Source organism: Dreissena polymorpha, chromosome 12 (assembly GCF_020536995.1).
Source record: "Dreissena polymorpha isolate Duluth1 chromosome 12, UMN_Dpol_1.0, whole genome shotgun sequence".
In the NCBI taxonomy this organism is placed as follows: domain Eukaryota; kingdom Metazoa; phylum Mollusca; class Bivalvia; order Myida; family Dreissenidae; genus Dreissena; species Dreissena polymorpha.
The window spans coordinates 9,969,932-10,042,020 of NC_068366.1; the positions used below are offsets into that span (position 1 = coordinate 9,969,932).

A 72,089-nucleotide genomic window follows, 5' to 3' on the forward strand; every position below is an offset into this window, starting at 1 on the left:
ATGCATTTAATCCCTGCAGCCGATCCGCGCTCTTTAGCGACTGTTAACTTAAATATTTGCTTTTTTCTATACATGGGCTAGTTGAGGACGCTACTGTTTGCTTGTTTGCTTATAAACTTAATTAATTTTCGTGTTACAGTTATCCGTAAACAGTTCATTAAATACTTGTTTAATAATGTTCTCTTTGCGAAGTCTCTATTGATTTGATCTGTAAATAAACGAAATAGGAATGAATACACATGTTTCTGAATGCGTAACCGCCATACTAAGAGCAATTTATAATGCACGTGTAGATTAAAGCTCAGAATTATTAAAAACCACATCCTCGTTGTTGTAATAAAACGTTAAACGCTTAATTAAAGTCAGAACGTTAAACTAACATGGTTTAAAATATTAAACATTTCCGATTAAAGCATACAATATACAAAACATGATACATTTATATTTTTAATGCCAATGTGGACAGTTTACAGTGCATCTATATTTATCCACAAGAATTTATATTGTTGTCGTAATGTATATAAAGAAATAAATCAAGTATATGAGTAATGTTTGAAATAAAATGAGCCTTGTTCTGAGAAAATTTGACATAATGCATGTGCGTAAAGTTTTCTCCCAGATTAGCCTGTGTAATCCGCACAGGCTAATCAGGGACGACACTTTCCGCTTTAATGACATTTTTCGTTTAAATGAAGTCTCTTCTTAGCAAAAAAACAATTTAGGCCTATTCTTGCATTCATTTCTTGTCAGTGTCTCGCAAAATTGGTTCTTCCATGACGCGTGTTCCTGTGCAATTGTGTAAACGACCGCAAAGAATTGAGCTCAGGGTTTTGACTCCTATATACTATATTGTCTGTGTGACAACCACAGTTGTTATTATGGCAATGATGCCGCTCTAACTCTTCGACGCAGGTGTACCGTCGTTAAGCCGATATTGTTCAATGACATATAATACTTTATTTTACTGACATGGAACGCTTGCTAAATTTGCGCTCACGTGCCGAGGCGTGGAATCAGTGTATGCGTATGTGTATGGACACAGCTTCAAGACTGTGTGTATATCTCGATGCACAAAGGAAAGGAAGATTAATACGTTTGCTTATTAAGACTGCTAAAACGACACAGGCCATACAGGAAAACGATCCAGTGAAAATAGCGTATTTTGAATATTAACATATAAATACAACATATGCACGTGTTTGTTTGTTTTGAATATTGGGGTGTTTGTGTTTCTTTGTCTTTCACACCTTTTTGGAAGCACCAATGGCACTACCTTTACCACCGAGAGATGAAGTGTTGATGCTGTTTTTGTGTACATGCTTCTTAATACTCTGGATAATTTCGATTTTAACTTATCTGGAAAATGTGATGACCATCGAGTTCACCTCTTCATGCGCAGTTTAAATTTTACTTGGATGTAACAGAAAAATGATTATATGTTGCTATATGCCCGATTCAGATTTACTTTGTACATACTGTTAAGTATTATATATTTAAATGGGTTTTAGATAAATACAACCATATACGTTTAACTTCTTCGAAATATCGACATTCTTAGTAAGAGCCCCACATTTGGAATGTCGCTCTAATATTAATCAGCAAATTAAAATAATAATAGACGAGAGAAATAAAGAACCGTTTCATTAATCGTTGTGTAAAAGAGAAAGCAATAATAATATACCTTAATCAAAATTTAGCATTCTACAGTTATTTATCAGCACATGTGTAGACTATTTAAAATAGAAAAAAAACAGGCAACATGAGTTTATAAGGTAAAATAATTCATTGCTTTCCTGGATTTTGATTCTTTATTTTAATATCACGTCAGATGAGTAAATACATATTTTTTTTTATTAAAAGTCATTTCCATGAAAGTGTTTGCATACATTAACTATCGTGCGTTACTCAATGTTAAAACGAGTATAAACACTATCAATGTCAACAATGTATTAACGCAATCGTAAACCAACATTTGATTATGACCGATGATAAATTAATTGACGATCTTTATTTAGTAACCATACTCATCGATTGTTAACGTAGGATACTTTTTTAACGAAGAAGTTAATGAGGTTACCGACACGTTTTCTCGTATGTGTCGGTAACCAAAATTATGTCTATGTGTTGTGTGAATGAATCTGCACAAACTAATCGGGATTTTCAAACCGAGAACATGGTTTGTGTAAATGAAAAGAGTTTTCTGCTGTACAGCAGACAATTAATTGAAATTGCATGAAACTTTGCTTTTTTTGGTTATATTTCAGAAATTTTTGTTTTATTTTTATCTGTTTTGAAAAAAGTAATATGATTTTATTTGCTTTGAAATTCAACCATTATACAAAACATGCAGTACGCAAACATAAAATAATAATTTATTTAAAAGACGTTTCGACAAATGCCACAAGAGCAGTATTATTTTTTCTTCTTCACACCTTCATGATTACAATATGGTTCGAGCTCTGGGAAAACCTGGCTTACTACATTTGCTAAAATGGTCGTCCAAGATAAGCCTATGCAGTCAGCACACGATAATCAGGGATGATACCTTTCGTTTTTATGGAGTATTTCGATTAAAGGTAGTCTCTTCTAAACTAAAATCAAGTCAAGGTGGAACAGCTAATCTGGGACGACACGTTACGCACACGCATTATGCCCGGTTTTCCCAGACAGTAGATTCAAAAATCATCGCAGCAACTGTTTAAGTAATATAAATACTTAAAATCAACGAATTTACAGTTAACACAATTTAGTCAAGTTTTGAATATATCTGCTAAAACGTAATGCTATAACCCACAAACGTTTTACTGTAACAGAACGTTTTTTTACACGTCCAATATCTTTATAAAGATTTTTCTTGTTATATTTGATCGAGAAAGTAACCCGCCTCCCAGTTTCGCAGAATGGGTCAAGTTCCCCACAGGTACTACTTCCCCGTACCCCCAATTTTTTTTTCGTACCCCAAATTCGTCGAACTCAATATTTTTCTTACCCAATTTTTGTTCGTTCCCAAATATTTTGTACCCACATTTTTTTGTACCCGATTTTTTTTTCCTAATTCAAGGGCTTTTAAGATTAACTTACCGCGATCAGCAATTCCTCGTAGTTCTGAGTGTGTGTGGGGGTGGCGGGGGAGGCTTACACTTCTGACTTTAAACTAGAACTTCGCGAGTTGGATGTGTCGCCTGATGGTAGCATACCTGTGTTTATTGTTTACTATTATATCGGGGATGGGACATTAATTCTGAATGTTGTTGCAATCAAACTGTTACTCTTTATTGTCATATTGAGTATCATATTGAATAAGCAAAACTTTTTTTAATGAATGACCAAAATTATTTTGTATGAATATTGTTAATCTAATAGCAAACAGAAACAAACACACAGACAGACCAAACACAATATGTCCTTCTTTGTGCTATTATCTTCAATTCTAAACTGCTATCCAAACAGGTTTGTGGTGGCTGTAGTACGTTTCTAGTTCACCAACATCTTTATAACTGTTAAAGTTAACAAATATCAAAAAGAGTCGTGTAATATTGTTTGTTGTTACACCTTTAACAATTTGTTTGAAGTTATATTTCTCTATCATTGTACAAAGTTGTCTGTATGTTGTACTGTTTGTATTGAAGTCCCCTATTACAACTGACATTTCAAAACTACAGAATGATTTCAAATTTTGTTGTACAGCATGTTAAAATAGTTTCCATCTTTGATTAGGAGGTCTATAGAGTCCTAAGATATTCATTTTCACGGGTTGCAAAACACTTATAAGAGTAACTTCTCTCACCGAAGCATTTACGCCTTCAACATATTCTTTATACTGGGGTTTGGTTGCCACACGTGTACCATATGGGGTTCTCTGAACAGCATAGTCATTTCAATGCAGTGTTAGTGCAGGAATTTGAAAGTTGTCCTGTATTCAGAGTTTGGACTCTGTAAATATGAGTATATCAGCGGTTGAAAAGTTTCGTTCAGAAATAATATCATCAAAATGAAGTTTAACAGACTGAGCATTGTGGAAGCATAGTACAAAGTAATATGTCAGTAGTGTATACAAAGGTGTGTAACCGAGTTGAACTTGGCAGTTTGGTCGTAGTCGTTCCATTTCTAGCTTAACAGTTACAAACACTGTTATTTTTGAAGGATCAAATGGTTGGATAATATGCAAATTGCTACTGGTAGTTGCACGACTTAAAGCAACATAGTGAACCTGTGGGCGTCTCTCTTTTAGCAACTGCACCACTACCTCCTGTCATGTGTCTCCTTGATATTTATGGATTGTCTTCGCACAAGTGAGATTAAGTGGAAATTGGTCACGTTGAATTGAAAATTAAAATAGTCTACACATGTCTTTCCTACTGGGAATTTTCTCTTTACTGGTGTCATTGGTGTCCAATCTTTGAGAATGTCTTTTTGGTTCTTCTTACAATGATATGTATCCATATATTTGAAAATACACTAGGAAGGAATTAAATGCTATAACAAAAGAGATAATATCAGCATTATTTATTGAACAAGCTGTCATGTATCAAACAAAAATAAGAAGCTTCGAAATGGGTAAATAAGAAATTGTTACCTTTAAATAAGTGTAAGTCAAAAAATAAGGTCAAGGTCAACATGAGATTGGGTGATGTGGTTGTGTTGATAATAATCAGAGACAACATCTATGTAAGTATCAAAGCTTAGTAGTAAGCGGTATTGATGATAGACGAAAATATCAAAACGGGTAAACCAAGAAATTGGTCCATTTAAATCAGTCTTAGGCGAAAATAAGGTCAAGGTCAAAATGAGGTTTGGTAATGTGGGTGTGTGGAAGGTGATGACAGACAACATCCTGTAAGTATCGAAGCTCTGTACCAAGCGGTATTGATGTCAGACGAAACCGTCAAAATGGGTTGACCAAGAAATTGGCTCATTTCAATAAGTCTGAGTTCAAAACAAGGTCAAGGTCAAAATGAGGTTGGGTGATGCCGGTGTGTGTGGAAGGTGATAAGAGACAACATCCGTGCATGTATCAAAGCTCTTTAGCAAGCGGTATTTATGTCAGACGAAACTGTCAAAATGGGTTTACCAAGATTGTCTTACGGACGGACAGACGGGCAGGACAAACGCTATATGCCTCCCTCATTGTTGATGCCGGGGGCATAAAACATACATACAAAAATTAATGTTTAAAGTAATGCTTAAGACATAGTAGTTGTGAACCTTTTTGGGGTCGCGGTCGCAGATTTCGAAATCTAAACGCGGTCCCTATGTTCAAGGTCAAGGTCACAGTGGTCGAAAATTGTATGCGCATGCAAAGGTCTTGTCCAGATACACATGCGTACCAAATATGAAAGCAATATCTGGAGGGACACAGACGTTTTGAGCTTTTTTGAATCGCGGTCAGAGATTTTAAAACCTGAACGCGGACCCCAAGTTAAAATATTTTATGCGCATGATAAGGTGTCGTCCAGATACACATGGGTACCAAAAATGAAAGCAATATCTGAAGGGACACAGTAGGTATGAGCTTTTTTCGAAACGCGGTCGCATATTTCGAAACCTTAACGCTGACCTCAAGTTCAAGGTCAAGGTCACAGGGGTAAAAAATGTGTGCACATGGACAGGTGTTGTTCAGATACACATGCATACCTAATATGAAACCAATATCTGAAGGGACACAGAAGTTATGCGCCTTTTTACAAAAGTGTGACGCCGCGGACGCCGCCGACACCGCCGAAGCAAGAAACACCTATATGTCCCCTGACCATAGTCAGGCGACATAAAAATGCGGGATTTATGTATATGTCTTATCTACGTGAAAAGTCGGACGTTGATGTTTTATGTTTTTGTACCACTTTTCTGGAAACCCAAAACAATGCGATTGTCTCGAACTTACCAACTTTTTAAATTAAGCCCTGACGTGTTCGTACACAATTTCAGGGGTTTGAAAATAGCGTTTTGCAAGACAGATAATCGCCTTTTGTGGGTTTATTTTAATATCAGTGGACCGCAACTGCCTAAGAGTCTTTGTCCCACCGCATTTTTCTTCCTGTAACCTCGCGATTGCGAAAAACATTTAATAATATACCGCAATGATTCGCTATTACGTGAGTTCATTTGCATGGACAGTGAAGGGTTAAATAAACTAACAAGAACGTCAAAATATATTTCTAAACGAGATCAGAGACCAAATTATCTCATAATATCATTTACGTGCATTCGGCTCATAAAAAAACGTAAAATATTTATGAATTGTAACAAGCGTGCAATAATTACACTTTGAGAAATTACACTCAAATGTTTTTCAGTTTTTTTTTACAGTAGTGTGCGTCATTCAATTCTGTTAACGTGGCAAAATAGGGTGCCGTTTAAAGCCGACACATACAAAGCGTCTGACATATAACAACTTTGACTTTGTAATTTAGAAATTTTAGGTCCCGAATGGTTAATGATTTATTTTCACGACGCTTTCATAGATGAAAACGTAAACGGGAGAATCGCGCGTGTTTCGGGCCAAGATATGTTACTAGTGTTTAAATTTCCCGCCTATATACTCTCTATTTGTTTCTATAGCCGCTTTTGTGAACCGTCCACAAACTCAGACAAACGCAAGGTAAAAACAGATAAGATATGACGATTTGTACTATAGTTTTAATTCTATACCCGCTTTTTTGAAGCGTGTCAAACTAATCCAAACGCAAAGAACAGTCAAGTTTACACATACCGATTACATATATTGGCCTTTGAAATTAGTAGTGATTGTTTAAGAGGTGTTACACTTTGCTTACTAGGATACAAGTGTCATAACGATTTGCTTACTATCATAAATCTGGAGACGTTGTCATAATCAAATTAACATTTCGATGTTTGGAATGTGGCTTTAATATTGAAAAGCAAATTAAAATAACATTACACGAAATAAACAAACAACGTAATATTGAACGATGTGTTAAAGGTTAAGTAATGATCAATAATCTTAATTCAAATTTATCGTTTTTTTTCGTTTAAAGGAAGGCAACTCTCTTCTAAACGATAATCCAGTCTAGGCGGATAGTGTCGTACCTGATTAGCCTGTGCGGACTACACAGGCTAATCTCGGATGAAACTTTACGCACATGCATTAAACCCGTTTTTTCCAGAGTGAGGCTCATATAATGCAGAATCATCGCGACAACTGTTATGATTAACTTGGAGCGATTGAAAATTGTTTTCTTATTAATTGTTGAATGTTTTTTTTTTATATATAATAGTATTATTTATGTGCTGTAATATCAAACTGATCCATTTTTGTAATTTATAATCTTCTGTGTTATATATATAATTTCCACCAAACAAAGCTACTTAAGTGTATAATATTAACGTCCCTTCATGTGTTAACATTGATTCTACTGATGAAGGTAGTTTAACCACTAGTGCGCATGCCCGAAAAACTAGTAGGTGCGAGGGGAAAAAAAGACTTACTTGGTCGTTAAAAACTGGTCTACGTCTTGATTAGTAAGGGTTTAAACCGGCTCTAGCGGCTGTTGGATTCGAAAATCTTACACGTTTGATCAGCTGTCCAAACGCGTGGAACTTATCTGGTACTTATACGCACTTCTTTCTAGTGGTTTACTCGAGAAATAATCTGTCGCATGCATAGCTGTTTTTGTGTTCGTGTAGTAGGAAAAAACACAATAAATTGCCAAGTACTTTCCACAAGGTTTGTACAGGCGTCAGTGTCTTGCTTTGGGAATTCTTTAAAATGGTTCACATTCAAGTGGGAACACCACTCTTGCTCTAAAAAACTAGTCCCTTTCCAGCGGTCGCAATGGATTTTTTGTCCTTTTCTAATACATTTCTTTATTTTAGGAACAAGTTTCTTTGCCGATCTTCCAACTACTATCTCGAAAAGCACCTCTGTATGTCCCTTTCATTTTATCCAAATACCCACACTCCCTCTGACCTCTTCCCTGTGTAGTATTTTCGCCTCCAGAAATTTGACTCGTATATCTCGACAACACACCCTTGACCCCACATCTGCTATCCCCTTCCTATTGATCATGAACTGAAATACATACTTAACGGACAAAAATCGTCCAGTCCACTAGGCTGTGCTGAAAAATAATAAGTTCACGAACAAACTTAGCACTGGCTAATAGTATTTGGGCTTTATGGCTTAAACAATTGTTGAGTCACTAAAGCAGCTACCATCTCTAATAGACGTTTTATTGTTGCAAGCCATTTTGAAACATCTCCAAACGCATTGATCTTTGCTATAACTCTTGTTTTGAACAACACTTATTTTCCTTGAGTAAGAATTCCCCCATAATGCCCAATAAATTCAAATTTCTCGACCGAAAAATCGAACCATCGGAACTCCTGCAAATACTACTATTTAAAATCGTCGTTCACGAACGAGAGTACTATTCATTTTTTTACATTTGTAGGGTCGTTCTGCATATTATTAACATTTAACCAATGAAATGCGACTATTTCGCCACGCAAGATAGCGTTATAATTCACTTATATATCGTTCTCAAAATGGAATTTCATTGATAACACGGTGGTGAGAGAAAGAGGTTAAAACATGTTTTTAAGGTTAATAACTTCGTTGTAAAACAAAGATTTCAACCCTACTTTGAAATGCAGAACGACCCCTAACATGTAAACAAGTAATAGTTATGTCTTTCCTTTAAGACAATTTAAGTAGTAGATGTATTTGCAGAAGAAGACGAATTGTCTTTCACATTATTGAATCAAGCTTCAATTAATGCAACGTAAGACACTAATAGTACTCATATGCAATCGATCTGCCTTATAGCAGCTTTAACGATAACGCTATGAAGTCAATTTGTGAAGGCTTCGTTTTATACGGGTTTATTGATTTAATCAATAATATAGCTTTAAAATAAGGGCAAGTGTATCGGATGTCTTTTCGGTTTATATTAAGTACACACGTAATAACCTCTTCGTGTTAAGCGAAACCATGTGAATAAGCCGATAAAACCGAATTGTAAATACTCAGTCGAGTGGTTTCTTTCCTTATCAATTGCCCGATAAGAGTATCGGAGTCCTATTACTTTTAAAGGTATTAAATAACTTAAACATAACTGTTATTTTATTCATCATTGTTATACTACAAGAGGTTAAGGAGATTTAATCCCGATAATGCCCTTGTTAATGACCTCATGCGAGTACAAGTCACCCATTTAGTAACTGATCTATTGTAAATGATATGATATATCTTAAACACGAAGTATCACTTAACAAACTTAGTACTTTTTGTTATAGTTTTACAATCGGACTATCTACTTTATTAAAAAAGTAACATAAATAATATAACTTTATTTCCTTCAAATACATTAAGAGCTGAACAAAACATCAGACACAATTTACAATTATTAACAAAAAGCATAAACATTCTATGTATACAAAGTACAATATCTTACACGTCGTAAGTGTAAGACACAGTTAACATTGACAATATAAACAGAGTGAACTTATATACACGGGAGTTTGAACTATTATTTATGGGCATGGAACACATTAAGTACAGGTATTCAAGTTAGGAAATTCTACAATATATAATTTGTTAAGTATTCTGGATCATAGTGCCCGATTCAAGATTGTTATACATTAAAAGTTTCGCTTCACCCCACGCTATAACGTTTCAAGAATTGCAAAATTTGACGCGCTTGCGTTGAGAAACGTTTGACACACTAATACATCTGCTCGTTGTTCAAAAGGTAAACTGCACCTTTGTAAGCAGTAGTCTACCCCGCATTGCTCTCGTATATCTTTCGAAAGAACTTACAACAATAACGTTGGATTGATATCACACATAAAAATACTAGTGAATTAAGTGACGACAGTTGTTGACTGTTTTATTAACCAACGTGATGTTAACATTGCTGACACAGGAACAAATATGATCACATCTATTTTCCGTCGAATGTATGGCGCTGTGTATTTGTTCATAAACAACTATACAATTAACGCATGGTAGCGCTGGATTACGGAGAAGAAATGATAAAAAGGGGTTTGCAGCTTTTGTTGCAATTGTGCATCGTTTGGACCGCTAAGTCAGGAAATTTCTTACATGAACGTATTAGACATAATTAATAATTATTAATTATGCAGTTTTTAAAACCAATTGCTTTAGCATTAAAAATTTCAGACACTTTCAGAAACTTATTAATAAGCCCACACTAACCAGTAAATAATTGTTGAACTACATTGATTGCAGCGTTTCTTTGATGCTTTTTTTCTCCAAATATCATATTAACGCAAAAGATCTTTTCACAATTGTAATGCAAAAATAATATAACTATATTTAATTTCATTTGAAAGTGACTCAAACATTATTTTCATTATTTAACATAACCGCGCTTAATTTATATGTTGGTCGTGCATTATTTCGATAAATTATCAGTACTGAGTCGTTTTACTTCTTAAATGATTTTGTCAAATGTCACTGGTTCACCACGACACGCGAGTTCACGTCCAGTCTACATGCTGGACAGGTGTCTGTCTCTTGTCCGCACAATTCACATGTTAGAAAATGTCCGCATGGAATGAACACCACACGCCTGTCTCTTGTATTACATATCGTGCACACGATCCGATGTCTCATGACTTCGTTGTCCTGCAGGGCATTGTCAACTGCAAATAGAATGGCATTGATATATTAATCCGGTATGTTTCTTCGATACGCAAATGCATATGAAATACTTTTTTCTATAAGAGCGAACAACTTTTCCGATGGCTGTTCTGAAGGAGATTTCCGAGTAGTGTGAGGCCGTTTAAGCATTAACCAACCAAGGACCGTGATTTTCGACATGTTTTTCGAATAAATACGAACAAATAGGTATTTGTCATTTTTATTTCGAAGTTGGGCCAAGATATGGAAAGTTCAAGCATATTTCATTGCAGAGAGAGAGATATCAATATTACTTGTGTGACGAATGATTAGCTATATTTTCCGCGTTACGTACATTTAACAGTGATTCAGTGATTAGGACGAAAGAAACGTCGGGTACCACACGTGTCCATCCTAGACCTAGTTTACGAGCAGTTTAACAACTTTTGAACCATGAAAACGTGAAGAAGAGCTTGAGGCATTTTCAAATTTGCTTGATGTGGCGGTGATTAAGAGATGTGAAACCTTTTGAAGATTTTAAAGTTCACTCCATGTATTATAGATTATTGGAAAAAAACATTCCAGGTTCGATTGACTTATTTATGAAAAGATGGAAAAAATTGAAAAATAAGTTTACTTGTCTGTTGATATCTTCTTCCATCCGTTCGATGTAATCCTCCCCCGCCATCGTTTCTATCTGTGCGCGTAGAAGCTCTGTTTGTGTGCAGTAGTGTAAGTGATATAGAAGTGCGGATTTTAAATTGTCCATTCCCAAATCCAACGTATGCATGACCAAAGTGGTTTCGATAGTAACACCACTTGAATGTCCCTCTGACACCGGTATGCATGAATCCAGCGTGCGCTTGACTTAAACAGTTCATCCCCGAACTCCCTAGATGTGCTAAAATCAAAAGACAGTCCATAAAAAAGCACAAATACAGCATCCACAGTGTATTCCTCGGAGGTACAGTTCGTGCCATGGATGCTTCCAAAATATATGTAACTAACAATAACAGGACCATCAGAAGTCCGAATATGTTCTTTTTTAAACGTTTCCACAATTGTTTTAAAATACTCTATTTAACTTCCATAAATTAACTTTAATACAAATCAGACTGCCGAGATTCTGGCGACACAATTCGTATACTGAATTCCGCACATTGTGCGCTACTGTCTTTTAAATCTCGAAACAGGTACTGTCATGAGATGTTTTCTAACGTTGTTTGAAAACCAACGAATAAAAATAGCTTCTAGACCTTGACTTTATCCAATAATTCGTTACATAGCGTTTACGGAGTGCTCTTGATAAATATTAACCTACTCCAAGTATCATTGAACACGTTAAGTTTAACGTCCAAAACACGGTAATGTCTACAGCTGTAGAAGCATTTATGTCACATATATCCATGATAACGTATCTTGAAAAGTAAATGAAAAATAAATTTGTACAACAGAGTTTCATTTTTCATTGCAAAATGGTCGCCTCACATGCCCGTCTGAATTCGGCCCACATAAGATCCGACGCATGCGCACTTATGTTACATGTAATTATAGAACATGGTACAGACACAAATGACAAGATTAATTTTACACGGTAAGCGGTGCGATTAAAGTTTCAGTATAGCCTGTGCGTTATCGCTCTGATAATTGTATTGTTAAAATATTAAATACTTAAAGGCAAGAAAGAGGTCCCGTGTATTCTAAATTTACCAATATCGAGATTAAGAATGAATACGCTTCAATACATGTGAGTGTATACAAGGTTGTACAAAACATAACTCCGATTAGTTGAACTGGTTATTTGTGAGAACCGAAAAATGCTTGTTTACTATTTCATCACCATCAATAAAAATAAAACCGTTATTACTCAAAGTTTTCGGACACTCAACATTTTTTCGTCCATAAATAATGACTTGAAAATTTCTGACAGTGTATTTTAACATGATAAGTCTCTTTAAAAGAGCGACTTACCGACTCTAGGAATGATGAATACAGGAATTATCTAATACCTATTTCTGAATTTAACTATGGTGCTTGCGTTGAAAGTCTAAAGCTTTGTCGTAATATGTGTGAACGCAAAGATATTTTGCGCGCGGTTATGGTAATATTCAGTTAAAACATCATTAAAATGCCAGCTTATGAATAAAAAATGCTGATGAGAACAATCAACAATGCAATGAAATGCTTTAGAAACTTACTTCGATTTGTATTGTTCTATTGTTGCTTCTATTGTCTGTTTTTGTATTTGTGTGTCTGTTGTTATCTGTTGCTTTTTTATAAACACACACATTGTATTATGTAGCATAAGTTTGTTCTTCGTTTTTCAATAATTAACTTAAAACATTTTTTAATGTTACATATTTGAAATTCGGAAACTTCAACAAAAACTTCCGTTTAAAAAGATCAGAAACGCAGGCGTACCCTAAGTTAACATCCAACTTAATTTCTCTAAAATTAAGGAACCCTATTCAATAAGGGCAGACAATCGGTCACCAAGGTATGTTTATTATTCGATAGGCATAGTAAAATAGGAGATTAAGCTGAAATTGAAAATGATTAAAGCCATCTGCAGCCTATTCTCCTTTCTAAAAATGGATATCATATAAACGAATTGTCTGTAACATGCGAGACGTTTGCGAGTGTGAATTTGTTTGCGGATGGTTAATCATAAATTGCAAATCCATTTAAAAGGTAAAATAAAACCCTTACATATGCTGGTTTTTGGTACACATTGTTGCCTCCTCACAGTTAGTAAACTGTAATCGCGTAGACTGTTGGTATTGGATATATACAAATGCTTACATTGTTTGATAGAACGTCTGTAAAATATTCGCTTTATTCGTTATTAATTGGCTTTAAATAGCATGATAAGACTTATACTTATTTATTAAGATTACAAAAAAGTAGCAAAAATATCTATATCAAGTTTAAATATCAAAGAAATACGTGAACTTGTTTATCTACGGCTGATTATGGATCGTTAGATAAAAGTCAAAATATATTTCATACTGACCAATAGTACCCAAGTGTAAAACGTGTAAATTATAACATATAATACTTAAATGTATTTTGTATTCAATGAGTGATCGATTTATTATGTTCTGGTGAAAAGTCTTAATGTGCATATGTATTTGTCAAAGTCTTACGTACAAATTCTATAAATGCAACGAAAAATGGTATGTTGTTTCCGCTACACAACCTTTATTACAATATGAATACAATAAAGCTATACGTTAAGTTAAGTCCAAAGCTGAAAGATGAATTGTGACTTTGTAGTTATGTCATTTACATTATGCGTATTAAATGTGTATCGTCTTTACCAGGTTACAACTTCTTTTTCTTTGTCTATCAACTACAAACCCCTTTTCCCGATAGAACACTAGACTTTAAAAATTATAAAAATATAATCGTCATCTACAAAGTTTAAGTTTTCATCCAACTACTATCCTTATTTGAAATATGTTAAACCGTTATCCGTTTTTAATAAAGATAAAATACTCATTCTTTCATTATTACAAACGAGTTCATTTTGCTTATCATGTGACTGGTATGTTTACGAACGAAACAGTCTAGCTGTATCGAGAGTCATTTGAATGAGTATTTTCATACTTCCGTTTTACAATTATTACCAATGAAAGACACATACGTGAGAACGATATCTATTGCAGCTGTAGCGTTTATGTCGTGGTAAGTAGGTATATGATTACAGCTGATCGTTAATAATTATATTTAACTTGTAAACACCAGTATACTTTAAGGTAGTTCTACTATGCCCACCTAAACCGTACAATTATAATAACTATCTTGTTTGACAGTGAATTAAAAGTTGGTTGACATTTGACAACAAAAATATACAATAAACTCTTTTCTATGCTAAACTATGTATGCGTACTTGCAATGAAAATAAAACGAAGTTACAAACAAAAAAGATTCAACATGCCATACGTTTAAAAGTTTCGGAGTTTAAGATGCAATTTAATTATTTGCCAAATTAATTTACGATTTCAAAAGATATTCCTGTAAAAGCTTGGTATACACAATGAGTAAAGTCTGCACCTAGCTTACTATAACAGACACAAAACACAAATGTGCAGATCAGAATTTCAGTGACAAACTAGCAAGCTAATGCACAACGTATGAATAAACGGGTTCATAATCTACGAGAAAGTCGACCGGTTCAAGAAATACAATACAAAACTCGAGATCATTCTTTTCTTTTTCTCTATTCATTTGTGTTTCACTAGATAACAGTAAATCAAATTAGCTAATTGACCACAGGGACATTGAAAAAAGTATTTGTTTCAGTGATTTAAATATACAATCGCATAAATAAACGTAAAGTCATTTACTGTTTACATAAATATTATTTACATCTGAATACCATATATAATGAGGTTCATTAATCGTCTGTTTTATGTTAAACACAATATGATTCCTTTGACCTTATACACATATGAATCAAAGTACACATACGTCTGGTTGTTTAATCGTTGAGAGTGTTGGTCACTGATAGCAGTCATGACTCTATGTGTTATGGATTAGTATCGGTGATGAGGTTACACTCAAGAAGTAATTTAAGTCTACATGCTTTCAGCCGTTGACTTAAGGCAACGGCATGAATGACGATGTTTAAGTCTATGAGACGACGGTGTCTGCAGCGATGTACGGGAGTTTGTTACCGTTTAATCGCGCAGACACGCACATCTGCCGAGCTTTCGTTGTTCAACGAGATGTCCTCGCACCGGTTAAGAGGCGAGCAGCCCTGATAAAATTGTGAACGACACTAAATCGTGAATATTCTGGATCCACTGTGGCGCGTGTCTACTGTCCATTGTGTGATATTGGCGGATCGAATTGTTTACTATACGTGCCCACATCAGTTTAGAAGGCATCGCGTTGTATTCGTATTTAACTGCATAATAGTTTACAAAGTTATATATTTTTCACAAGTGCATATATGTCTGGTATAAACACTTTCTGTGATGATTTACTGTGGATATTAAATACCACACGCCTTTACTCAAATAGTTGTTTCGTGAGATATTTAGTTTTTATACTGCAGCGTTTATGAAAGAACATCAGTTTTCTGAAGTCTGTTTTAGCAATATTAGTTGACAACCTAGAAGACTTCATGACAGATCAGTTCTTGTCCGAGTTGGCAGATTGTACACACGTTTGCTGTAAATCTCAGAAATCATTATAATGAAAGAAGATCGCAGTTCGTCAATATTTAATTTTTTCAGCATTACATATGCGCCAAATTAGATATGTATAATAATGTTAGGATTTAAACAATACTGAGTTTGATTACATTGTATTAATTGTGAATCTAAAAACTTATAATGGAATTGATGTATTTACGTACTGAGTTGATCGCTTATTGAAATTGTGTGTTTTGCATGTTCATGATATAATATATAATACAAGTATGTGGTATGAAATGGTTAATACACACTACACATTGAGCGCATACCGAATGTACGCAAATATCTTCTATAAAGAATACTGTTATCATGGCCTATATTCCCTCCTTTTTAATTGTACTGACAAAGCGATGTGTCATCTATTTTTATAATTCAATTAAATCAATGTCAATATTCAGCACACCAATCAGCTCCAAGCAAATGACACGCAGCGAATTTATGAATCAGATGTGCAGCGAAGCAACTTGTGAATGAATGCAACGGGTCGTAAGATTACTTAAACTTAAAATCGCGCACATGCCTAATTGTAATACAATCGAGTAAAGATCTACGGAATGCGTCTATCAAAATACTTTAACGCGAGCATTTTTGTTGATTATCAAGCTGTTTCTTTGTTGTGCTTTTTTTTTTGATTACACGGCAACTTACTTTTCAGATTACCATAAACATGTTCAGCCCCAATACACAAATATTAATTTCTTAATTTTATTAACATATAGTTTTAAAACTTAAAACTTTGAGGTTGTGAGAGATTTGCTAGTTAAAAAGCGCAGTATTTCTTTTTCAAGCACATTTTCAGTACGTTCCAAAGCGAAGTTAGGAATATAGATGTATTTAAAACCTCAATCTATACAGCACTTTTTAAAGAATTATATTATCGTGTGTTGTATTATACACGGTGCGTTTTCTGGTTGACACGTAGTTCTTAATTCCACACAGTATTGAAGCATTTCCTTTTATACTTCTAACTCATATCAAGCTTTGATCAACGGTAATTCCTCAAAATGTCGTATGAGCTGTCCATATTTAGCACGCGCGGACACTATACGAAAATAGTGTCCGGTCCATATACGCTTACTTGCCTCAATAATATTTTACGGACCCGCACTTGTCATACAGATAAAGAAGGACGTATCATTAAAGGACGCTTGAGAATATAAGCGTGTATAAAAATAGAGCCGCGTCGAGCATCAACCTGAAACATATCGGGTTGATGCGTGCGTATTTAGTGAGTTAAAGTGCACATTTAGAGACACATACATTATAACGTAACAATATTTAATTATATTTAGTGTAAAACAAATATAAATACACACGTATAAGCAAAAACGACACACAAATATAAGTACCTTTGTTTATATAGAGAATTTACAAAACAACTTCTGTAATAAGAAACAATCTCACCTTGCAGTAATATTTCATACTAATATAATGTTTTTAAACGCATGAACATACATTTGTTAACTGAGATATAGTGGGAAATAAGTTATTGTGTTGAACACATAGATAAGTTATAAATTATCATGAACTAATACATTTAGCGTGGCTATAAGCGTTAAATAACTTGCAGGATGGATGACTTACTTGTATTACTTAATTCTTATTTATTTCAATTTATATGTATATATATATATATATATATATATATATATATATATATATATATATATATATATATATATATATATTACATCAGCCAAACAAAATTGCACATATGTGATACAAAATGAACTGCCTAGTGCGTTACACGTCGATTGTAATGGGACTCATGTATGTAACAGTTTGTTAACAATAATGAAGGAGTTTGTATTACAACTGATTCATATGAGTATATCGTACAGTGTACATGTACTTCTTAGAAAAAATGGTAATATAAATGTATCGATAGAAAGGACAAGGATACAAGGATAAGTGATTGATAATACACACATAGTTAATAAGTGTATACATTTTCTAATTTTGTCCATTCAGCTTGAAACTGCTCGTATGACTTTCAAGTGTTCCTTTACCATTGTGTTGCATCTCATGCAAGTGTTTACTGGAAGACCACACAGTTCACAAGCCAATAGATGTCTGCATGGTAGGAACACGATGCATCTTATCTTGTCACGACACACTGTACACATCAGCTTTTGCTTCATTTCTTCATTTTCACTCACGATATCTGCAATTAAGAATTGTTTATGAGTGTGTGATGATACAGTATTTTTTTAAATATATATTTGTTTGATTTGATCTAACACATTTTTTATTGTATGCTTACAAATGATATTTTTTGTATGTTTGCCATTCCGGACGATATAATTGCCCGTTGTGCTCCTCCCCACCTCTATGTATTTTAAAAGGAAGCGCATTCTTAAGTGTTAATAAACATGAATGCAGAGGAGGCCCCCTTGGTAAAATTGCCTTTAAATGGGGGTCACAATGGGCAACCAAAGATATCTAAAATAGTTTCGGTATGGTTTGATTAAACGTAGTTGAGGGCCACAATACGATGTTACATACCAAACACCAAGACTTTACACTATCTATATACATATGTGGAAAATGGTGCAACTGTGGACCCAAGTGACATAATTTTAACACATTTTGTAGAGGAAAATCATACGATGGTACACAACAAATATTTAATCCAAAACTCTTGCTGTTGTAGATAAGAATACTTTTATTTTTGTGGAATACATACATTCAAATAAACCATGTGAACGCCGGGGCATTACCAGTTTTGACCGAAAAAGTTTGATTTGTACATTTTAACGCAACTTTAAGATTGGGTCATCCAGTGATCATTCCTGTCAATTTTCATTAATATCTGTGATGGGGTTTAGGGAAGATTTGTTGGCAGAAACGCGTGGACGTCACGTACTTACGACATCACGGTAACCCAAAGCTCCACAATTAGCAATATGGGCTTATTTTTGTGCTCAGATATGTTGAAAATATGCTAGTGCTAACACGACCTTTCAATTTTAAGATACTTAATACCATGGTACCTTTGTCCATAATATTATTGTTATAAATATATGCGACTTTAAAACACGTTGTTTTTCTATGGACATCAAAGCATCCGGTAATAAACATTGTCACGTGATATTTCAGCATAATTTATGTGTTCATTCAGTTGTTAGATATGCAATGAATTTTAATAACCAATATTATTATGAATGTGCATGTTTGTATTTGACTAGAACAAGATTGCTTGAAGGATATGAGTTTTAATCAAGCCCAAGCGTCGGTCAAATGAGAGGAAACAAATGATTTAGAGGTGTGTTTGAATTGTTGAAAGCCACATCTTAATGTTGTACGTGTACTGTCAACCTTATTGTAAGAATGACCTTTTTATATAATTTTTTTGTTCTACATTATATGGATAAAACAGTTTATCATTACGGTTGTAAAATTTTAATAGATGTTAAGCCTATTATGATTACCTTATAAAATAATAATAAGATCAATAAACGTAAAACAACAAACTAACGTTGGGTTTCCACAGTCTATTAATATATGATTTGAGTTAATAATAGATTTGCGACAATGCGATTTGAAACAACAACAAATAGGCCAATTAAACGCGTTATTAGAAAACGGTGGAGCACTCGAAAAGCATTTGAGATGTTGCAGGGTCAGCACCTGTAATCTTCAGATCATTTTTGCATAGATTTATTTCGAGTTATGCTAGTTTGTTAAAAATGAAAATTATACGTTTTGAGATATTTAAATTGTCGATTTAAAAACGGTCGATAAACCCAGGTTTATAACCCTTTATAATTATCACATTACATAGATCCGCAGGATCATGTAATAGTTACAACTAAATTATTATTTAAATCATTATGGTTGATATTTGGAATATTATCGGTTTTGAGACAGGCATAAGCACAAGCACAGATAATGTCTTGTAACTAGGGCAACATGTTCAAGTACTAGAGAGCTCGCTTAGCATGTGAGAGTTCTGTATTCGCGACATGGGACGGTCCAAATTTGCAACTCAAAATATATTAAAATGTCATATTACACACCCTTGCTTATGTGAAATCATATTATTTCCGGCAATAATAAACATATTTCACAATTGCTAAACCATGTAAAGTTTGGTCATGTTAATTAAAAAGAGACAAGAGAATTTTTCCACAATTATTTGCAAATGCTTTTAGACATAAATAACTGAGTATAAAAAACAATACGAGTAGATATGTCCTTCTTTTCTGACTTGCCCTTGATTAAAAACATAGCGTGTTTCGTACACTGAAAAAATACAGTGGATTATAAAAAAAAGAGATAACATTTCATCGATAATCGTCATGAAAGCGATGATCAGTACGTATTTCAACAAAATAAAAATACTTGAAAATAAATCAAGAATGTGCGAAATAATCGAAATAAATGATCAATATGTCCATTAATGTTACAACATGTTGAAATTTAGTTGAATAACGTATTTGAGGAAATACAAATGTTTTTAGAGTCGGATGCCAAATTTTCATGGACACTTCTTTTACCGATCATCTCAAATACAATGGCACTTCGATTCCAGATAGCTCGACACTTTACCAGATATAACACACTATATTTAGTGAATCAGAAATGAAGAATTCGCTGTGGAATACTGCTATAGTAAGAAGGCAATAAGTAAAAATGTATGTACTGACGTAAATTAAAAACGAATTACCGAAACATGTTCTTATCTCTTTGGCATATGATAATAAAAGGGAAAGGGAAGTGTAAAGGGAAGTGCTTCCTATAAGTAGAGCTCAATATAAAGGGAGTTTTCCAATCTCTTTTAAATTTTGTGGCTATGCATTAGTATCGTCTTCATGATGAGATTCTAATGAGCACCAATGACAAAGGATTTTATCAGGTGTATTGGCCGCTTTAAGACCCCTTGCTCCCTTTATCTAGAGTCCTGCTGTAAGTTCGATTGAACACAGTCGTGTTGATCCACATGATCCGTTGTATTTTTAATTCTCTTAATCTCAATTTACCACTTAAAAACAAGTTTATTATTTAGACAGTTATTTTCGGTGGTCACTTGAAATATATTACACGTACTTCAAAAAAAAGCATTTAAATCTTATTTAAAATTTGCACTTATAATATTTATTATATAAATTAAAAGTAATACATTTTTTAAAACGAACAACGCCATTGGTTATATTTTACATGATTATGTAATTACGTTATGCATAGATTCCCAATGTGTCGGGCTTGACAATGCAAATTGATTCGTAAATGTTTGGTAAGAATAGCCATAATATACATAAATGCATTTCAGGTAGAAGATAAAACTCGGTTATCAGAGTGCCCAATTTGTTGAAAGTCTCTGTTATCCGAAGTGCCCTATATCGGGAATCAAAGTATCCGCAACTTCATGAATACCACATATTAAAATATGCTCTTTCTTCATTTATATTTCATTGAATACTATCAAATTTCAGTATTTGAAGCACAGTGATTACTCTACATGCTGGAATATCAAACAAATTCTTTCAATATTTCTAAGTAGTTTTATTTTGTTGAAATGTTTACTGATCATCCAGTTTATGCTGTTTTCCGACCGAATTTTCTATTTTGGGGGGAAAATCTACCATTCTTCCGTGATGTTTTTCTTTGCAATAAAAAAGGATACACCATTTATAAACTCGACCATGCGTCTTGTCTAAAAAACTAATCTTTATGATATAACTTTAAAAAACCCTGATGAACTTACCTCTCGCGCGTAGCTTTTGTTGTTATCTGGTATCGAAGTGCCATTTGTCATCAAAGTATCCGCATACCCAGCGCGTAACATGGCATACACAATAGTCCGCATAGCGGTAGTAAACGGAACCCTGTAACCAGGGAGCCGTTTCATCAACGATTTACGACTAGTTGTAAATTACGATTTACATAAATTACGATGTTTCAATGAAATCGCGTTTCATCAAGCAAATCGTAAATTAAAGTTACATAAATTTCATACATAAATATACGACTGGGTAAGGGCACCCGTAAATTAACGTAATGGCGGTCGTTTTTGTCATCCACGATGACAGGAGACGAAAAATTACCAATGCCAAGGCTTTTTAGGGAGAGAATTGTTCTCGAAAACCTAAGAGATGAGAACATTGCTTCGATATATCGTCTAAGTAAGGGCGGAATAGAGCGATTGTTGGGGCAGGTATAAAACCCGGAACTATCCGGAAATCTTTATGGTAAAACCCGGAACCGATATAAATGGTTATAACTTCATTATTATTCGTCCGATATTAATTATAATGGTACCGTTGTAAAGAAGATCCTCTACAGATTCTAACCATATCAAAATATTTTATGGCAGGGTCGTAGTCGGCCTGTAAATCGCGGACAAAGTCGGCCTGTTTTAACGTTTTTTTTTACACACGCAAATGCCGAAAAGAAAACCCGGAACCGATATAAATGGTTATAACTTCATTATTATTCGTCCGATATTAATTATAATGGTACCGTTGTAAAGAAGATCCTCTACAGATTCTAACCATATCAAAATATTTTATGGCAGGGTCGTAGTCGGCCTGTAAATCGCGGACAAAGTCGGCCTGTTTTAACGGTTTGTTTTACACACGCAAATGCCGAGAAGAAAACCCGGAACCGATATAAATGGTTATAACTTCATTATTATTCGTCCGATATTAATTATAATGGTACCGTTGTAAAGAAGATCCTCTACAGATTCTAACCATATCAAAATATTTTATGGCAGGGTCGTAGTCGGCCTGCAAATCGCGGACAAAGTCGGCCTGTTTTAACGGTTTTTTTTACACACGCAAATGCCGAAAAGAAAACCCGGAACCGATATAAATGGTTATAACTTCATTATTATTCGTCCGATATTAATTATAATGGTACCGTTGTAAAGAAGATCCTCTACAGATTCTAACCATATCAAAATATTTTATGGCAGGGTCGTAGTCGGCCTGTAAATCGCGGACAAAGTCGGCCTGTTTTAACGGTTTGTTTTACACACGCAAATGCCGAGAAGAAAACCCGGAACCGATATAAATGGTTATAACTTCATTATTATTCGTCCGATATTAATTATAATGGTACCGTTGTAAAGAAGATCCTCTACAGATTCTAACCATATCAAAATATTTTATGGCAGGGTCGTAGTCGGCCTGCAAATCGCGGACAAAGTCGGCCTGTTTTAACGGTTTTTTTTACACACGCAAATGCCGAAAAGAAAACCCGGAACCGATATAAATGGTTATAACTTCATTATTATTCGTCCGATATTAATTATAATGGTACCGTTGTAAAGAAGATCCTCTACAGATTCTAACCATATCAAAATATTTTATGGCAGGGTCGTAGTCGGCCTGTAAATCGCGGACAAAGTCGGCCTGTTTTAACGGTTTGTTTTACACACGCAAATGCCGAGAAGAAAACCCGGAACCGATATAAATGGTTATAACTTCATTATTATTCGTCCGATATTAATTATAATGGTACCGTTGTAAAGAAGATCCTCTACAGATTCTAACCATATCAAAATATTTTATGGCAGGGTCGTAGTCGGCCTGCAAATCGCGGACAAAGTCGGCCTGTTTTAACGGTTTTTTTTACACACGCAAATGCCGAAAAGAAAACCCGGAACCGATATAAATGGTTATAACTTCATTATTATTCGTCCGATATTAATTATAATGGTACCGTTGTAAAGAAGATCCTCTACAGATTCTAACCATATCAAAATATTTTATGGCAGGGTCGTAGTCGGCCTGTAAATCGCGGACAAAGTCGGCCTGTTTTAACGGTTTGTTTTACACACGCAAATGCCGAGAAGAAAACCCGGAACCGATATAAATGGTTATAACTTCATTATTATTCGTCCGATATTAATTATAATGGTACCGTTGTAAAGAAGATCCTCTACAGATTCTAACCATATCAAAATATTTTATGGCAGGGTCGTAGTCGGCCTGTAAATCGCGGACAAAGTCGGCCTGTTTTAACGGTTTTTTTTACACACGCAAATGCCGAGAAGAAAACCCGGAACCGATATAAATGGTTATAACTTCATTATTATTCGTCCGATATTAATTATAATGGTACCGTTGTAAAGAAGATCCTCTACAGATTCTAACCATATCAAAATATTTTATGGCAGGGTCGTAGTCTGCCTGTAAATCGCGGACAAAGTCGGCCTGTTTTAACGGGTTTTTTTACACACGCAAATGCCGTAAAGAAAACCCGGAACCGATATAAATGGTTATAAATGCATTATTATTCGTCCGATATTAATTATAATGGTACCGTTGTAAAGAAGATCCTCTACATTTTCTAACCATATGAAAATATTTTATGGCAGGATCGTAGTCGGCCTGTAAATCGCGGACAAAGTCGGCCTGTTTTAACGGTTTTTTTACACACGCAAATGCCGTAAAGAAAACCAGGAACCGATATAAATGGTTATAAATGCATTATTATTCGTCCGATATTAATTGTAATGGTACCGTTGTAAAGAAGTTCCTCTACAGTTTCTAATAATATATTAAATAGTTTATGGCAGGGTCAGAGTCGGCCTGTAAATCGCGGACAAAGTCGGCCTGTTTTAACGGGGGTTTTTTACACACGCAAATGCCGTAAAGAAAACCCTGAAAAGGAAAAAGGGAATTATAAAAACATTATTATTAATTCGATATTAATTATAATGATATCGTTGCAAAGAAGAACCTCCACAGTTTCTAACCATGTTAAAATATTTTATGGCAGGGTCAGTGCCAACCTGTAAATCGCGGTCAAAATTGACCGAAAAATACCGTTTTGTTTTTGTACACAAAACAATGTCTTGAGGAAAACACGTAAAAGCTAAAAGGGGCTATAAAAGCATCCTTTTTCTAACCGACCATACATTTTTGGTACCGTTGTTATGGTTTTCTTCCACTGTTTCTAAATATGTAAAAAAAATTGTGAGAAAGCATAATATGAAATAAGGCGATGCATCAAAGCGAGCTCAATTAATCTGTAATAGAAGAAACCACGGACTCTAGATGACAATATACAATATACGCACCGTGAAGAAACTAACTCACAACTTATATACAGAAAATATTTGAATTAAATCATTAAAGGCACTTCTAGCAGAAGAACCTGGAGTTCGTAAAGACTTTTATTAAAAAGTAAGGAAATGAACTTTCAATTATTACTTTAATCAGCAATTCAACAACAAACGGGCCATATTAAAGGGTTTCATGTGACCTAATGAACTGAACTGTTAGCCCAAAAACCCCGCCCAAAACAGATTGTCATCCTATTCGTTGCCATCCTTGCAACCACAATTTACCTACGAAGGTCAGATCGGGATTCGAACCCGAAACCACCCATTAGCCATCTAAATAAGATATGATTCCGGCCTGGGTTGCTCTACCAATTAAGCTATTCTGACCTTTTGAAAAATATATGGGTAAACTGCAATTCTGTTGAATAGCATGATTAACTTGCTTAGAAAAACGTTTCCAAAGAATTACATGTACATTTCATTGAAATTGTTTTATGATTTAGAACGATATATTTGCAGTTTAAAAGGTCACACGAGGCAATGTTTGAAAAGCCCACAAAAGCTTCCGTTTGTAAAATGGTGATAATTTGCCGACCGTGTAGTTCATATAAACCCTTATTTTGCACAAATCGGGAAGAAACATTTATGGATCGAAAACCAACTGCAGATAAGAGCAACATAACAGTCCTTGTAACTAAGTAACTTTTTTGTTTTAAAATCGCACAAAAGCTGCTGTTTGTAAAATAGATAAAATCACCTTATGTCGGCACACATCTGAAGTATATATGGTTCGAATACCATCTGCGGATAAGAGCAACTAAACAGTCCGGGGCAATTGCACTTTACCGGTACGCACTATAACCCAAGCCCTTATAATTAGTGTTAAGTTGCGCAAATTTCGGAATCCATGATGGCAGCGTACCGGTAAAGTGCAATATAGCCAACATAAATAAGGAGTTAAAGCGGGACTGCACGATTTGTGTCAAATATGTTAATCAGCAATTAAACAACAAACAGGCCATATTAAACGGTTTCATGTGACTAGACGAACTGATGAACTGAACGGTTAGCCCAAAACCCCGCCGAAAAGAAATTGTCACACTATCCGTTTCCAGCCTTGCAACCACAAGTTTACCTACGAAGTTCAGATCGGGATTCGAACCCGAACCCACCCATGAGCCATCTAATGATACCGGCCTGGGTTGCTCTACCAATTAAGCTATCTGACCTTTTAAAAAATATGTAGGTAAACTGCAATTCTGTATAATAGCATGAATGACTTGCTCAGCAAAAGTTTACAGTTATTCGCACATCCCTGCTCATAGCAAAACACAATTGACTAACATAAAATCATTTTGATACTTAAAATACTTTCAAATATATATGCATTTAAATACAAGCAAAGTTCGGATTTCAATACACATATCTGTACTTAGATTCTCAAAACCATACCCATATCAGTAATTTTAGTCGAAAAACTCACCCCGTATTTTCGGCACATCCCTATATACCCGTATATAGGAAGTTATCCCCCCCCCCTTTTTCCGGGGCTGGATGTCGAAGGCATAAATTGCATTTTATTGGACGAGATAGATTAATTTGTTATAATGGAAATGACACCATAAAAGTAACTGTACTGGAGGATATCATTACATTATATCTAAATAGATATCATATTTATAAACATTAAGATATAATTGTTGTACCATAATCACATACCTTTATCTCAGTGCTTGTTCATCTCAAATTACCATGTGCAGTATGGACACAACCATTTTTCATCTTGGTTTGTCATTGTGTACCCAACACATCTTTTGTGAAACCATCTATTCATTTTGCATCTTTTATTGTCACATTCCACCATATCGCCAACTATATCAGGCAACTTACAAGCGCAAAAAATCTTAATAGAACAACTTTTTGCTACTTTACACGGCATTTTTGGCATTTTTTCTATTTTTGGAAATGTTGTAAACTGTTGTTTAGTAATACATTCTAATAAATGTGCTCTCATTCTTGGTATATCATATCTGATAATTGAAAAATCTACATCATAATTGTTGTGTAACACCTCAGTAAGATTGGCAATAGCAAAAACACCACAATCTGTGTAATTAGGTTGACGTTGTACGTCGGGTATTTGTACTTGTACACTGCGCTCTCCATTTTCATAGATTTGAGCGATTTGAATTGAAATACTACTGTTTAGAGTTCTTGGAGATTTTAAACTGTCCACCACAATAACATGTCGATCTTTCTGTGATTGGTATGATAATACCCAGTGATTACTGGCGTTGTAATGTATTTGGGCGGACGGGGGATTTTGTTTCGTTAAACGTTTATTTATATCCCAGGTACCTAAATCATGATTAAAGTACGGAGCAAGAAGTGTGTTCTGCATCCCACTGTCAAGCGCGAATTGTTCTTTTAGCATTTGCTGACATTTGTTTATTATTGGGTCGTTCAGCCACCCGGATGGATTTTTAACTAGCTCTAAATCTATTGTAGATATATTTGCAATTTCTACATTATCGTCTTCCGCGTCATCAATGATCATTTGATTAAAACACGTCTGTTCACTGGTAAATGAATCATCGCTGCTTATATTTAAATGGTTTTCTTCTTCGAGAACGTCTTCTGCAATTGAACTTAAATTGTTGTCAAACTTTATTTGTTTACAAGAAGTGAATGAATTGTTGGTGTTCCGGCTTCTTTTTTTAGACGTTGGTGTTTTTGGGGTTGATGCTATTAAATTGGCGAGCTTTTGTTTCAGCGATGTGTCGCATGATTTTCCAGTTGGTGTCATGAGTATTGAATCGGGTGCTGGGTTAATTTCGAAGTCGGCTTTTTTCGGTTTCTTTTGTCCCGTTTTTTTGGCAACACGCGGTTTGCTATTTTTTCGAAGAAGCGTGAGATTTTTAACCGTGCGTTTATCACAGATTCCATCAATATTCAGAGTCATTTTAACCGCTAGTAGGTGATAACAAAGTCCAGTTGACGGACAACTACATGTTTCTTTTGGCATGATTGTCACCAAACGTTTGGAGCCATGTATTCCCTCAACAATAAAGGTTTTCATGGATGGGATTAATTTTATTTTATCATTATTTATAATAAATTCCGCCAAAGCTTTTTGGGACATATTCTTTTCAATACACAAAAACACACATAATTTTAAAGAATAAATAATCTAAATAAACACGAAATATATTTCGTGAACATATTTCGTGAGAATGGTACATGGATGGGTTTAATACACAGTGGTCACACAATGTTATGCATATAGGTTTACAAAAATATAGATACAGTTACATATTTCTGACCTTATTTTTTTTGTGAAAAATGTACTTCTATTTAACACTACATATATATGACATTTTCTCTTATTTTAAAGCATGTTAAACAATACATGGCTAGCTTTCTTAATACAGTTTTGTTTGTGCTATTAAGTAGTTTAATAAACATGAACATATTCGGTCGGATTCTATAATATTTCGGAATTAATGCATTCCTAACATCATTATAATAAGGACATTTAAGAACAAAGTGAAATTCATCCTCGATGTCATTTAGGTTACATAATATACATTTGCGTTGATCTCTGTCAATAAGTGTATATTCAGTTATTATCCTTTATAAAAGTGCGGCTCGTGTGAATTTGTGAATAGCAGAAGCATTTGTCTGCTTAATTAAGATCCGTGTTAGTGTTCGTGTGTCGTATGAATAGATATCGTTGCAGGAAATTACAATGATCCGTAAATTTAAGATCTGTACAGTATTGACGAAATCAGAATGAAGTATCTGGCTTATTTGGTATTTTTCCACACATGTTTTTCTTAACTTTTATTTAATTTAAATCCGTTTATAGGAACTCTATATATATATATAGCGAGAAATTGAGTGCTTTTCGGTCTTCAGAGGAAAAGCATTTCGGTCGGTATATTGCCGATATTTATCCAATTTTGTAGTATAGACATACAATCATATAACCATTAATTAACTAATTAAACCCGTTAACACACACTAGAAAACGATATATTGCATATATATAGCGAGAAATTGAGTGTATTTTCGGTGCTTTTCGGTGCTATTCGATGCTTTTCGGTACTTTGCGGTGATTGTATGCACCCGTAAATAACTATGTATAGACATCGTGAACAATACATAGTGAGCAATCTACCCATATATACAATATATAATCATATCATAATATATATATATATATATATATATATATATATATATATATATATATATATATATATATATATATATATATATATATATATATATATATATATATATATATATATATATATATATATATGTGTACTGTGCACGGTACTTACCGAAAAGAAAGGCGCAACTTCAAAAACGTCCCTCTCGTACATAAACTGGAGCGTTTTATATCCAGAATACGAGAACACTGTGTACGATCCCTTACACAAATAATCAGACAAGTACTTTGTCTGGCTATGTCCCACTACTAAAGGCATTGTTAGTAAATAAAATCAAACACAACAATTCGAGCACAAGGTCAATTAACACACTTTATATCAACACCGATTCATAAAATGTTTATATGATTTATATCGTGATCAAAGCTAGACTTGTATTGCAGTTATGATTTTTTTCTTAACAAAAAACTTCTTATTTAAGTATTCGGATCGGAACGGTTTGACAACAAGCTGTATATCTACCCAAGACCCAAATCTTCGATTGACAGTAAGTAAGAACAACATGCCAAGAGCAGATATACAAGGGTGGCACTAACCTGTGATCGCGACCATTGTATCCTTAATTGGCAGTTGTTGTTACTGTGTCCCCGGAAAATTTCAGGGTATTGCATGAACCATGTCACGAAATTGACATTTAACTGGTAATATCAATGTCAAAAGTAGCAGTAACAGACATAGTTACCGTGACTTAGTGGTCTAAGGTGCCCATCTACCTACCCAGGGGTTGTGGATTGATATGGCATCTTTTCATATTGGTATTAACACGGCCGTAGGAATAGGTCCATTGTTTACATTACAATGGTATCAAATAATGTATGGTCGGTTGGGAAAGTGATGATTTTATCACCTTTTCCGGGTAGTCCTATAGGCATTTGCGCGTGTAAAAAACGTTAAAATAGGCCGACTTTGATCGCGATTTACAGGCTGAATCTGAACCTGCCTTAAAATATTTTTAGATGGTTAGAAACTGTGGAGGTTCTCCTGTACTACAATACCATTATAATTAATATCGAGTCAATAATACTGTTTTATAACCCCGTTTACCTTTTCCGGGTTTTCCTTAAGGCATTTCCGTGTGTAAAAAAACCCGTTAAAACAGGCTGACTTTGACCGGGATTTACAGGCGGACTCTGACCCTGCCATAATTTATTTTGACATGGTTAATAAGTGTGGAGTATCTTCTTTACAACGGTACCATTATAATTAATATCGGACGAATAATAATGCATTTATAACCATTTTCGCTTTGATGCTTCGCCTTATTTCATATTATGCTTTCTCACAATATTTTTTACATATTTAGAAACAGTGGAACAATACCGTAACAACGGTACCAAAAATGTATGGTCGGTTGGGAAAAGGATGCTTTTATAACCCCTTTTAGCTTTTCCGTGTTTTCCTCAAGACATTGTTCTGTGTTAAAAAAAACACGGTATTTTTCGGTCAACTTTTACCGCACAGCGATTTACAGGTTAACACTGTCCCTGCCATAAAATATTTTAACATTATTAGAAACTGTAGAGGATCTTCTTTACAACGGTACCATTACAATTAATATCGGACGAAAAATAATGCATTTATAACCATTTATATCGGTTCCTGGTTTTCTTTACGGCATTAGCGTGTGTAAAAAAAACCGTTAAAACAGGCCGACTTTGTCCGCGATTAACAGGCCGACTACGATCCTGCCATAAAATATTTTCATATGGTTAGAAAATGTAGAGGATCTTCTTTACAACGGTACCATTATAATTAATATCGGACGAATAATAATGCATTTATAACCATTTATATCGGTTCCGGGTTTTCTTTACGGCATTTGCGTGTGTAAAAAAACCGTTAAAACAGGCCGACTTTGTCCGCGATTTACAGGCCGACTACGACCCTGCCATAAAATATTTTGATATGGTTAGAATCTGTAGAGGATCTTCTTTACAACGGTACCATTATAATTAATATCGGACGAATAATAATGAAGTTATAACCATTTATATCGGTTCCGGGTTTTCTTTTCGGCATTTGCGTGTGTAAAAAAAAACGTTAAAACAGGCCGACTTTGTCCGCGATTTACAGGCCGACTACGACCCTGCCATAAAATATTTTGATATGGTTAGAATCTGTAGAGGATCTTCTTTACAACGGTACCATTATAATTAATATCGGACGAATAATAATGAAGTTATAACCATTTATATCGGTTCCGGGTTTTCTTTTCGGCATTTGCGTGTGTAAAAAAAAAAACGTTAAAACAGGCCGACTTTGTCCGCGATTTACAGGCCGACTACGACCCTGCCATAAATATTTTGATATGGTTAGAATCTGTAGAGGATCTTCTTTACAACGGTACCATTATAATTAATATCGGACGAATAATAATGAAGTTATAACCATTTATATCGGTTCCGGGTTTTACCATAAAGATTTCCGGATAGTTCCGGGTTTTATACCTCGCCCGATTGAATCGTTGGTTTTTATCGGGGAAGACATAGCACCAACTTGCCGGCGAGCTCATCCCTTTCATTCAGTCGCTTAGGTATGTAAATAAGGCGAAGAAATCATTGATTTAAACCAGTATAATTATAAAATTGTATTTATTTTCAAACAGCAAGTAAGTAGAATTTAACCCAAAAACTTTAGAGTAGTTGCCCCTTGTTTACTTAGCATTTGACAACTCGGATTTTGCAAAATGGTTGAAGAATAAGTCATTGTTGTGTCTTTTCTTAATAAAAGCATTCGATGATTACCGGTATTAGTTTAATCATTTATTGTTGTGTTTCTTTACAAATGACTTTATGTTTAACTCATTCTATTTTGTGCCGACGTGTACTTATCTATGACATTAAGAGCAAGCTGATTTACCCCACCCGCTAATGTTGAACTTGTAGTTGTTCTACTATTAAATGTTGTGATTGAACAATACTTTACCTCGAAATTGTTGATTATAACATCATGATCATGAAAATGAATATGACATCATGATACTGTTTGTGTTTGCTATTTCTAAACTAGTTTATTGTATTTGTGAGTTAAGAAGATGCTGATGGTACCTTATGTATTTAATAATTGTAGAAAAATCACCATAATTGTTTCTATATTGTTCTCATTTGATGACAATGTTTTTGGATTGGTCATTGTCAGCTCGGATACTAATTACCTGTACCCCCCGTACTCTTTAAGTATATTTACATGTAGAGCTAACCCTGTTACAGTTAATATACTTTAACATAGCCGGAAATTTAATGCTAAATGGGTTGTTGTAGGCTTAATTTTTTTTAATTATGTTCACATTAATGTCAATTTTTTTCTCAAATAGTCTTTATATCATCGAAATTTATACTCAAAAAGCATGTTGATGCAGTTTTTTCAAAAGGTAAGTTTTATTTAGATAAACAATATCGCTTTACATTTATCTGTAGTGCACTGTACCACATCGGATTTTGGGCAGGAATACAACTCGGGTACAGTCTAATAAGGACTGGGTACGTTTAAGTATATTAACCTTACCCGAGGTACATGCAAGTATGCTTAATGGTACCAGGGGTACATGTAAGTAGTACCCAAGCTGTGAATAACCAATCGAGCGTGAGTAAAGTAGATTGTACCTTATGTCTTTAATAATTGCAGAACAATTACCTTAATTATTTCTATATTGTTTTCATTTGATTACAATTTATTTATTTGTCAAATTCAATTCTGCAGTGCTAAAAATATGCACCCCCCATCCAAAAATTTTATTTCGTGCATATTGATGTGGCTTTTTTATTTATTTACTCCTTTTCTGCATTCCTCCCTTTTGTGTTGGTAATGTGAACATGAAATGATGAGCACTCTCATGTTAATGAATAACTTTTATTTTTTATAGATTTTGGTTTATTGCATATTGCCAAGGGAGATGTTTACTGAGGTTTCCATGCCATTAATGTGCAGGCTGTTGCTGACGCCAGCATGAGGTAAATGTAAATACAGTATTATGATTCATTACCTTATCATTAAACTTGGTATAAAAGCAGATAAATACCATAAAAGGTTAAAATAAGCGTAATGCTCATCATCTTTGACATCTAATAATAATTAGTTACGTACATGCGCAAAAATCATTAACTACCACAATAAGCACCATTAGCACTGTGTGATCAAGCTTTTGTTCTTTTATGTGTTAGCCAATGTAGCTATCAGTATTATCTTTAAATATTGTCTTAAGTTACATTATTTCATCTAGGTAACTAAAATATAGTGATTTGATAATACTTAAGCTTGTTTTGTGAAACTTATTGAGATGCTTTCCTACCTTAATCTAACAATATTAACTGTTTTATCAAAGACAAAGCAACTGCCCAATAAAATATTTCAATTTACAGCAATATCTGAGCACGAATGATGAGGGTCATCTGCTGGGAGATAGTGGGTATCTGTTAAGGACTAACCTGATGACCCCTTAACCTCATCCCTCCCATGCTGCGGAACAGGCCTACAATGACCATCTTTGTAGAGCGTGGGTAGTAGAAAGGGCATTTGGAGTGTTGAAATCACGAGATTGGTAACAAATTATATAGGTTGTGATAGTCTTATTAGTGCGAGATCAACTTACCACACAGTATTTAAATGAAGTATTACTGCCAATCTCTTTCTTGTGCCTCACAGTGTCTTAAATCAAACGTAACTTCTAAAGCTTGATAACGTACAACTTTAATTATCAAATTTTAGAATTTATATGTAAATTAACTTTTATTATAACTGAGGGTTGTTTGCATGTGTGAATATGATGTTTCATAAAAAAATGTCCGTTTAAATAAACTGATGATGTATTCATTTTATTTTAAATCTTAAAAAATTTTTTTGCTTATCCTCAGACACTATGTATGAAATATTGTTTACTAGTGCATTTAAATGATATTGTGCATTAATAGTGAATACAGGCACAAATAAAGTGTTTTGTAGGTTATATATTATATATAATTTATATTGAAATTAAATTAATGTCAATGGTATCAGGACAATTTAGTCACTTAGACAAATGTCTATGTTAAAGAAATACTTTTGATATTTGTTTAGATATCTGCATGCCACTGGTGGATGTTGGCCTTTCAAGTCCAATAAGTGCTGTGAAATATCAAGTGTGTACATGCCCCTGCATAACCTGTGTCTGGATTCAAACGTTCCACTGATAGAGGAATTGGTTGGAAATGTGATGGAACCGGAAGTTATGAACAACACTCCAGTACATCGAGCAGCATGTGATAAGAGGCAGCAGCTGATCAAACTGTTTCATTTTATTTGTTTTTTAATTGTAGTTATAAATGTTATAAAGTGATAGATGGCTTGAGTCTTCTCTGAATAGGCAGAGCTACACTACTCGGCCAAATGGCGTAAAGTTGTGTCATCGCTGATTTGGAAGGATTGGTATTCCTGGTCGTCTAGACACAATAGTTACAACAGCTGATGTTTGCATGTTTTATAATTGTGTATGCATAATTTGTCTAATATTTACTTCAAGGTTATAGGATTGTGAAAGAAAAAAATGCCAATGTTCTGAGGACCAATAAAAAAGTTATGTGTTAGATATTACCAAGTGCCTTATTTAATATTTATATTAAAGGGAACTTTTCCTAAATTTTGGCAGATATTTAAGTTTTTCATTAAACGCTTTTATATTGATACATGTAACCACTGGATCTAAAAAGCTCCACTAAAAAAAGAATACAATTAAAGAAAGATAAAAAGTAACTCCTACAGGGCTCAAACCACTGACCCCTGAAGTAAAAGCCTCACTAAGACCACTTGTCCGTCCATGTTGATACAATGAGTGATGTATTTTACACTTTATATAAGCAATCCTCATCGTGTCACAAAATATAACGACAATAACAGAATTCTACAAATTATTCAATTGTCGAGTGTTGCAGCAGTTAGATGCAACGCTTTAAAATTTTCAAGTTTTTAAATTGTCAAAAGATGCATATAATGGATAATTTAGAGCATGGTAAATGTTCAGTATTACTGTTTCCTCACAAATATCATAACTATAACAAAAGTTTGCGAATCTTAAACTTATTATCCCCACGCTTTTTGAAAAAAAGGTGGGGATATTGTGGTTATCTCCGCCGTCCGTCCGTCCGTCTGTCCGTCCGTCCGTCCGTCCTGGCCACTATCTCCTCCTACACTAAAAGCACTAGAACCTTGAAACTTACACACATGGTAGCTATGAGCATATGTGCGACCCTGCACTATTTGGAATTTTGATCTGACCCCTGGGTCAAAAGTTATAGCGGTTGGGGTGGGGCCGCGTCAGAAATTATCACTCATTTTTTTAGGTTATTTTACATTTACTTCTTTATTTCTACACCGATTCACTTCAAATTGATACTGGACCTCTCTTATGACAATACGGTCAATCTCAACCATGCATGGCCCCATTCCCAACCCTGGGGCGCCCCGCCCACATAGGCCACACCCACCAAAAATTTCCATTTACTATAATTTTTTTATTTCTACACGGATTCACTTCAAATTGATACTGAACTTTTGTTATGACATTAGGGTCAATCTCAACTATGCATGGCCCCAATCCCAACCCTGGGGCGCCCGCCCACATAGGCCACACCCACCAAAAAATTCCATTTACTTTAACTTTTTTATTTCTACACGGATTCACTTCAAATTGATACTGAACTTCCCTTATGACATTAGGGTCAATCTCAACTATGCATGGCCCCATAACCAACCCTGGGGCCCCGCCCACATAGACCACACCCACCCAAAATTGCCTTTACTATAATTTCTTCATTTCTACACCGATTCACTTCAAATTGATATTGAACTTCTCTTATGACAATACAGTCAATCTCAACTATGCATGGCCCCATTACCAACCCTGGGGCGCCCCGCCCACATAGACCACACCCACCCAAAATTGCCTTTTACTATAATTTCTTCATTTCTACACCGATTCACTTCAAATTGATACTGAACCTCTCTTATGACAATACGGTCAATCTCAACTATGCATGGCCCCATTACCAACCCTGGGGCCCCGCCCACATAGACCACACCCGCCCAAAATTGCCTTTTACTATAATTTCTTCATTTCTACACCGATTCACTTCAAATTGATACTGAACTTCTCTTATGACAATACGGTCAATCTCAACTATGCATGGCACAATTACCAACCCTGGGGCGCCCTGCCCACATATGTCACACCCACCCAAAATTGCCTTTAACTATAACTTCTTCATTTCTACACCAATTCACTTCTAATTGATGATGAACTTCTCTTATGACAATACGGTCAATCTCAGCTATGCATGGCCCCATTACCAACCCTGGGGCACACCTAGGTCAAACATTCGGCGTGGGGATACGCGTCGGCCTCTGCCGCGCCATTTCTAGTTTTTTATGCCTCCCTTCGAAGAAGAGGGGGTATATTGCTTTGCACATGTCTGTCTGTCGGTCCGTCCACCAGGTGGTTTCCGGATGATAACTCAAGAACGCTTGGGGCTAGGATCATGAAACTTCATATGTACATTGATCATGACTCGCAGATGACCTCTATTGATTTTGAGGTCAGTAGGTCAAAGGTCAAGGTCATGATGACCCGAAATAGTAAAAGGGTTTCTGGATGATAACTGAAGAACGCTTATTCCTAGGATCATGAAACTTGATAGGTAGATTGATCATTACTCGCCGATGACCCCTATTGATTTTCAGGTCACTAGGTCAAAGGTCAAGGTCACGGTGACCCGAAATAGTAAAATGGTTTCCGGATGATAACTCAAGAACGCTTATGGCTAGGATCTTGAAACTTCATAGGTACATTGATCATGATCTGCATGACCCCTATTGATTTTCAGGTCTCTAGGTCAATGTCACAGTGACAAAAAACATATTCACACAATGGCTGTCACTTCAACGGAGAGCCCATATGGGGGCATGCATGTTTTATTTTAATTTAGTCAATTTACCAAAACTGGAAAAGGTCCCTTGAATATTGAACAGTTATCTGAGCTCTAGAAAAGATCATATACTCAAGGTACTTTTCCCAATTCACAAATTATTGACCTTTGGCATATTGTTTACAAAGGAAACATAATTTAATGAATCATTAAAACTCTTTAGACTCTGGCCCCCTATAATTCTAGGATGATTTTCAGGATTTTAGGTTTCTGCAAATTGACACCCCTGGTTATCTATCATCCGGAAACCATCTGGTGGACAGACCGACCAAGCAAAACAATATACCCTTTGAAGGGGGGCATAAAAAGTGGGCTTGTAAATGTATCGGTACTTTAATATTATAAGTGTGCTGTCTATAAATATGGATATTATTGTCATAAAAAAATAGAAGTTTTCCAGTATATTGTTTCCGAATGTATTTACTAAACTTTACCCTTTTATGATTCTCTGTTCAATTATTTAGTCATCTACTGTTAAAATATGTTGTTTACCTGTGCAATTTTTTTGTATTTTTATTGAAATGTTTATCATAATAATGTTTATGGTATTTGATAACAGTTGCTATAATACTAGTTTTCAATGAATAAAACACAAAGAACATTCACAAATATTTATTATTAATCAGGAAGTACAATATATTAACTGGGCATGGTATTATAATTCATATGACAATTTATATCTTACATATAGTATGTGTAATAATAAGTTTCATAGACTCACTGAACACCATCACATGTAAAATCAATTAAAAGTTCCAGAAACAATTGAGCAATTTAAAATTTCATTTTTTGGAAAGAGTAACCAGTTCCTCATGATTATTGCTTATGTCCCTCTGAATGGCATATCTTTCCCTTGACGCCATCAACATCTCCTCACGAGTTTTATTACTCTGTTGCTTCATTCTTCACTTGTTGCTGCAAGCAGATAAATTTACTAGTTTATACATTTAACAGAACTAAATATTAAATACACAACATATGACACTATGGTCAGAATAAGTTAGCATGCCTACATGACCTGGTTTTGTTTCCGAAAGTTGGTTTTTGTATTGCAAAATTAACCTAGCTTTCTGAACTTAAACTCAACATTTGTGTGTGACACTAATGCTCTACATTCCAATTTCTTTTTTAAGTACATTGATGTCGAAAGAATTAAATAAAAAATACCTTGACACACAAGTTCATACTCTGGTAAATAAGTTACCGGTAATAAAGTTAAATGAAAAAATGCAGCAATACTTTATCCCCATAAAACAGAGTACAATGAAAAACAAGAGCACCGCATAACAGGTCTGAACGCTCGGCTGCGGGTGCATTTTTTAACGAATAAAAGCTTGTCAGAATTATTTTAAGGTCCCAGTGACCTTCTTAGACCTAGTGACCCAAATATGGTTGAGGCGTGTAGAACTCGTCAAGGTGGAGCTGCATATGAAGTTTCAAAGTTATAGGTGGAAGCACTTTGATTTTATGGCCAAAGTTCAATACATTGACAAAATGTTAAGGTTTGAGCATGACGCGGACGACACGACACGCTGGCTATTACAATACATTGGGTTTTCTCCGAAAACAGCCCAGCTAAAAATTGAAAACATAAATTGTTACATTTTCATTGTAGGAAAGAATGAGCAGTCTGCTTTACTATATTATATAGAAAAAAAAAAATTTTTATTTGTTGCTTCTGCCTTCAGTTTTATGTTTTAATGTAGCTGAGTGACACAACTTCTGTTTGAGTTTTGACAACCGTGTTCTCTGTCCATTCAATTTTGGTCCTTCAGCCAGTAATACCATTTTGTTTTCTGGAAAAAAAAAGAAATGAAAACTGCATTTGTGATCTTTACATGTAACACAGTTTTGCAGAGAAAGCAATATAAATCAATGTTGATTATTTACATCTTGTGAATCAACACTATAATAAATTATTGTGGACAATGATATTTATTTAATGCTTTCCGGTGGTTTATAGAAAAATATCGGTGGATTAAAAATGATAATTTCACTGTTTCAAACAATGAAAATTATCAGTGAGAATTATCGATAATTTTCACTGTTTACTGTGAAATGACGTAATTTATTTGACAAAATGACAACATAATCCCAACGACATTCTTAAGTAAAACTCTTTAACAATGTATATAAACTGCGAAAAAAGCATAAAATAAAAAGAAAATTTGTTGGATTCGGTGGAATATTGATTTTAATTCACTCCTGATCATAGAAAATACATATTTTCACTTGTGGCTGCGCCACTTGTGAAAATATCATTGTCTATGATCACTCGTGAATTAAAAACGATAATCCACCGAATCCAACAAATATCCTCTGTATAATAGACAAACAAATAGCATTCTCAATGATATGACATTTGTAATTACTAAACATGTTGTGTCATGTGAATCTAATACCTTATTGAAATAAAATATTTGATAATTGAACACAAAATGCTGACATGACAAACTTTCAATCCATGATGTCTTGTTATTGTCAGCCTGAATTTCCATTTGTCTATATTAAATTATATTATTAAACTGTTAATTGATCTACACCACAGTCGCATTTTTGCATAGAAAGAACAAAACAATTAATCTTACCAATACCTTTTTATTCATGGATAGAGAAAATAAGCAAAAATAATCTTCATTCTTGTCAATATCAATTGCCGCCTTTAGAGTCTTTTGATGATTTTTGCTTTGGCAGACACTTGGCTGAAATAATTCGCGTTCAGATTTATCCTGAACGCGAATTATTTCAGCTGTCTTCATTCATGACCAACAAGTTCTCAACTCACATTTCAACCGTCTCCATCCGAAATAACTTCTTTTTGCGTTTAGTAACGGAAGGAGAGTATAGACGAGTTAACGCGTGACGTCACACGCACCTGCAAAGTTTAGACTCCGCCCACTGGTTGGCAAAAGAGGTGCAATTTATATAAGCGCATATAGAGAAGGTTGACGAAATCTTCGTTTTTAATGATAATCATGCACAATATCGAATATAATTTTACTAATTATGTCTGAATAAAACATTAGCATGCAAGGAAATGCATCTTTGGAACGATTTTATTGTTTTTATTATTATTTGTTTTTACTGACAACGAACTCGGGAGTGGAACACAATCTAAGAGCTCGGTATGTGGTTAAACAAAAATCTCTCTACTTGGCACTTCATCGCGACCATTTTTAGTTAAAAACTTCTCAGAAATTAAAATTCTTTTAGAATAAATTAAATTTAATGAACGAAAACAAATAAGGATAAAAACAAACAACGAATAGGTCAATTGTATGTACGCGACATAGGGTAACTGATTTGAACCTTTATGTGTCTGGAAAAACTTACCTTCTTACACATTCAATAAATTCTTTTATTTAATGTAATTGTTTTATTTTATTGTTCACACTAATTTTGGCACTCTTTGTTGCAGCATTTATATCCCGGTGTATAATTGCACCTTTGTTATCACAAACCGATTATCTCGTTATGATCGGATACTGTCCAGACAATTACAAAGAAAACATGGTGTCATAAACCCAGGGACCTACACTTGGACCCCTGCATAAACCACATGTTGCAGACGAGTGTCTGGTCAGTAAACATAAGTCACGATACCTCTATGTCATCTCTTGGCATATTGAGCAATCATTTAAGCCACATTTTAAAGCTAAAAATACTGATAAGTTAATTTTTTATGAAATATTTTAACAAAAATGAAGACATTTGTCGGAAATGTATTAACGGGAACGAGTGTATATATTTATTAGCCAGTTAAACTTAATAATACATTGTTTAATAACTATACATTTAAATATTGTGCAATTTTACTGCTATGCAATTAAGGTATTTAACGGGTACCGGCAAAAGTTAACTCCGCTATTATGTGTAAAGATTGTACATTACTGCAGGGTCCGAAACACGATCATGAACATAAGCAGTCACAAAAGGGGCCGTTAGATAAATTAAATATATGCATCTATCATAAAATGCTATATTTTTATCACTTCTTATTACTAATAGAGATTTCAATATACATGCAAAGACAGTTACATTTGGGTCATTAATATGCAGGGTTTTTCCGTTTGTATGGTAAATTGAATTTATATTCATTCAATGTAAACGAAACGTAAATTCATTCAATGTAAACGTAAATTACCACAATATTTAAAAATAGTACTGTATTCCGCTTTTTAGGGCTTTTTTTTATAATTGATTAAATGCACCTCTGACTCTATTGATCGCTGATGAAATAAAACACTATCCACACCACTTAAAATTATAATACAATTAAAATATGTTTTATTAGTGTTTAAATATAATTTATTCAAGTCTTATTATCAGAAAGAATACGGCTAATTTATTGTTTTGTTTTGTGGAATTGTCAGTATTAAGTCTTCCGATCACGTTTACTCTATGCTAATAACTACTTCGTATTTTTATGAAGAGGAAATTTTATTTGTGAATATACATTTATTTGGTACTAAATATGCTATATTTGCACTTTTTTTAAAGAGTTTTAATGTTTATTTCGTATTTATTATCAATTTATTGACTAAACAAAAGCCCTTTATACATGTTTTACGTTACTGTAACCAGTGTTTTTGCCAACCAGTCAGTGCGCATGCGCGGAAAATCCCGAATGTAAACAATAACAATTAACTCGTCTATACTGTCGGCCAAACAGCAATCGGTAGCCTTCCACACCGGTCTACACGTCGTTTTCCAGTGTTTGTTTTTGTTTCGATTCACAACTAGCATTGTTTTTGTTAGTCCAAATAATTAGACGTTAATCGACCACATATTTATAGGAGTTATGTTTTGTGCGATATTTTACTTAGCTGACAGAACGCGCGAAAATTACGTCATGCAATTTTTCAGACTGTGTCACTATTTTTTTCGGTTACAAAATACGTATATTTAAGTAGTCGTATTTTATGTATGTTGCATTTACGATTTCATTGATGAAACGGAGTTTATGTAAAATCGTAAACGACTACATTAATCTCGATACATAATTTACGATCGTATAAAAATACGTAATTCTTGATGAAACGGCCATTTAAAACACACAATTTATATTTGCTATGACGCAATATTGGGTAAATCGTTATATTTGTCTTTATCTCTATAAATAGATCTAGCTTGCTCTGACACGTAGCCGCTTACCAGTCATGCATCGGTAAGTATGTGACTGTTCTGTTGAATAAAGTTTATAAATATGCTAATAAGCATACGTACAAGTACATTAATAAGAACACGCCACTATATTTCATTAACGGTTACTGCTTGACGTACCAATTTTGAAATTTGAAGATTGTATCTTTATTGAGTTGAATGTACAACTCATGTTAAAAAATAGTGTTTCAGGTAAATAAATATAGGTTGTTCTTACTTATTATTAGGATCAATATATGTAGTCTAGTGTAAAAACGCAGAACACATAACACTTTTACATACAAAGTGATGAAGGATAAATATTAAAGGTAGTGTCGCTATGATTTTTCCTTATGTTTGATACTGCGCTAATAATATTAAGTTATAGCATGTTTTTCTTTAGTTTCTAATACATGCATATGTTAATATATAATAAGTATTTTGTGGCACATTATCTTATTAATTGCTTTGCTTAATATTGCTTTTCTGTCTGTTCAATGTCACTGCATGTCCATCAATATTTGTATTTGATTGTAAATTATTTTAAATACATGTTCTTACTAACGTAAGTCGTTTACTAATACTGTATGTACTTTTATTTTAGTTGATCGGACATATATACATTTCAGTATTCTTGGCGAACTTCTAGTTTTAACTTTACTGGATAAGTTGAAACACACGTGAAGTTAGAGACGTGAAGTTAGAGATTACACTCAGAAGCCACGTTGAATTTATTCTTGCGCAATGCCTTTCCCACCAGAAACAATAAACACCAAGGTATGTTGTTGACCTTAACTTACTCATCACTTTATACACTTCCTGTATTAGTTCACTGTTTTATTGAAAAAAAAACAGTTTGTAAAAAGTTAAAACGATATTGATATGAATTGTGCAAACGGTTTAATTTGTTTGCATTCTATTACTTATCAGACAACAAATATGGCTGAAGCGACTCGTTCACATCACACGTGTACCACGTGCAAACAGAGACCGAAAACCATGTTACTTCTGCCATGCAGCCACCTGGCGGCCTGTGAACAATGTGTCGCCGACATGAGCTGCTGTCCGATGTGCTCTAAAACTGTCAGCTGCGTACTACGAACTTTTATCATTTAATTGGTTCAAATATCAAACATCAATTTATCGTGACACTTTGTATGTGGAATGATACGTTTTTATGGTAGAGAATCTGGTTGTTTTACTGTGTGTTTTTTTCCAGTTCAATACAAGGTTTATGTATGTGTTGACAACTTCTTTTATTGCATCAGTTTGTAAATATAAGTATAACACATAAATTCATAAGTAGATTCTTGTCAAAACGTAAACACCTTAAATGACTGTTCAATAGATTTGTGCACAATATTGTGTTGATAAACACAATCCTGAAGTCTCGATGAATTATATAAATTATAAATTTAATTATAATTGCACGTATTGGACTTTTAAATGAACATAAAAACGCACTATTTATTTGTATGCTATTGCTAGTTTAATTGCTTAATTTACAAATAATTGAATTATAATAAAGCGTAAGTAAAACCTAGATGGTAAATTCAATATGTCGTTTTTAGGTTATTTTTGATAATTAATATGTATTTACCATTTAAAATCCGACCTCGCTATTACATTCATACAATGCACTCTATATTTAGAATTATAGAATGAAATATTGGGATTCCTTGATAATCGATGTTTACTATTACCACGCAAAGTATAACTTGAAATAATAAAATCTCAATATTTTAACAGTCTTTTAAACATGTAATATTTTTTAATTTCAAGAAAATGATAGCCTTCAATTATATCATGAATCATATACATAATGTTCATGTTGTTTTTTTAAATATGTTTACATTTAGTTCAAAATTAAGCGACAAATGACACAGTGTTTAAACTTACTAACAAACCATAACACACAAAACAAAAATGTGTTACGTAATTTATTCAAATGAAAACCGGAAATCATGAAATTGATTGTCGTAAAAGTCATTAATAAAAAGCAAATTAATTAGATTTTAAAACAAAAAGCCGCATATATTTATTCGTTGACCGTGTTTAAACTCGTATATGCCAATTTATGTATTGTGTCAATATATTAATGTTGAGCATTTTTGAAGAGTTTAATTTTAATTAAATAAATATTTATGTTATTTTAGGATGTTTTCATGTACATACGATTGAAAAAATCAATATTGTGTAAATCAAAACGTTACAAATCAAATAACCCTGATTTTGCTTGCCAATATGCAGTGGTTGTGTATAACGCGTAAGGGAGGTAATCAAAACGAGAAGTATGATTGTTCACTTTTGTGAAACATGCAAAGTGAACTATCTTATATTTGGTATTTATTTATAGAAAATTTTAGGACACGGGAACAACAACTTATCGAAACCCTCTTCGTAGTACTGCAATGTCGTATATTATATCGGATATTTATGGATATACCTGTAAATCAGTATAAATCGTGCACACTGAATTAACATTGTGAAATAGATTAAAGACATAGCGGAGAGTTATTCAAATTTACATAAGACTGCCCACTGTAAATAGCTTTACAAATTGTGATACAGACCCTATCAGGGCCATATGCTATGGTAAGAAATAACAGTAAGAAATTGATTTCTTGAAATTATTTTAAAAAACGCATCAATCAATTCAATATAAACACATATAATGATGCTGAACTCTCTGTGCAAGTTATCGGTGTCGTCAAGTCAAGCAGATCGTGTAAGATGGTATTGTCCGGCAGAATTTACAAGCGTACTTTTGTTGTTATTGACGATGTAATTCTGCGAAAAAAAAAAGTATATTAGCCATTACAATCGCCACCGTTTAAACACAGCAAGTGGTGTCACTGTCACTCCACATGCTGGACATACGCTGGTCTCCTGCCCAAACACTTTGCAGGTCCACATATGCCCGCACGATAGGAAGACCACGCGTCTCTCTCTCTACTGATATATATCTGCACAAAACAAGCTGCCTCAGTGATGCGTTCCAACGACTATTCCGTACTGGAATAGTGTGGATCATATATATATAAGTGGTAGTTTAGAAACAAGACAAGAAATGTAAAAACTTCCTTATAAGTGCATGTAAGCACTTAAATATTGAACAAACTTTCTTCTTTGTTAGCGATCATAACTCGACACTTTGTACTAAGAATGCAATAAAATAAAAAAGATCGCATTAACTACAAAAGTAATATTACAACATCGCGTTATCTAAAGAAAGAATTGACATGTCATGTTAGCGTTTCTTCCATTACGTGAATAAAAGCGTGATATACCGTTGGTTTGTCTGTATCATCTTATTTCAACATGACGTAGAACACTTTAATTTGAATGGAAAATCCATCTGCTGCATACCATCATGTATTTGCCGAATTAACTTACATCCAATTGATCTTAATTGCTCAGTAGCTTATCTGCAACATACCATCATGTGTATGCCATTAACTAGCATCCCATTGACATTGATGCATCATCAGCGTATTGAAGATATACAGCTTGTATCAGCCTTAAACCGTTTAACAATAACACTCGACATAAATGTTATAAATGTTTCAATGCAAATAACCGACAGTCATACATGGCATGAAGGCATTGTCTGGTTCAACCGGTACTGCAATCGTATAATACCGTGATTTGTGCCAAGTTTACGTGAATTGTTTTAACGTTCCAATTTAACCCTACGGGTATTTTTATTTTGCATTGATATGCCTGGAATGCTTTTAATTTTGTGTACACTCATAACGGGTTGGCCGAAAATAGCTTAATCTCTAAATCATCGACGACATATGAAATATTTACTCGAATCTGAGTTATAAGTCAAACCCTTTTGCTGTTATTTATATACTAGTAATTTGATAAGTTTCAACATAACCTCATTTTATGGTGCCAAGAAAGACTGGTCAAATATGTTTTTCGCAGAACGATAGCGACGTTCATGTCGAGACAGATATTTTTCGCCGTTTTATACCAGTGATTACTTTTGTTAATTTTTTTAATGACGCTCACATTCCAGCCATATCAGTAAAAAGGTTTGTACCGTTTATTTCGTATTAAAATTCGCTGTATAACTTGACTTTACTCGCTGAGAATTTTCTTAGTCAAGCTGTAATTATGTCATCCCGATAAGAAATTTCGTTGCGAGTAATTCGAGATATAGAGCGAATATTAATACGAAATAAACACTTGTAACTTTCTTGCTGATATGACTGGAAAGCGAGCGGCATTAAACAAATCAAAATACAAGTATTAAAGTGTTTAAAATGGCGAAAAATACATGTCTATGCACAAACGTCGCCATTTTGACTATCACGTGATTACCCCCTCTTATTCATGGCTATTTAAATACAGCCAATCAATAATCACTGTTACTGTTCAGACTCGTGTCTATGCATGAAATGTGACTCTTTAGTTTTGTCTTTTATGTTTTTGTTCGCTAAGTTAACATAACAAATTGAAGTGTCTTCTTGTTTTATAAAAACGATAAGGAATTTCTGTTGGAACCCGAAAGTGAAATACTTCGTTTAAAGGTTACCGTGGTCTACTTATTTCAATATTTTATCCCATTCTATTTTTTAAATTTATATTTAAAAACGTCAACATGTTTGCTTTTGTATTAATCTTGTTTTTCAATCACACGAGGTAAAAACCGAGTGAATAAAACAACGTAATTATCCGTGTTCATTACCCCATCCGAGTATTATTTACATGTTAAGTCTGACTGTACCAAGTGTAAGTACAGGGTGCAGGATCAACGGGGTTCAAGGGGGTTTACACACGGGCTGGACAGAATGTAAACAAACCGTTAAGAACTGTATTTTTTTAAGTAGCTCAAGTAATTAAAATACATTTGCAAAAGTATTTAGTTCATAAAATACAGTTTTTCTTCAATTTTGTGTCAATTAAAAGGAAAAGAAAAGAATAATTTAAGAAAGCATACTTGACGGACAAAACTTGTCCAGTCTACTAGGCTGTGCTAAGTAATACTTAGTTCACGAACGCAATAATCACTGGTCAATAGTATTTGTGCTTTATGGCTTGGACAATGATTGAGCCACTAAACAAGCTGCCCTCTCTAATAGACGTGTTCTTGTTGCAAGCAATTTTGAAGCATCTTCAAACGCATTAATCTTTTCTATAGGCCTTGTTTTGAACAACATTTATTTCGCTTGACTGCGAATTCCACCAAAATGTCCAATAGATTCAGATTTCTCGACCGAAAAACCAAACCGTCGGAACTTCTGCAAATATAACTAATATCGTCGTACACGAACGAGAATACTATTACTTGTTTACATGTGTAGGGTCGTTCTGCATATGATTAAAATTTAACCAATGAAATGCGACTATTTCGTCACGCATGATAGCGTTATAAGTCACATGGTATAGCGTCATCAAAATGGAATTTCATTGATACCACGGTGGTGAGAGAAAGAGGTTAAAACATGTTTTAAGGTTAATAACTTCGTTGTAAAACAAAGTTTTTAACCCTACTTTGAAATGCAGGACGACCCTAAACATGCTAACAAGTAATAGTAATGTCTTTCCTTTACGACAGACAGACAGACAGACAGACAGACAGACAGACAGTTTATTTTGACTTATACAATGTACATCGTCAACAACACATTATGAAAACAGTACAATGTCAATTGTGATAGGTACAAACTTTTACACGTATTTACAAATGATTTACTTAGCTAACAAAGTAAATTAAATATAAAAACAACAAAGACAGAAAAAAAGAAAAAAGAACAAAGAAAAGAGGATGAACATCTAAAGCATTATTGCGTTAATAATAGATGTTCGAACTTCAAGTGATTCTTTTACAAAGAGACATACTTTTATAAGTTCTATTTTATTATTCGATTGCAGTAAACTTAAATATTTATACATAGATGGCCTTTTGTAATACATGGTTTTATGTATTTTTTTCTAATGTTTCTAAACGCCGGGCAAATGCAAATAAAATGAAATTCATCTTCAATATCGGTCTAATTGCAACACATGCAGTGACGCTGATATCTAGCGACGTCTCTTGCATAACGACCGGTTTGAATATGCAGTGGATGGGCTGACAATCTTAATCTGGTAAAAAAGTATCTCAAACTTCTTGGTAAAATGTCTAAGTACGACTCATATTCAAAATTGATTTTAAAATTTCGATAAACATCTAACATCGAACTATTATTTAAGGTTCTATACCAGTCCTGTGTGAAGTTATCATAAACTCTCCGTTTAAATTCCTCTACAAATGAGTTAATCTCAATATTAATAGTATTTATATCATCAAATGCATAACTAAAACCAAAGTCATCAAACATTTTTTAACATTAAATATCCAATTATGACAGCCTTTATGATAATCTGAGACGGCCAAATTATATATGGTCTTAATAATGATATTTTCAGATCTACATATCTTTAACCAATATTTAATTACACGTACATATCTATGTATATACATGGGATATCTACCCAGCTCACCATAAACACAAGCATTACATGTGTTAAGTTTTACCTTTAGTAATCGTTTGCAAAAGTTCAAATGGATTCTTTCAAGTTCCTTAGTTTTAGTATAGCCCAGACTTCCGAAGCATAATTTAAAATGGATCCAACAAATGCGTCAAATAATTGACAAAGTATCTTGGGTTTTAAATCGTAGTCATTACATTTAGACAATAAAATATTCATAGCTTTTAATGCTTTACCCGTTAGGTGTTCCTGATTCAATGTGAAACTCCCAGTATAATTAAAAACAACCCCAAGATAATTAAAATCATTCACAACTTGTATGTCATGGCCATTGTAGGTCCATTTTTCATTTTGCAATAATCCGCCTCTTTTCCGAAATACTGTAATTTTTGTTTTCTCTGTATTTACTTTCAATCCCCATAGATAACAATAATAATATAGATTATCTAAATGGTTTTGAATTTCATCGGGCGTTTTACCTACAATAGCCATATCATCAGCAAATAACAGTAAAATCAATACAATGTCGTCAATATTCAATCCGGATTGTAAATCATTTTGTAAAAACAACTCAAGATCTTCTACAAACAAAGAAAATAATAAGGGGGACATAACTTCGACCTGTCGGAGCCCCACTGCGTAAGAAAAATAGTCAGAATATGAAGACAATGACTTAACACAAGATTTAACTTTTTGATACATGTCTCTAACAATTCTAAGAATTTTACCCTGTATGCCACATTTATACATTTTTAACCATAATGCATTTCATCAAAACATTTCATCATGTCCACAAAAATTACATATAATCTCTTATTTTCAAATAAAAAGTTTTGAACAAGAGAATGAAGAATAAATATTGCATCTGTCGTAGACCGCCCTTACCGAAATCCGAATTGGGCGTCCGAAATAGTATTATTTTCGTAACAAATATTTTCAATGCGATTGTTTAAAACGGTTGTAAAGAGCTTAGATAAACAGCTAACTAAAGTAATCCCTCTATAATTATTTACATCTTCTTTTGAACCTTTCTTGCGTAGAGGGACAATAATTCCCTCGGTCCACTTTTCAGGATAATATCCTGAGTTCAATACACAATTAAATAAATCACATATATGTAATGCTAATATATCAACACTTTCAATAAAATACGTTCAAAAGATTATCACTGCCACAAGATTTGTTCCGCTTCAGTAGCTTAACAGCATTTATTATTTCTTGAACTGTAATTGGATCATCAAGCTCCGGGTAAACAGTATTAGGATTATCAAAGTTATAAAAACTATTAAAACTTACAGCATCATTATTCTTATCCGTAGCAATGTCTGCGCTTAAATTTTTAAAATAATGTTTAAATTCATCTAGAGAAATTTTGGTAGATGTTTTTGAAGATCTAGATTTAAAATGTTTCCAAAAGTCTCTTGGCCTACTTTTGCGTAAATTAGCTAACTCGGACATACGTATATTATAATCGGCGTGCTTTTTCTTTCTAACAATATTTTTGTAATTAGTTTTTGCATCACACAAAATAGACCTGTTTGTATTACTTTTGTCTACATTAAACAACCTTAGCGCTTCTAAATACATATTACGCGCAACTCTACAATCATGATCAAACCAATCTTTATCTCTTTTACTGTAACCCTCAAAATAAACATCATTTGAATAAATACATTCTTTGGCAAACAATGGATCCGCAACATCGCGGATAGTATTTGAAAACTTATCAATCAAAACATTAATTGAGTCCCTGTCAGGGCAGTTGGTATTACGCACCATATCATTAAAAGTTGGTAAAATTCGAATAATCCCTGATCGAAATTGTTCCCGCAGGGAGTCATTCCATTTATATTTAATACCTGATTGGCTTTCTTCGCTATGAAATCTATTATTGCATAACAATGAAAAGCAGAGAGGAGCATGGTCACTCCATTCATTAAAACTTTGTATACAAAAGTGTTGTATGTGTGAAAAGTAGTTTTCTTTTGTTAAAAGATAATCGATCACTGAACAGCCGTTATTTGACAAAAAGGTATACTGATCACTATTACCAATGCGACCATTTACAATACGAAAAGACGAGCCTTTACAAATATCGAGCAATTTTATCCCGTGACTGTTGAGTGATTTATCTAAAGAGGCCCTGTCAGAGATACAATCTGAAGTATAATCGTTGCTATCGATACAACTATTAAATTTGTCACAAACAATATAATCTTTCTTATCACCAACTCTACTGTTAAAATCTCCACATATATACACACAACCAAGATTATCATATAAACATATATCATGCTCTAAAATCTCAAATAAATCAACGTTAAAAATATTATATTTAGGCGAATCATCACCCCAAATATATGATCCACATAAATATATATCTTTTGCAGTATTAAAAAAGGAACGATCTAATTTCAACCAAATTATAGTGTCGTAATAGTTTTTTATTATATGTATTCCATTCTTTAAATATTCTTTGTAAAGTAAAACAATTCCACCACTATTACGTTTGGCATTTTTATGTTTGAATTTACGATAAAAATTGTGAGATAAATATCCGTTAAACTGAACATTACTTGTCGAGTCACACCAAGATTCATACAGAAAACATATGTCATAATTTTTAAGAATATTTACAAAATCGTCAGATTCTTTTTTGTCTCTTGTCAGTCCATGTACGTTCCACGAAAGTATCGATAGCTCACCCTCGCCGTGTTCCTAGGGACGTACCGGCTTGCCATCGACGTACAGGGTATCGTATGCGATCCACGCACGTTTACCCTCCTTTCTGTCATCTTTCATGTGGGGAACCAGTTTGCGCCGTTTCTCTAGCACTTCCGGTGGAAACTGTTCGTGCATTTGGTAGTTTGTACCTGTAAGATGTTTCCACTGTTTTCTTACTAATTCCCTGTCCTTAAAAAATGTAAACTTTGCGATTATATTTCGCACTTTACCATTGACCGGATGTGATGGTGACCGGTGCACACGCTCAAAACGCATGGCATCAGCTGTTTCTTTAGCAATTTTGAGTTTTTCTTCAAGGTGATTGCGGAGCTTCCGCTCTGTGACTTCGGGCGGCTCACTTCCTGTCGAGTTGTCTTCCGGGATATTAGTGAAAACTAAGTTATTTCGCATAGACTGCGATTTCAAATATGCAACGTCATCCCGGAGCTCATTGCGTTCCTTTTCCAACTGTGTTAGCCTGTCCGCCACTATCGTTGCCCCAACGTCCACTAACTCCACCTTTTCTTCAAGAGCACACACGCGCGCGTCAGTGCGCTTCACTCTATCTACGGCACTCTACGACAATTTAAGTAGTATTTGCAGAAGAAGACGAATTGTCTTACACATTATTGAATCGAGCTTCAATCAATGTAAAGTAAGACACTTACAGATACTCATATGCATCCGATCTGCTCCTAAGCAGCTTTTACGATAACGTTATGAAGTCGATTTGTGAAGGCTTCGTTATATACTGGTGCTTTGATTAAATCGAAAACTCCTCTTAGGTGATGCTAAAGGAATGTTACAACGAACATAGCCAAAATATAGCTTTAAGATAAGGACAAGTGTATTGCATGTCGCTCCGGTTTATATATAGTACACACGTAATAACCTCTTTGTGTTTAGTGAACCGACGTGAATCAGCCGTTTAAACTAAATTGTAAATACTCAGTCGAGTGGTAACTTTAATTATGAATTGCTCGTTACGTATCGGAGTCCTATTACTTTTAAATGCATTCAATAACTTAAACATAACTATTATGGTATTCATCATTGTTATATCACAAGAGGCAAAGGCGATTTAATCAGGATAATGTCCTTAGTTTCCTTGTTAATGACCTCATGCGAGTACAAGTAACCCATTTAGTTACTGATTTATTGTGAATGATATTATCTATCTTAAACACGTAGTATCACTTAACAAATTTGGTACTATTTATTCCCCCGGTAGGGTGGCATATAGCAGTTGAACTGTCCGTCAGTAAGTCTGTCCGTCCGTCCGAAAACATTGCCCATAACTTGTGCAATATTGAAGATAGCAACTTGATATTTGGCATACATGTGTATCTAACGGAGCTGCACATTTTGAGTTGTGAAACGTTAAGGTTATCCTTCAAGATCAAAGGTCATCCTTCAAGGTCAATGGTAAAATATATGGCTTCAAAGCGGCGCAGTAAGGGGCATTGTGTTTCTGACAAACACATCACTTGTTGTTATAATTTAACAACCGGACTATCAACTTTATCAAAAAAGAAACATAAATAATTTAACTTTATTTCCTCCAAATACACGAAGAGCTGAATGAATAATCAAACAAAATTTACAATAATTAACAAAAAGCATAAACATAATATGTATACATAGTACAATACCTTACTCGTCGTGAGTGTTAAATACAGTTAACATTGACAAAATAAACTGAGTGAACTTATATACACGTGAGTTTGAACTATTATTTATAGGAATGTAATTCAATTAAGTACAGGTATTCAAGTTACGAAATTCTACAATATATTTTGTTAAGTATTTTGGATCATAGTGCCCGAGCAAGACTATTATATGTTAAAAATATCCCTTCACCCCACGATATAACGTTTTTAGCATTGCAAAATTCGACGCGCTTGCGTTGAGGAACGTTTTTGACACACTAATCCATCTGCTTGTTGTTAACGAGGTAAACTGCACCTTTGTAAGTAGTAGTGTACCACGCATTGCTCAAGTATATCTTTCGAAAGAACTTACAACAATAAAGTTTAAACCGCTGCATTGATATCACACATAAAAATACTACTACTTTAAGTGACGACAGTTGTTGACAGTTTGATTAACCAACGTGTTGTTAACATTGCTGACACAGGAACACATATGACCACATCTATTTTCCTCCGAATGTATGGCGTTGTGTATTTGTTAATTAACAACTTTATACAATTTACGCATGGTAGCGCTGGATTACGAGTAAGTAATAATGTAAATGGGTTTGCAGCTGTTTGCAATTTTGCATCGTTTGGACCGCTAAGTCAGGAAATTTCTAATATGAACATATTTGGGCATAATTATGCAGATTTTAACACCAATTGCTTTAGCATTAAAAACATTTCAGACACTTTCAGAAACATATAAATAAAACAATAAGCACATACTAAATAGTAAAAATGTGTTGCACTACATTGATTGCAGCGTTCCTATGATGCTTTTTCTCCACATATCATATTAACGCAAACGCTCATTTCACAATTGTGATGTCAAAACAATATAACTTTATTTTATTTCATTCTAAAGTGAGTCAAACATTATTTTTTTCATAAATGATAGTTAATATAACCGCTCTTAATGTATATATTGGTCTTGCATTCTTAAGATAAATTTACAGTACTTAGTCGTTCTACTTCTTAAATGATTTTGTCAAATGGCACTGGTTCACCACGACACGCGAGTTCACTTCCCGTCTACATGCTGTACAGGTGTCTGTCTCTTGTCCGCACACTTCACAGGTTAACAAATGTCCGCATGGAAGGAACACCACCCGCCTGTCTCTTGTGTTACATATTGTTCAGACAATGTGTTGTCTCACGGCTGCATGCTCATGTAGGACATTCGCAACTGGAAAGAGTATAACACGGATCAGTCTACCCGGTATGCTTTGTTCGATGTGCAAGCTCATTTCAATTCTGTATATAACAAATATAGTTCTTTGGAGTGATACAACGTTTGTTTAGTGTAAAATATAGTTAGATTGTTATATTTTTGGTACAAATTTACTTATAAGTTTAACTCGTCAAGTTGGAAAGGCAATAACCAAACTTTAATGTAGTAAGATAAACGAAGCTTCAGGATTTGTAAGTTAACTGTTTAAATGCACTCTGTCTTAATCCATTGAAAACTGTGTCAAAAGTCTTTGTCTATTTATATCACACGCCAACGTCCATTTACTTATGCGCATTGTTGACACGGTTTACATAATTTATGTGCGATTGCTTTATTACTTAATTGCATTATTATATCCGTTTGCATACGTTACGTTATTTAGCATATAAATCTGAAAAATTAGCAAAGCTGGATTTAATATTTTTACGAGCATTTTAATGGCGTCATTGTTTTTGTTTTCCATGACATTGTGCCATTTCCGACTGGTATTCATTTACAATAACGATACACACAACAGCATGAAAACTACATGATGTGATGATTAGAATACCGCGAACTTGTCGAAAGCAGATACGTTTATTTACATGGCACGATCACATATTACACGCGCTAATGTTCGTTGTGCAGGTTTTCTTAGCATAAATGGAACACATAACATGCATTAAACTCGTCCATAGTATTCGCCACATAATACTTATTAGACTGCGAAATACACACACAGGGAAGAGTCAGATTTAGTTTAAACCTATTTATTTAAGCTCGAATGCATATAAAGCCTAAGGCTCATTTGACACGCTCTCGAGTCCTTTCCTGGGATTAGAACCAGTACTTGGTGTCTATCGGGGAGATCTAAAGAACGCTCCTACAGTGGGGATCGAACCCGTGACCTCCCGATCGCTAGGCGGACACCATATCCACTACGCCACGGCGATTTGTTTGTATTATTAATTTTCATAACAATGACGGTTCTTTATTATTATTTATGGTAGCCAAACATACCATACAACGAACAAAGGTACGTTTTGGCATGTTTTTGATAAAACGACTGACCCGTGGGTAAAAAAAGCAGTTATGTCGAAACTAACACAGATTTGTTCGAAACACATATTCCCCGTATGATTCATCGAAAGGTGGTTATTTTGTGGAGTAAATATATTTCATGCGTATTCAGTCACTATACTGTGAACAGATTGCTTGCTATGCCAGCTTTACATACCGATGAAACTGTTGATCATCCTTGATTCTTTGTTCATTTTCTATCGGGTTCATTGAATTTGCAATGATATATAAGTGCTTTGTCAGTTCATTTTGAAAGCGGACACATTTTAATTGTAAGCAAAACAACTATGAAAGTTATGATCAAATTAAACAATAAGCGGATTGATCCTTTAGATTTGGACATAAATGACTGCCATCTAATTATATGTGACTTTTACATTGTTGGTCCACCAAGATCTGTCGAGTTAAAAGTGTGCTAGTTTAGCTCGATTGGCCATTGTCGGCTCGAGTACATCTCACATGTACCCCGGATACTCGTTAGTATACTTACATGTACACCGGGAATGGTAAATATACTTAAACTTACCCGGGAATTTAAACGCTAAATCGGTCGTGGTCGGCTGTGTTTTTTATATTAATTATGTTATGTCAAATTGTCTGTTAAACAGCCTCTGTATTATCGAAACTCATACTCAAAAAGCATGTTGATGCAGTTTGTTTTAGATAAACAATATTGTTTCACGGTAATCGGTAGCGCGTTTTACGACATCGGATTTTGGGCGGGAATACAACTCGGGTACAGCCTAATATCGACCGGGTACGTCTAAGTACATTTACCGTAACCGGAGTACATGTAAGTATACTTAAGTGTACCCGAGGTACATGCAGGTAGTACCCGATCCTACAATGACCAATCGAGCATTAGTTTAATATAGGATATTAAGTGATTAAAGAACATTTACACACATATATCCACACATTAACTTTGCTTGATCCGGAAATAACGTGTGACTCAGAAGAGCTTGTTACGATACCTTGAGTGGTTATTTTGACTTCAGTGAACGCTAGATTTCAATAAAATAAAGATTTACTGTTTCAAAATATTATTTAATACCACTGGACATCTTACGCAATCAAATGTTTGAATACGTAAAGTCTTTTATAAGCATATAGAAAAACATGTGAAAAAACATTTTTGCACTATACGACCACAGTTCAAAATCTATTTGCATATCAATTAATATACAACGTAACTTGCAACCATAAGCGCCTAGAAGATGCATCTAAATGAATTGTGGAAAATATAAGTTTACTTGACTGTTGATATATGCATCCATCCGTTCGATGTAATCATTCTCCTTCATCGTTTCTACCTTTGAAAATGGTATCCCTATTTGTGTTTAGTGGTATATTTGATATAGAATTGACAATTTTAGATTTTCTTATCCTTATTCCAGCGTATGTTTGACAAGCAACGTTGTTTCGATAGAAACTCCACTTGAGTTGCCCTCCGACACCGGTGATCACGAATCCAACTTGCGCTAAACGTACGACGTTCATCACGAAACTTCGTAGATGTTCCAACATCAAAAGACAGAACATAATTACACAGCACAAATACAGCATCCACCGTTCGTCTCTCGGAGGTACAGGTAGTGCAATGAATGCTTCCAAATGTTTGTTACGTCCTATCAAAATTCAGAAAATGGTGAGTTGTTTTAAACGTATCCGCAAATGTATAAATGTTAAAAACCCCATTATTTTACATCCACAAATTAATTTGATACTAAAACAACGCGCTGAAGGTTTTTATACAGAATAGCGACTTCTGTTGCGTATGCGCTGTACGAGGGGTGTTCCAGAAGTTTGCGGATTTTCTTCATACCTCATTAGTTTGTTGGCAAATGTCAATGAAATTTACATATTATACAAACTTATTATCACGGACTTTATATATAAGCTTGAAATGCAGGAATTCTATAGAGCGCGATTGAATCGCGTTGCCATAGAGACCTCAGTAACGACATGCGGCACACGCGTATATTTTATTATAAGTATGTGTGCTGAGCGCATTTAAATTTGGTTTAAATGTCGTTGATAAACAGAATTTACGGAAAATTTCACGTGACATTGACGTCACATAACTACGTCACACGTAGGTTGAATATTCAAAGCTGTTTACATTATTCTCAGCTGCAAAACCGCGAAAGTAAAAACGACATTAGTTAACATAATTTATTAATGACAATTTTGAACTACGTACGGTGATTAGGTTTTGTCACTCATTGGGCTACACACCGATCAAAACATTTACACAAGTTGAAAAGTCGAAACAATATAACTGTTCAACATCGTTGAAATGGTACGGGAGATTTAGAAATGGATGCGAATCTGGAGAAGGTGATGACGGAAGTAGTAAGCCGGCGCACGTTAAACAAATCATAACGTACACAGTTAGACACTTTATTAAAACAGATTAACGGTGCGATATATCGCGGAAGAGCTCGGAATTGGCAGAACAACGGTTTACTAACTGAGGATTTCATAATGCACCACAAAACTTCTCTCTGATGAAGAAAAAGTGAAACGTGTAAAGTGCTCAGAAGAGTTTTTGAGAAGATACCATGAAAGAGATCGCTTTTTGGACCATATCGTCACACTTGATGAGACGTGGTTACGGCACTATGCTCCTGAGATAAAAGCACAATCCGTAATGTGGAAATCCGCAGCAAGTCCTCCGGCGAAGAAAGCCCGGGCCGTGAACTCTGGTTGAAAACATATGTTTATCTTCTTCATGGATAGACGGGGAATGCTGCTCATCCACCAGGTGCCCGATGGTCAAACGATAAATGCTACATATTATCAAAAGGTAATGAAAATTTCATTATTTAATTATGTATTGTTATTTTGACAATTTTGTTATTACTTTTAAACATTCGTATTCGAAATAGAAAATAAACTAAATACAACTTAAAAAGGTTACATGCAACTTTAAATTCTTCAATTTTCCTACTGCAGGTTCTTCGACGGGATTTAATGAATGCTCTAAAGAAAAACAGACTTGCGATTGATGCCTCGGCCGTCATACTACACCACGACAATGCACCTTCGCATAGGACCCAATCAACGGAACTTGAGATAGATGTTTTAGAGCCTCAGGTATCCTCCTTATAGACCGGATTTTGCCCCTATGGACTTTCGCGTCTTCAAGGAGTGAAATCCAAATTGCGTTGTATTCGTTTTGCAAGTGAACAGGAACTTACAGTTGCAGCACAGAGAATTGTGTCGTCTTTTTACGCTCACTGGTATATTGACACTTTTGACAAACGGATTTTCCGACACATTAAGTGCATTCGCGTAGGAGGTGGTTATGTGGAAAAGATTTGACAATTATTTATTTCATAACGTCATTGACGTTGAACATAATGTTGAACATAACATTAAGCGTGCGCCGGTGTGCGCATTATGCAAATGATTAAATATCTGTAATATCTTTATTGTTTTATGTTTTTCCATGATATTTAGGGAGTTGATTTGGAAATGACGAACTATTCGAATCATGCAATTTGTCTATCCATTTATGATACCGAATGTAAGTTATAGCGAAAATCAACGAACACCCCTCGTATACACGATGCATCAGACGTCAGACGAAGGTAGCCAATCGTTTACTAAACATTCAATCTTTGAGCTGACAATGAAATAAAACATGAAACGGTTTAGTATTTCTCAATATTTCTCAAATTTCCAATTTCTCATTGCATGTGAACGATATTTAAGGGAATGCATTCCACAAAACAGTTTAGCAATATCGCATTACCGGTTGTGTGTTATACAACTATCGGTCACACTATTTATGAGAAATTTCCAATACATTACTATATCATCTCAGATTCAAGGCACATTATATAGCGATCTTTTGTATGACATATTTTTTGGCAGTTTATGTTAGGATGCACTGATCTTGTATCTGAATTCATGAAACAATCATGTTAAGTTTTGGAGAGAGATATTGTCCGCTAAATAATGACATTTTAATAACTACAAATTGAAAAAAATCTATATACATTTAATACTGTAAACAACTAAGATTTGCCAAAGAGCAATTCAGACCGGGAATTCAATTAAATAGCAGTTAGGGGAAACTCTGGGATCATAGTTTAGACTTATTATGCAAATCTGAAAATTTGCCTATCGCCATACAAAATTTGGTAATAATTACCACCAAGTCACATACAAGGAGCAGGGTGCAGCATATTGCTTTTCATCTCTTGATCTTTCAATGGAATTGTACGGGTATTTTTCATACAACAAATCAGTAGTGGCAGATATTTTGTAAAGCAAGCACATGTTTCATACAAATAATATAGTGCATTGAAATAAACATATCCGCACAAATTATATCTCATATTGGAAGTGCAAATGTCATAAGCGTCATATTTCAAAAGAAAATTTATATAAAAGGGTATTATTGTTAAAAATAGTGTTGACAAGATCATTTCTGTATCACTTTAGTATTTTATTACTTTAAGTGTAGTAACAAAAAACCGTGTTATATGCATACCAGTTCCTATTTAAGAGCAGTAGGCACTTTGTGGTCTACTTGTGGTAGAAATAATGCATGATGTAGTGCTGTTACTTCAAAAATATAGCTTCCAATACAGTTCAATACAATGTTCAATTAACTACAATATGAAAAGTCGGAATAAGACATCAATCTTGGAATAATATTTTCAATAATGTATAATATTCTGTTTTAATTTATGAGTGTTATAGACACTTGTATATAAACACTGATTTTACACCAGAACTAAATGTTTAATTAGATTTTTCAAATACTCAGAATATGAGCATTCAACGTGTCCATGCTTGCATGAACACAGTTTATAAATGCAGTCAAAATGACAATATTGCAATTGCTTTAAATAAAACAGTTATGGAAAAGTGCTCTCTGTACTAAAAGATACATTCTGAATATGAAATTAACAGTTCGAGGATATCACCAAAAGATGTCCATTCAAAGTTTGATATATTAATTCAAATTCACAGAGATCATTGTTCAAAAACACAAAAGTACTTCATATCCTTTCACATAATACCTAAAACATTGCACAGTTTATTATTGTTATTGATTCTTTATTTATACATTTATCTTTATAATCTTGATGCATCTTCAAATGAATTATACACATGTAAATTACTGTTTTATCATTAATTATATAAAGATTTAGGCTAACTCAATAAAACAATAATCCCTGATTTCTAAAGTACTTGCTGAAAAGCAAGGGATACTGCTGTAATAGTTATTAAGCTAATGTTATATTAATTTGGATCCAATGGAAAACCTCAAAGCAAAGCATAGATATATTAGTTAAACCTAAATTGATTGACCATTGATATGAAGATTACAATAAATGTGTATATACTTGTACAACAAGTAATAAAAATATGAATGTTTCTCTTACATCATTTAGCACTTTTAGTTTCAGACAAGGTAGACTGAGAAGCTCATAACAGTAACAAATTGTAACAGTCAAAATTGGGAAAATCAACTTTTGTATTATTAACTTTGTTCGTTAATGTAATAATTGATATAAATGTATATATAACTGAAGTCTTCTTAATATTAAATTATAACATTTGCGTGGTCAGTCGGAATTGTCGCAATCCAGTGGTCTTTTTACGCTGTAGTTTTCTCACTGACTGTGGATTGTCCTGAGAATGAGCCACACATATCATGGGGGAGATGAGTTGTCAAGTTGATGCTTATTAGTCTTTCATAATCCAGTATACCTGAAAAGTGAACTTGCACCTAATAATCAAGGAGAGGTAGTTATCAGTCATGCCTGTTGGGGTTTACACAATTAAAATTGTATGCATTATCTTTATTCAGTACTACACATAAATCATTTTCCACAATTTTGTAGCAACATTATATTATATACTGCTGAAATACTCAAATATTCAAAGGTCGCTGATTGTGAATATGCAATTCGACAATTGTTCGAGTGGGTTCTAAAAATGTGTAAGAATGCCATGTGATTGCAGTGAAGTAATGTCAAAGTGTCAAATTTTTACAAATGTTGGTGTTCCTGCACCTTCATCACGTTCGTACAACGTCATTACAACGTCAAACAGATTTAAAGACATTCTTACGGAACGCATTGTGGTTTTGCATACAAAAGTGCACATACTTAAGCCAGTAAACCCCGATCAAGATCCTCGATTGTGTAGTCAAGCATTCTGTCGTAATAAATAGGCGACCCAGTAGTTGAGAGGCAATATAAGGAAAACAATCGTATATCTCCCTCACTATCGACAAACCGCATCTATAATAGGCATATCACCATTTGGATGCATTCATATCACAACCAAGTGCAATGAAGCAGAGCCGTGCCTGGTTACAGACTCCTTTACCCCATGACCTCAGTGCAAATGACCAATAAGAATCCCACGACTTCAGCGTTTCTCGTGATGCGTTCGTGGTTTTCTAGAAGATCCCACCGTGTTTCTTTGGCATTCACACAGAACTATCTCAAGCATTACGTGCAAACGCCGATGTCTTCGAAAATATTCTAAATCATCTAGGCGATTACACAACATCTCCCACAGCGGTGCAGTTCAAACATATTTTTACACTACAAATTAATGTTCTCTTCTTTGGGATGTGATGACATTGAGAAATCTCCAACTAATCACAAATTGATCGGTAAAGAATATCACATGCATAAGTTTACATCATAGGTAACTATGTATGGAAATTGGAATGTTTTACATTGAATGTGTAGGAAAACTAATATAATGATCGACGGACAGACGGACAGACGCTCATTTCGAATCTATATCGCATCCAATAATGAAGCGATTGTAGTTGTTTTATCATGTTGTCAGTTATTTGTTTAACAAGTAAAAACAATTCATGTAATAGATACTTTCAATATGTACCATGTTAAATTCATTGTTTAAGTGTGTTCACAAGTCTCGTTTTTAAGTACTTTATTAATCTTGAAGCGTTAACACACGTGTCTTCAACAAAAAAGTTTGTTATACATTTATTTGGATGTAATATAGTGTTTTTCTGGTTGGGTTCAATATCTAATTTCATTATGGTCAGTATCTAAAACTTCAAAACAGTTTCTTTCAATAATATTGTATTCAATTTAATAATAGTGTTACTACGAAAATGTTCATGATGAAGAACTGTAGGGTTACACAATTCCCTGTAGATTGGATTAAGACTTTTAAAACCCTGAAATTACACAATAACATACACATAAATATCATATAGGAAACATATAGAATAACCTGAAAGTAAATCATGTTAACACATAAAATTATTAACAGGATGTGTTCTAGTGGCCGAATAAAATTAATACTTTACACATGTATAAATATTCTCTATGCAATACATATGATAAAAACAATGTTAAGAAAACAGTTAACATCACAGATATAAATTACATACAAAAGTTATGTTTTCTTCTCTTTCACACCCACACACACACATACAATACATATCAACATACCAAATGTGGTTTGGGCTTTTACAACTGTCTGTCCGCCTCTCTCTTGTCTCACTGACTCGTGATGGTTAAAACTGCAACATTAGATTTATGGTGCATAATAGAAAGAGCGTGATTACTGCATATAGGACTTAAACAATGGAAAAGCACAGTACTCTCCCAAATACAGGTTTATACACAAAACCTCAATACAAAGTAATTACAAGCAGAGCATTACCCATTTGCAATCAATTCAAAAGTATATAACAAATACAAAAATGTACAAAAATGTATTGCATGTTTAATACAACTTAGTACTAACCTGGTAATAAGTAACACAAATGAAGATATAAAAATCTGCAGCTCAATCAAAAACTGACTGCTGACACTTTGACTGACCAGAACACAATGCAAAAGAGAGGGAACAATAATCTGGCTGAACAGGTTTCAAAATCACTCAACAGTTTTAATTGGTCACAGTGGTCACCTGACTGAGTTGATTTAAAGTCAGTCAACTATGACATTTGGTCAAAGTGGCCAAAGGTAAATAATCTACTACTCTGATAGAATTGTTGGAAATTCTACCTGGTTACATGGAGTCAGAAAGAAAATTGCACAATAAAATATTAATACAAAATTGAACCGCTTCAACTAAAGCTTTTAATCTCTAATAGACGTTTTCTTGTTGCAAGCCATTTTGAAGCACCTCCAATACAAACGCATTGATCTTTGCTCTAACTCTTGTTTTGAACAATACTTATTTACTTTGACTGCGAATTCCCCTAAATCGCCCAATAAATTCAAATTTCACCGAAAAACCAAACCATCGGAACTTCTGCAAATACTACAAAAATCGTCTTAAACGAACGCGCATACTATTACTTGTTTACATGTGTAGGTCGTGCTGTATATCATTAAAATTAAACCAATGAAATGCGACTATTTCGTCACGCGAGATATGGTTTTAAGTCACATGGTATAGCGTCATCAAAATGGAATTGTATTGATAACACGGAGGTTTGAGAAAGAGGTTTAATTTTTTTAAGTTTAATAACTTCGTTTAGTGTGTTTACCCTACTTTGAAATGCAGAACGACCCTACAAATGTAAACAAGAAATAGTAATGTCTTTCCTTTACGACAATTAAAGTAGTATTTACAGAAGAAGACGAGTTGTCATTCACAATGAATCAAGCTTCAATTTATGTAAAGTAAGATACTTTATCTTTGAGAAAATAGTAAAGACATAACATTATTACAGTTACCGATTTAAGGTAAAATCAATATTGACATATTAAAACATACATATGTTTTAAAACATACATATATTATTTGCTATCAACGCAAATTCAGTACGTCCAATTAATGAATGATTTCATAGCATCAGAGATTTCACTAAACAGATACTCATATGGATCCTATCTGCTTCGAAGCAGCTTTTGCGATAACGCTATGAAGTTGATTTGTGAACATAACTAAAAGTTTGATTTACGAGGTTTCGTTATATGCGGGTGTTTTGACTAAATCGCAAAAGTTGATGCTAAGGGATTGTTGCAAGGAAAAAAAGCCTGAAGGTAGCTTTAAGAAAAGGGCTATTGTATTGCATGCCGTTCTGGTTTATATTAATAGTGTGTATAGTAAAATGAGTACACACGTAATAACCTCTTCGTGTTTAGTGGAACGTGAATCAGCCGTTTAAACCAAATTTAAATACTCAGTCGAGTGGTTACTTTCATTATCAATTTCTCGATATGTATCGGAGTCCTATAACTTTTAAATGTATTCAATAACTTAAACATAACTGTTATTTTATTCATCATTTTCCTATCACAAGAGGCAAAGGCGATTTAATCCCGATACTTTCCTTGTTAATGACCTCATGCGAAAACAAGTAACCCATTTAGTAACCGATATATTATGAATGACATAATCTTACACATGTAGTATCACTTAACAAACTGAGCTCTTTTTGCTATCGTTTTACAATCGGACTATCTAGTTTATAAAAAAGAAACATAAATAATACAGTACAATTATATTATTCGATCTAAATTAATTGAATTTAAAAATTATTGCTATCGTATATCTTTCGAAAGAACTTACAACAATATCGTTAAAAATGCTGCATTGATATCGCACATAAATATACTACTACTTTAAGTGACGACAATTGTTGACTGTATTATTAACAAATTTCATGTTATGATTGTTTAAACAGGAACAAATATGATCACAACTATTTTCTTACAAACGTATGGCACTTTTTCCTTGTTCATTAACAACTAAATACAATTTACTCATGGAAGCGCTGGATTACGAGTTAGTAATGATAGAAATAGGTTTGCAGCTGTTGTATCGCTTAGTCAGGAAGTCACTTATATAAACATATTAAGCATTATTATGAAGATTATATCCCAATTACTGTAGAATTAAAACATTTCAAACATTTTAAGAAGCATGTTAATAAAACAATAAGCACAAAAACAACAATAAATATGTGTTGAACCACATTTATGTCAGCGTTCCTATGACGCCTTTTCTCCAAATACCAAAACTACGAAAAACGGTTAAGTTTACAATTGTAATGTCAACACAATGTAACTATATTATATTTCATTTTAAATTGCCTCAAACATTATTTACATACATGACAGTTAACATAATCGCTGTTAATCTATATGTAAATCTTGAATTATTTCAATAAATTTACAGTACTTAGTCGTTTTACTTCTAAAATTATTCTGTCATATGTCACTGGTTCAAAACGACACGTGAGTTCACATCTACATGCTGGACAGGTGTCGGTCTCTTGTCCGCACACTTCACAGGTGTAAAGTAAAGTTATATTTGTATAAGTGTAAAAACTATACTTATTATTTTATCCCTTTATGTTGGAATGCCAATAATCAAACTATAGTGCAAGATAAAAGAAGCTTCAATTGTTTTAAATAAACTGTTTTGATGTACTCTGTCCAAACTCTTTAAACTTTGTCAACTTTAAACTTTGTCAATAGTCATTGTCGATATATACTATAAAGCACACGCCAATGTCCATTTTTTTTCTGCACACTGTTGACACGGTTTGCATCCATTTATGTGCGCTTGCTTAATCACTTAATTGCATTATAATATCCATTTGCATCCGTTAGGTTACTCGATATACAAAGCTGAAAAAATAGCAATGATGAGAACATTTTACGAACACGTTAATGGTGTCATTGCATTTGTTTTCAATGACATTCTGCCATTTTCATTTGGCATTTATTTACAATAAAGATAGGAAAAAGGGAGAACATGTTGTGATGAAAAGAATACCGCGCAATCGTCGAAAACAGATACATTTATACCCAAAACCATATAAAACTGCGAAGGTTCGTGTTTCAGGTTTTCAAAGCATAACTGGAATACATAACATGTATCCATAGTATTCGCTACATAATGAAGGACTTTACTTTTTTCCGTTTCCCGTAGCAACAATTTAATTACATTGACGGTTCTTTTGTATTCTTTATGATAACCATACATACCAAACAACGAACAAAGGCACATTTGTGCATGACCCGTGGGTTAAAAAGACAGTTCTGTCCAAATTAACACAGAATTGTTCGGAAATTAAAACACATATTTCCCGTATGATACTTCGATAGGTGGTTATTTTGTGGAGTAAATGCATTTCATGCTTATTCAGTCACTATAATGTGTACAGATCGCTTGCTATGGCAGCCTAACATAAAGACGAAACTGTCGAAATTAATAATATACCATAATTTTAAATATCGTGTACGATCGTCGATCATCCTTGATAGTTTGTCAATGGTTTGTTTAAATATCCATTTTCAAAAGTTCTATCGGGTTGGTTTAATTTTCAATTAAATACACTTTCTTTGTCAGTTCGCTGTGAAAGGGGACACATTCCTATTGTTAACAAAACAACCTTGAAACTTATCATACAATTTTACAATTTGCGAATTGATCATCTGGATTTGGACATAAATGACCACCATCTAATTATATATGAACTTTACATTGTTGGTCCCACAAAAACTGTCGAGTAAAATGTTTGTTTGTTTAATATTGGTCATTAAGTAATTGTAGAAAATTAACAAACACGTATCCACACTTAAAGGGGCCTTTTCACAGATTTTGGCATTTTTTTTAACTTATTCATTAAATGCTTTATATTGATAAATGTAAACATTGGATCGTAAAAGCTCCAGTAAAAATCAAGAAAAAAAATTAAAAAAAGGAAAAGAACATTGCCTGGAGCAGGTTTCGAACCAGTGACCCCTGGAGTCCAGCCAGAGTCCTGAAGTAAAAACGCTTTAACCTACTGAGCTATTCCGCCAAGTACTCATTCTTGACGTATTTTATACCTTATATAAGCAATCTTCGTAGTTTCACAAAATTTAACGACAAAAACAGAACTCTCCAAATTATTCAATCGTTTCGCGTTGCAACGCTTTATAATTTTTAGGTTTCAAAATCGTCAAAAGATGCATATAATGGCTATATTAGAGCATGGTTAATGTTCAGTATTACTGTTTCCTCGCAAATATCATAACTAAAACGAAAACTTACGAATCTGAAACAACTTTTTTCAATTTTGTCAATTTATCAAAGCGTGAAAAGATCCCTTTAAATCTGACCTTATCCGGAAATAACGTGTGTTGCAGCAGAGCTTATTACGATACCATTTGTAGCTATTTTTACTTTGCTGAACACAAGTTTTCACTGAACTAAACGATATAATTACTTGGTTTCACGTTCAACACCAAACTTCTTAGATGTTCCAACATCAAAAGACAGTAAAGATACTGAATATCCAAATAATTTTTTTTTACTCGGGCATTGCTTTTTGTTTATTGATTTTCAAGCTGTTTGTGTTTGAATTTTAGATTTCAAGGCATTTTACTTTTCAAACCATACAAAACTTCGGCCCATATACACGAACATTCATAATAATTGTACAATGTCTTACTTGTTTATGCTCTGTTTATCTATATACTCTATATACATAAATTGTATTCTTACTTATTTTAACATGATATCAAATACTTTAAGCGTTGAAGTTGTCAGTGATTATCTGGTTGAAATTTACACGTTACAGCTATACGAGAGTTTCAAAAGCGATGTTTTTTTTAAAGCACACGTTTTCTCTCTTACAAATCGATGTTAGGTATGGAGATGCATTATTCCTAAACCTACACGTTGCTGAAGGGCAGATATATTTCAGGACAAAATACAATTATCCTCCGTACGGTGAGACCCACTCTTTACATTTGAAATAATAAACCTCTTTCGTGATAACGAAATACTGTAACCCGAGTCGCAAATCAACAGTGCAAAACTGGGTCAAAGTTACACACATTTGTTTTGATGAGTAGTAAAAGTGATACAAACGATTTCACTCGATCTTAACCGTACCGTTAAAGTAATGAAAAACAAATTATTGCGATTTAAACAGTATCGTTCCGTTGCCAGTGTATCGGCAAACATGTTCAGATTGTGTTATAGGTACTGGCATTTTCTGAAATATTCCTTTTTTCTCTCTCCAAGATTCATGTATGTAACAATTCTTTAACAATGTACTTCAACCTATTTATGTGAATGCATCATACAGTGCAGTTTGTAGAAAAAAGATCGTAATACATTTATCGACAGAAATGTCACGTTTTATGGATTGATAATAAATACAAAATTAATTAGTATGGAAATGTTCTCATTATGTCTATTCAGAATGACACTGCTCTTATGATCTTCAGGTGCTCCTTCACCATTGTGTTGCATCTCATGCAGGTGTTTACTGGAAGACCACACAGTTCACAGACCAAGAGTTTTCTTCATGATAGGAACACGATGCATCTGACCTTGTCAAGGCACACTGTACACATCAGTTTTTGCTTCATTTCTTCATTTTCGCATACGATATCTGCAATGTAGCATTTTATATTATTTTGTGACGATACGGTAGAAAACTGTAATAGGCTTCAATAACTCGCAAAAAATGTATGTTAACATATATATGGCATATTTGACATTAACTAATTAAAAATGAAAATATCTGATGAAATATGAATCATTATTATTGTGGTTCTTTTTCCGATATTATGGGTTTGAAGAAAGGCATTTGCACAAGCACACGTCATATCTTGTTATTAGGACACTTAGCTCAAGCAGTAATGAGCTCGCATAGCATGTGAGATGTAGCGGGATCGACTACAGTCGATGATGCATACGCTTTCTCGAAAGTTCATTATAAACTGTGCAAACAATCAGCTGATATTATCGTTGAAAGTCATTTAATGTAAATAACACTGAACGACACCCATTACCGATTGTTATGTTCCATTCTAACAAATACGACAATGAAACAATGCCGACATGCTTTCTTAATTTGTATTTTAATTTTGAAACTGTATATTGAGCATTAATGATAACACCTTAAGGAGCTCTCTATGGTTCATGGTAATATAGCTCGCCAATATTAACCCGTGACTTTTTTGCATTAATGCTTTAAAACAAAGTTGCAATAAAAGTAATCACCACGTTAATATTTGCGAGCTATATAAAACCGTTTGAAACAAATTTTAGCTATGTGACCATTGTACAAACTTTATTTACGGATTAATCAACAAAATATTTTATTTGCAAGCATCTCTACCCAACAGATATATCTTAATACATGATGAAAAAAAAACGTTTACTTGTCTGTTGATATATTCTTCCATCCGTTCGATGTAATCCTTTGCCGACATTATTTCTACCTGTACACGTAATTGCTTTTTTTGAGTGTGTCAGTACAATTGACATCGTAGAGCCGAGTTTTAATTTGCCGATCCTACGTCCAATGATTGCATGACCAAAGTGGTTTTGATAACAATCCCACTTAAAAGCCCCTCCGACACCGGTGTGCACGAATCCAACGTGCGCATACCTTAAAACGTTCATCACCAAACGTTGCAGATGAGCCAACATCAAAAGACAGAACATAATCACAAATCACAAATACAGCATCCACTGCTCATCCCTCGGAGGTACTGGTAGTGCCATGGATGCTTCCAAATATATGTAACTTAAACTAGAAGCCCGAGAATGTTTGGTTGTTTTAAAAGTTTTCACAATTTTATTAAGGTTATTAAATCCCCATTTTCCAACTTCAATTAAGTAACTTGATAATAAATATAAACAGTAAGCTGAGATTTTGTTGGCAATATTTAACTCCGATAAACTAAATTGACACGTATTATTAAATATGTGCTCTAGTGAGTATTAGATATGATCCGTTTTTAAGATTCAAAATTAGTGTTTTGTGGGATACCACAAATCTGTAGTCGAAACTACGTCGCATCAAAATTAGTTAGGCAAAGTAGGTTATGTATAGTACGTAAACGGTATAGCTAGGTTTTTATCGTTCTCACTTAAAGGGGCCTTTTCACAGATTTTGGCATTTTTTTAACTTATTCATTAAATGCTTTATTGATAAATGTAAACATTGGATCATAAAAGCTCCAGTAAAAAATCAAGAAAAAAAATAAAAAAAGGAAAAGAACATTGCCCGGAGCAGGTTTCGAACCAGTGACCCCTGCAGTCCTGCCAGAGTCCTGAAGTAAAAACGCTTTAGCCTACTGAGCTATTCCGCCGAGTACACATTCTTGACGTATTTTATACCTTATATAAGCAATCTTCGTAGTTTCACAAAATTTAACGACAAAAACAGAACTCTCCAAATTATTCAATCGTTTCGCGTTGCAACGCTTTATAATTTTTAGGTTTTAAAATCGTCAAAAGATGCATATAATGGCTATATTAGAGCATGGTTAATGTTCAGTATTACTGTTTCCTCACAAATATCATAACTAAAACGAAAACTTACGAATCTGAAACAGCTTTTTTCAATTTTGTCAATTTACCAAAGCGTGAAAAGATCCCTTTAAAAGAACCTTTCACGTTTTGGTAAATTGACAAAATTAAAAAAAAAAGATTCAGATTCGCAAATTTTCGTTGCAGTTATAATATTTGTGAGAAAATAGTAATACTGAACATTTACCATGCTCTTAAATATCCATTATATGCATCTTTTAGCGATTTAAAGCGAAACGATTTAATGATTTTGAGAATTCTGTTGTTGTCGTTGTATTTTGTGATACTACGAGGATTGCTTATATAAAGTATAACATTCACCATTCATTGCAAGAGCACGGATAGCCGAGTGGTCTAAGCGATAGACTTTCACTCCAGGGGTCAGTGGTTCGAGCCCAGTTGAGGGTTACTATTTTTCGTTCATTAATTGTATTCTTGTTGTTTTTTTTTACTGGAGCTTTTAGATCTAATGTTTTCATTTATCAATATAAAGCATTTAATGACAAACTTCAATACATGCAAAAATCTGTGAAAAGGCTCCTTTAAGCGAGTGTTTATATATCCATAAAATATTTTCCTGTCCATTATAGGCTTTATTGTAAACAAATATAAATACATTACTCGGTTGACTGACAAGTGAAATTTAACTTGTATTATTTTATCTCAGGAAACCACTCTGTGCATTTTGTCCCTAGAACATAAGTGATGTCACTGAGTCGCATAAGTATATAACAGCCTCCTGAGTTAATGTTCAGTGAAATAGTTTAACCAAATAACTAATAGATATCAGACTGGAGCGAGATATAGAGAATAACAGTTTACTGTCTGATCGTTTTGTAATATATCAGGTGAGGCTTAGAATAAAATAACGGCGAGGCAGTAACCTGTTTTTCTGTTTTTCTGTTTATCATACCACTGACACCACTCACCCTGTTTTTCAAGAAATAATGAAAAATAATCGCTACCCCCTGGAGCCGCTGCATTCGTTAATCGCGAATGAATCTTCCTAAAAATAATAACTAGACTAAGATCGGAATAACGATTTGTTATTAAAATTTCCCACAGCTTGCTATTAAAACTTCCCACAGCGGTGCATATAAAGTTTTGTTGTTCTTTACCCGCTTATTTCAACCGTCGACAAATAGACTTAAGTACTTAACGATCAGATATGACGATTTCTACTATATTTGTAATTCTATGCCCTCTTTTTTTAAACGTGACAAAATCCGAACGCAAATTACAACCAATTTTGCATATGGGTATTTCTATAAAATTTGCCATTCAAGATCTAGCAAACGATTATTAAAGAATGTTATTTCAGTGTTGCAATATTAATTTGTCTTATTTAATAGTCTCTGTTTTATCGATATTTTTATATGTCCGTGCATCAGAAGTGCCTTTCTTCATAATAGAGCGTTTTGAATAAGTCAAGTGTCA

At 34.0% G+C, this 72,089-nt stretch overlaps 4 long non-coding RNA genes across 6 annotated transcripts; 2 read left to right on the forward strand and 2 right to left on the reverse strand.

Moving 5' to 3' along the window:
- Positions 1 to 9,294: 9,294 nt before the first annotated feature.
- LOC127853946 (uncharacterized) lies at positions 9,295 to 12,146 on the reverse strand. Its single transcript, XR_008036806.1, has 2 exons — positions 11,241 to 12,146; positions 9,295 to 10,626 (listed from the first exon to the last, which is right to left on the reverse strand). It is a non-coding gene; the product is annotated as an uncharacterized LOC127853946 (long non-coding RNA).
- Positions 12,147 to 31,708: 19,562 nt separating this feature from the next.
- On the forward strand, positions 31,709 to 34,626 carry LOC127853749 (uncharacterized). Of its 3 annotated transcripts, none has more exons than XR_008036736.1 (4): positions 31,709 to 31,807; positions 32,924 to 33,011; positions 33,420 to 33,598; positions 34,114 to 34,626. It is a non-coding gene; the product is annotated as an uncharacterized LOC127853749 (long non-coding RNA). The 3 variants fall into 3 exon arrangements; XR_008036735.1 differs by having other exon boundaries at positions 31,710 to 31,807; positions 32,478 to 33,011; XR_008036734.1 differs by lacking the exon at positions 31,709 to 31,807 and having other exon boundaries at positions 31,829 to 33,011.
- Positions 34,627 to 42,216: 7,590 nt separating this feature from the next.
- Positions 42,217 to 43,852, forward strand: LOC127854212 (uncharacterized). The gene is made up of 3 exons (XR_008036967.1): positions 42,217 to 42,368; positions 42,785 to 42,932; positions 43,086 to 43,852. It is a non-coding gene; the product is annotated as an uncharacterized LOC127854212 (long non-coding RNA).
- Positions 43,853 to 59,436: 15,584 nt separating this feature from the next.
- LOC127852307 (uncharacterized) lies at positions 59,437 to 63,193 on the reverse strand. The gene is made up of 3 exons (XR_008036186.1): positions 63,117 to 63,193; positions 62,819 to 62,889; positions 59,437 to 62,541 (listed from the first exon to the last, which is right to left on the reverse strand). It is a non-coding gene; the product is annotated as an uncharacterized LOC127852307 (long non-coding RNA).
- Between the last annotated feature and the right edge of the window lie 8,896 nt (positions 63,194 to 72,089).